The sequence below is a fragment of the Ochotona curzoniae genome, unplaced genomic scaffold (assembly GCF_017591425.1).
Source record: "Ochotona curzoniae isolate NIBS_2020 unplaced genomic scaffold, NIBS_Ocur_1.0 scaffold_3208, whole genome shotgun sequence".
Classification (NCBI taxonomy): Eukaryota; Metazoa; Chordata; class Mammalia; order Lagomorpha; family Ochotonidae; genus Ochotona; species Ochotona curzoniae.
In genome coordinates, this window is record NW_024467106.1 from 15,099,265 (window position 1) to 15,171,353 (window position 72,089).

The window sequence follows — 72,089 nt, forward strand, 5'->3', positions numbered from 1 at the left end:
GAGCCTCTTCCGGGTCTCCCACATGGGTGCAGGTTCCCAAAGCTTTGGGCTGTCCTCGACTGCTTTCCCGGGCCACAGGCAGGGAGCTGGATGGGAAGTGGGGCCGCTGGGATCAGAACCGGCGACCATATTGGATCCCTGTGCATGCAAGGCAAGGACCTTAACCACTGCACCATCGCGCCAGGCCCAAGGATGTTGAGTTACTTTTACAGTAACTTAATTTGTAGGATATTTTTCTGGCATCTGAATGAAGATTGTTGAAGGCTGTGAGTATTTGACAGTGCTCTGCTATTTCTGTTGTAGGTGAGATTTTCCTTGTGGCTGAAAATGGATAGAGAATATAAATAATGAACGCTAAAACAAAATATTTCCGGGCAGCCATAATCAGCATGTTCCCCAGGAGAGTGCCCTGACTGTGTGTTACTGAACGGATCAGCTGGGTGAAATCTGTTCTACTCAAAGATTTCTCCTACAGGCTACTGGATAACCTTAAAAGTACAACTGGTGTTTTGTACAAGAATACTTAGGAAGTTGCAACTTTTCTGATACCCTAGAGCTCAGAGGTTATAACTAAATCACTTTGCCTGTCAATTTCTACTTTATTTTTTTTTGAAAATATTTGTTGTCCATGAAAGGACAGGGACATGGGAATGAAAGCTTTAAATTTATGTCAACCTTTATTATATTTGACAGAGAAAATCTTAATACAATGATAGATGTAAGGGCCTGAGCATAATGGCATCTGGCATCCAAACAACAACAACCACCACAACAACACAAAAACAGTCCGAAAACGCCAGGGACCCTAGCAAATTTGTTTTACCTTTCAGAATTTCTTTTTCTATCTTGAAAAAAAATTAGGTAATTTCTGCCTTAACCACTTAAATTAAAAGCTGTGTTCATAAAGTAATAAATGGTGAAGGAGTAGATTTGATTTTCAGTCCTGGCCATAATATTGATGGATTGACACTTAGCCTCTTGGAACCTCAAACTGTCTACTTTAAAAACATAGATATTTTGCTTTTTCAGGGAAAAAGAAAGGAAGAAGGGTGGGTGAATAATGCAGGAAAGCGAGAGAAGAGAATGGGAAATATGATTAAGCTCCTAAATCCATATTATGAAATATGTGAAATATGTTCATCTTATATAAGCAAACAGCTAATTATTTTAAAAACAGAAATTGCAATACTTAGCCCTTTCTGGAATGCATAGAAATGATATGATGAAGCACTTTGCATGGTTCTTGACACAAAGTAAGTACTCACATAAGGATAGTTGATCTCATTATTATGATTATACTGGACATTCTCATTATCTCTCGTTTCTAGTACAGGTGATTATGGAGTTGTGTAAAGAGCAACAGTCCCTGAGCAGTAGCATCACTTATGAAAGACTTTTAGAAATGCTGAATGAGGTGCCCCTCATTCTTTGAGAAAGTCTTTGATGGAGGACCCAGGAAGAAATCTGTTTACAGCCTTCACAGAAATACCTGTTTTCTCTTCAGAAGTCATATTTCAGTCTTGTCATGCATTTCCCTCTTTGCTTTCAATGCCAGAAATTATGTTTAAGGTAGACCAATGCGTTACTGATTATGTAAACACTGCTTATTACACCAATTAAAAATAAGACCTAAAGCGTTTATTTGATGCAGTTGGTTATTGCTGAAAATCTGGGTCTTTTTGCTCTTTCACAACTATTATTCCAAAATCGTTGCTTCTTTTCTCACTTATTGTACTCTGTTTATCTCGTGTATGCTACATTTTTAATGCTCATATTAGTCAGCTTCTATTCACTTTTCTTGAAAAAAAAAAACCACATGAGAGAAGCTCCTTTGAAACTCCTTTTGAAGGAAGGGGAGATTGGGTTATGTATTTTGAGGTTTGCAGTCTAAGGTGGGGCTGCTTCATCAGTTTAGCATCTCATGAAGGTGGTGGTCATACAGAGTGGGTGATGGGTATAACAAAGATCACGTGAACCAGCAAGAAGGGAACACAGACTGATCCAGTGCCACATAACTAATGCTTTCACTAGAATTACATTCTAGGACACACTCCTAATGCCCTAAAAACCTCCCATCATGCCCACCTTGCGATAATCTAACAAGCCCTCCACACTGTTAGGAACTTCATTCCATGATTTGGGGACTTCACCATAAGCATGACTTGAAGAAATGTAACATTCAAAATCTAGTGATGTGTTTGCCCACACCTAACCTAAAACATAATTCTCCATCATTTTTACCAAAACGGAAACTGAGGTGCAGAAAGATTTGCATATAACTGATGTACCACCTTTCTTCCACTCATCTCCTATGCTTCTGTTGAGTGATCTAGTTGCTTTATATGATCTGAACAGTAACGCTGTCATGAAACAGTCCCAAATCTGTACTTGGGTAAGTGTGTATGTTTATCCATTGAGCTTTCAAATGTTATTTCCAAATGAACATTTGACATTCCAAATTCAACATGTTAACAACAAAATGTAATATAGCCATTAGTTGAGAATCATTCTTTTTTCTACAGAATTTGTTTTCCCACACAATAAAGTAATGGAGAATCCGGCAACTGTTCTGTGTACATTTTGGATGCATTACCTCACCTAATTTATAGAATAACTCTGTGGGTATAGATTTTTTGTTATTTTAGCTGATTAGTATGACATCTACCATAAATTATTTGTCAATGCCGGTTATAATCATTCTGATTCTAGAGAAAATTGAGCTAAATACCATGTCCAAAGATACAAGTGCCAGAAATTTATTAGCGTCTTCGTTATTCTTCCCTTGTCTTATCAAATTAGTTATTCAAATCAGATAACTAATAAACCAGTAATTTTCAGATGAGGTCAGGAGTTAAAATCATGTGTGGACCATAAAAGATTAATTTCTCACCCCACATTCTGAAATTATAAAATTTATTTTGGGCTGCGTCTTAGAAATAAAAGTTACCTAAATTCATGTAACTTAATTGATAGACTAATTTGCAATGGGGTAATTCTCAATACATTTGTACATGGGTCATAATCTCCATGTTCTCTTTCCTAATGTAGAGATACGTTCTTCTGCAAATTGCCAAGCCCTTAATCTGCGTGCTGTTCCCTTTCTAAATTTGTTGCCCTCCATCCTCCCTGGTGATTGTCAGAATGATGTCAGCGAGGTCTAGATAAAACCAGGCCACTCGGTGGAATAGCTTTGGCCATGAATTCCTGTGGTTCTTAAGGCAAAGTCCATGTTCTCCTTACATTTCCTTCTTCTTGAGCCTGTTAAGTTCTTTCTCCTCAATGCAGAATCCTCATTTTGACAACTTTGGTCATTTGCCTCTGCTGCAACCTCTGCTAGGATCCACATCTCTCATTTCAGTTTTCTGCTACCCTGCAGCCCTGTACTTAGATGTCACCTGTGTCAGAAGTCTTCCTCCTCGACTCATCCCTGAGGGAAGCAACTACTCCCGCCATATTATATGAATGCAGAATGTCACTAAAACATAATTCTATGGGCTGGTGATGTGACACTGCAAGCTAATCCCCTGCCTGCAGTGTCAGTTTTCCATATGGGGATAGATTCATGTTTTGATTGCTCCACTTCCAATTAAGTTACTTGCTTGTGGCCAGAGAAAGAATCAGAGCAAGGCTCAACTGCTTGGGCCCCTGAATCCACATGGGAAACCCAGAGGAAGCTATTGGTTGCTGATTTGGATTGGGTCCAAGTCTGGTCATTGCAACCATTAGGGGAGTGAACCAACGGGTGGAAGATCTGTGTGTATTCTTCTCTCTGTAAATCTGCCTTTCAAATAAAAATAAATCTTTCAAGAAAACCCCACAATTTTACACTGACAAACTCTACTAGACTGTGTGTTCATTGAAGACAGAATCTGTTATCTTTTTCTATCTTATTGATACAGTATGTGTTACAATAAAATTATTATGTGGAAATAGTAACAGTTGCTGAATTAATGAATACATACAATAATACACAGGTTTATAATGCAACTTCCAATGATTTTTTTTCCCATTTAACTGAAGAAGGACAGTTTCACGCAAAACAGAGATTTGTAAAATTGTACATGGTGATTGAACATCAGAGCACAGAAGAACTGGCTCTTATGCTCCTGTAGATGGTGGCACTCAGGTTGAAAAGTGGGTTAGCCTCTTGCTGTGATAGTTTTCTAAGTTAGAAAATGGAGAGAATAATTTTATGAATTCACTTCATAAGGTCAGTAAAAGCTTTTTTTTTTAAAGATTTATTTTTATTATTATTTTTTCATTGGAAAGGCGGATATACAGAGAGGAGAGACAGAGAGGAAGATCTTCCGTCCGATGATTCACTCCCCAAGTGAGCGCAACGGGCCGATACTATGCCGATCCGAAGCCAGGAGCCTCTTCCGGGTCTCCTACGCGGGTGCAGGTTCCCAAAGCTTTGGGCCGTCCTCGACTGCTTTCCCAGGCCACAAGCAGGGAGCTGGAAGGGAAGCGGGGCTGCCGGGATTAGAACCGGCGCCCATATGGGATCCCGGGGGTGCAAGGCGAGGACCTTTAACCACTTGCGCCACCGCGCCGGGCCCAGTAAAAGCTTTTAATATGGCTCTGGTTATGAAATGATTAGTATGGTAGCTTGCACAGACAATAGTCAGCATGTACTTTTTAAAGATTTATTTTTATTTTCATTGCAAAATCAGCTATATAGAGAGGAAGATCTTCCATCTGATGATTCACTCCCCAAGTGAGCACAATGGCTGGTGCTATACTGATCTGAAGCCAGGAGCCAGGAACTTCTTCCAAGTATCCCACCTGGGTACATGGTCCCAAGGCTTTGGGCCGTCCTCGACTGCTTTCCCAGGCCACAAGCAGGGAGCTGGATGGGAAGCAGGTCAGCCAGGATTAGAACCGGGGCCTGTATGGGATCCCAGTGTGTTGAAGGCAAGGACTTTAGCTGCTAGGCCACTGTATCAGGCACATCAGCATGTAGTTTATTTCCCTTCTGCACAGAACTTTCATTGTTAATATAGTCCTCTATGACAGCGCCATACTCTTGTTTGATCTTAGTTGGTTAATAAATATTAATTGGAGTCCCTATGTATGATAAAAGCTTCCCTGAAATATTGCATGCTTAACAATTATTATTCTTTAGTTACTATTTATTATTTATCAGTCACTGTGCTATTTAAGTATTGTATATGAGAGTACTTTATAAAGTTAACAGAGACTGGGATTAACAGACACATTTATTAGAACTATTACGGGCAAAGTTGCCATCTGCAAAGCCAGCATCTTCTATGGGATCCAATCCATAGCCCATCTACTTGACTTTTTGATTCATGTCCCTGCTGTGGGCATTGAAATGCCGTTGAAGAAGGTCCAGGTGTTTGATCCCAGGCTTTCTCGTGGAATAGCCATGATGACTGTTTTGAGTTCTGCTTTGGCTTGGCTTAGTTCTGGCTATCACAGTCATCTGGGAAGTGAACCAGTGGATGTAAAATTTCTCTCTCACACTCTCTGTATCTCTGTCTCTTCCTCCCTCATTCGTTGTAACTGTTTACAATAAATCATCTTCAAGAAAAGGTAAATTCGGACCCAGCAGCGTGGCCTAGTGGCTAAAGTCCTCGCCTTGAACGCACCGGGATCCCACATGAGTGAACACTGGTTCTAATCCCGGCAGCTCCACTTCCCATCCAGCTCCCTACTTGTGGCCTGGGAAAGCAGTTGAGGATGGCCTAAAGCTTTGAGACCCTGCACCCATGTGGGATACCTGGAAGAAGTTCCTGGATCCTGGCTTCAGATCGGCATAGCATCGGCCGTTGCACTCACTTGGGGAGTGGGGAGTGAATCATCGGACGGAAGATCTTCCTCTCTGTCTCTCCTCCTCTCTGTATATCTGACTTTCCAATAAATAAATAAATCTTTAAAAAAAAGAAATCCTTAAAAAACGATAAATTCCTCAGGTTGTAATTTTTAAAATTCAATTTTCCCTATTGACTTTCATCTTTAAATCCTTGTAAAAAGGTATTTTAAAAACATATTCTTCAATTCATTTTTTCATAAACATTTTGAAATATGCTCATATGTGTGTGGGATGTATCCATGTATATATCATGAGGCAGGTTACAGATTATTCTGTCTCAGAAATATTTTCCAGTTTGGGGGGGTAGAACATTTTAAAACTGTGATAAGTAGAATATAATTTGGAGGCAAGTGCTATAGAGAGTGAAACAAAGAAGGGAAAGTGACAACAAAATACTAAGGCACAGCTGCACATTTACTAGAGTGGCCAGCTTTGTCCTTACTGAGGCACATCCAGGAATGGGGAATTCAACCAGTAATGTATCTTGGGGGCCATAATTTTTGGCAGGGGAAGTAGCAAGAATCCCAATGTGGCACAAATAGAACGGCAGTTTAGACTGGTGTGGCAAGGGAGTCCAGGTGACACGAGGACACTTGAAGCTCAATGGTATAGGGGCATGTCAGTTGTCTTAAGATTTTGAATTTTGCTCTGGAAGAAGTGACTGCAGAGTTGTGAGTGTAAGGAATGATGTGATCTGACTGGTGTGTCAGGCTCATTGCAGTCAGGGAGTTCTGGGCAGCCTGAATAGAACAACGCAGAAGAAGGGAGAATTAGAAGCAATCTGGATGGGAGAAGATAGAGCTGTGCCTTGGATGATAACAATGTAAATGGTGACGACTGGCTGCATGCATACCATGCTTTGGAAGTAATCCAAAGCAATCTGTTGTCAACTGGGATGTGACTTTTTTTTCTAAATAACAGGAAACACAGAATTCCCATCAACAGAGACTTGGGATTCCACTCGAAGAGCTAGTTTTCTTTGACAATAAGGAGGGCAGTTGGGAATATAAACTTTACACACACAAAGGGACATACTAAGTATGTTGTATTATACACTGGCTGAAGTTTAGAGACGTAGTCCAGAGTAGAGGGAAAAACATTGGGGTTGTGGGTGGCACTGAAACAAGAGAGGGAATGGGATCACCAAGATGGTGAATACTGATAAAGCAAAGCAAGTACAAGGGCTGAGCTGGGAGATAGTTCAGTCTTAGAGTACCAGATTGATCCGGGAAAGCCAGCTGATGAGAAGCAAAGAGGAATCAAGAAAACCAGGAGCATGAGTAGAAGGTTCTGGAGGCCAAGTGGAGGATGTGTTTTAAGGGTTAAGGTGTGATTCACTGTGTCCTTTGCTGCTGAACCAACACATGTTCTGAAGTATAACTGGAAGGGTTAACCGCACGGTCGACAAAGGCAACCTGATAATTATTTCAACGAAGAGATGGAGGTGAAAGTTTGATTTAAAGATGCTGGAGGCAAAATAGCTGAGCTGCCTGTGTAGCAACTGTGTGCCTTTGTAAAATCTATGGTAGTTCAGACGCTTCTGCCCCTTTTCTCTGTTCCCTTTCTTCTTTCCCCAGTATTTAAAACAGCGTAGTAATGTCCATTTAGGAAGAATTTACAATGTCATATATGCAAAGCATGGCAACGTATGCCGTGTCCTCAGTAATACAGTTCTTTCCTGTCAGAATTAAGCTATGACTTAATCTGTCAGTGACTGGGTTGAGGTTTGTGCAGCTAGATGGTCATTAAATGCGCATCAGGGCAGATGGCTTAGCTGCACAATTCTCCTTCTGGTACAGTTGCTGGTTTATATTTTGGAGAAAAGAGAACAGCTTTCTTATGAAAGGTGAGAGCACAGTGCTGGAGGCCACCACCAGCTTTTCAGGAAAGCAGGCTTCTGGCTGAGAACTCCATGGAGCTTCTGACTGTAAAGAAAAACTGCAGTGACTCTGCTTGGAAGTGGGGGTGAGAGGTCTGAGAGTAAATGCACTCTGTTTGGGGGCAGCCTCCTGCGGAAATGATTTCCACAGCAGAGTGCCAAAGTGCTTTTGTAAATGACTCTGGCTCTCACCCCTCTCCCTATCTCCTGCCCTGCGTATGCAACATTTATAAAAATAAACATTTGCAGGAGGCATTTGGGAGGAGGCCAAGTTGGAGCACCCAGCAGGGAAAATAGATATAGCAGAGAACTTAAAACTCCTGAGAAGAATGCAACTTCAGAAGGGGGAACAGTGTTACCAGGGGATGTTACGGAGGTGGATGGATGGAAGGAGACGGATGAGCTTCCAAGCTTTAATCTTTCCAAGCGTAGCTTCTTCTGTCATTCGCAATGCTGTGCCACACCTCTTCACATAGAATGCATGACCCTTGGGAGAGGCTCCTTGAAATGAAAACTGGTTTTCACTGCTGCTGTTTGCTTATGGATCACACATCTAGATCTCATGCATTCATAAAGCACCCGTTTGGAACCAGGAGCTTTGCACCTACTATCACATCTGTTAGATGGCTCATGCTTAAATATCCCTCTCTTTAGCCTTAGTAGTTAGGTCTGCAGTGCTACGTTCAGCTCAGCAGAAATGCACCTTCTGGTAGTAACCATATCTGCTTCCTCGTTCTAGACAGAATCAGGCTCTTCCTCCTGCACACTTCAAGACTCTTCAAGCTTCTCTCATGTATCGCTCTGCATTGGACATGTGGGGTTTTGTTTCACTCTCCCGTGTATCCCACTGCCTAGACACATGCCTGGAACTCTGCTGTGGCAATCATTTCCTTAGGTGGCTTCCGCAGATAGAGTACACTCAGTCTTGGTTTCTCGTCCCCACTTCCAATATATGTTAGTGTTCATGCCCGGATTCGTATTTTAAAACCAAACACCGCATGTAACAGCCTTTTGGAGGAATAATTCCATTGCGAGAGCTCTGCTTTCCCAAGTGGCACTAGCAACCTCACGAAAGAGACTGAAGGGGGCTTCCTTGCCACCTTCTCCATGTGAAAACACAGAAGCCTCCGCTAGAAGGAAGAGAACTTCCTTATAACACACTGAATCTACTGGTACATTGTGGTGAAGCTCCCAGCTTCCGAAACTGTGAATGAGAGATTATATTGATTATTAATTGCACAATATTATAAGACAATTTTCTACAGTGGCATGAACAGATTTAAGGGAAAAAAAAGCACTTATTCAAATAATAGAGATGTATTCCAAAAAGTTCATACAAAGTAAAATCCAAAATTCAGCTTATTTGGGTGCAAATCTTTTTACAATCAATGCATACTTTTATCAGAATATGTATTTTTCATGAAATTTTTAAACCTACGTCATATAAGCAAATGGATAGCATTGTCACTAGTCACTTATTTTATGTCTCTTGCTAGAATGAGAATGCATGCATGGAAAAAGGATTAGATTCTTCTAGTTTGCTCCCTTTTCTGGAATATAGAAGTTGCTTAAAATGGTGATAGGATAAAGCCAAAATGAAACCTTCTCCTTTTTGGAAACTTGTTTACATTACTTTCTAATTTCTTAAATAAACCATATGATTTAATTATGTGAATTTATATTGTATTTTACATAAAATAAGGACTGAAGCAGAAAACACTTGAAAAGAGTCTCACAGAAATAAGGAGGTTATAACTATCACATATATCATTTTTGGTCAGCAATTCACAATTTTTAATTGAGTGCCTCTTCTATGTAGACACCACATGAAGTACTGTGGAATGAATGGATATTAGGAGGTGTAGTTAATGGCTACTGTCATGAAAAGATTACTATGAAGGGATATGTAAGGGCATAGTAGAATCCAGGTTGATTATATACAAAAATTTGCCGAAGAAATAGAAAACTGAAGAATGTGTGGGAATAACTTGTGTCGTCACTTTAAAAGGAGCCTGAAGTTTGGCAAGGGGTGGTGAAAAAGGTAGAGGAAAGGGAGACATTTATACAGGCAAAGGGAGTAATTTTTACAGGTATACTGAAACGTGCATGTAACAGCACTGATGATCGTTTATGAAATAGGCAGAAGCTCAAAGCGGCCAAGTGCAAGTTGCCAAGTGCTTGGGGACAGCAGATAATGGGAGGAACAGGGCTGAGGAATGTTGGACAGATGTCAATTGAAGACATGTTATTGATGAGCAGTTCAGACTTTGTCTATCTTCATTCTTTAATGCCCATTCATGTATATTCTCCTCCAATGTTCCCTATAAGCAAGGGCATTAGTAAAAGAGGCAGTCAGACTGACAAATCAAATAGTACGAGACAAAACTGGAAATCTCTTGTCAGTAGACAACTTAAAAATCTCTACACGCTTACATCCAAATCATGGCATTAGGAATGAAAACTACAGGACAACTTTCATAGCAACCATAACTGGTATCATCTGTCTAGATTCAGTGTTTTCAGAAGTATTTTATGGATCCAACTATACTGTGTAGGAGAGATGACAGATCGACACATGCTCTCTGCCCAAGATGCTGAGGAGAAGGGACAGGCAGCCCCACCTGTCAAATGTCTGGAATGCCTTAAACATACAGGATGCAATTCTCAGTTACACCACACAGACCTCTGTTTCTCGATGATTATATTCTAAGTGATTATGATTCTTCATTTACTCCTATTTCTTATCGAAACATTTATTTGACATTACACATAACAGGGATTTTCCTAGAAATCCAAAATGCTACTGGTTCATTTTAGACCGACTAGTGATGAAGAAATTCTCCAAATTCATAAGAAGTTCATTTTAATCAAACAAATGAGAAGGAGCCCTTAGTACTGGATTGTCCCTCTTTTTTTAAATTTAATTTTTTTATTATATATTTTTGACAATCTTTACATAGTTAATTGGGGTAAAAGGTTCAAGGGCTATAGGAAAGTAGGTAAGACTGTTATTTTCATATTGTTTCCTTCATGTTTAAAGGGTGGTATTAAGGGAGAAGCCCCACCCAATCTTCCAACAGTCCCAGGTCCCTGATGGGGGGCATGCTCCAAGGTTCTTGCTCAAGTGGTTTTGATAGTTCAACAGTTACGAATCGCTGCCAGTCTTGCCACTCCAAGCACTATGAGGTCTTTGAAGAATCCACTGATCGACATAGTCCATCATAAAGTCTCTGTTTGCCCCATATTTTGCTGACAACATATAGCTGAGATGGTTCATTGACCTGTTCTGTCTTCTCTCTTTCCTTGGTTAGGGTTCTGAGCCCAGCATTTCAATTGGGGAGTTCTCCAAAGAAACTTTGTCTGAGGTGTTCTCAGACCAAATTCTTGAATGTACTAGCAAGTACAGGGCCCAGCACAGTCCATTGCCCTGATCAGCTGGTGGTTGCGATTGCTGGATTGGTTCTGTTTTCAGCCCGACTTCCACTGGAACTAATGGGTTTTGCAGTCCAGCCTGGTTCTGCCAAGCACATACTCAGCCCTTGCATAAACCAGTGGGAGTTGCAGCAGGATTGTCCCTCTTAATTTGAGATGTGGTGATTGTTTGAAGCCTCTGTCTATAATTTTGAGGAACTATAGGTATTTTTTTTTTCTCTTGGCTATGTGCTGAAATCTTCCTAGGACCATTAACAGAGAGGAAGATTAGAAATTGAATAGGTGAAAAACAAATGACCACAACAACACAAGATGTAGGCATCCCAAACTGCAGTATAACTCCTTGCACCGCAGTATTGCTCCTCCAAAACAGCTTTTAAAAGTAGCAGATGGGCAGGTTTTACAAACATAATAAAAAGTAGTTGAAGGAAGCAATGTTAGACATGTACACCTTTCTTTAACAAGTATTTAAGTACCTATAGCCTGGTGATATTGTTTTGTATGCTTGCCACACATCGACAAAGCAAATGAAAATCGGTTGATTCAGAACACATTCTGTAAGAAGGAACTGGAAAATAAATGAGTACCTAAATAAGCCTGTTATTGAGAAGCATGGGAAAAATCAGGGTGACTTGAAGGAAGATACAAGTTGCATTTGGGAGTAGGACGGTCAGCGTTAGCCTTACAGAGAACACAGTTTGAATGAGTTGAAAAAGGTGTAGGAATCAGCACTGAAGAAAATTATGGCAAGGGGAGACAGTAGCCGGTGTAGGCCTCCTGATGCAGAAGGATATCATCTCTGTTGCAAGGAACCACGAAAGATACACTGTGAGACCAGCGGAAAAGTAAACGAGATGTGCACTCCAGCTGTCCTATAACCAGCCCAACAGATTTGTTCCGGCTTGCTCCTCCTACCCATTCCCTGAGCCCATGCTGTTTTATACCTCCTTTTATTTTCAACTCCCCACACTGAAGAGTGAGCACACTACACACACACATCCCCACATACCATAGAATTTCATCTCAGTTGTTTTCTTTTTCTATAGAAACCACAATAGTGGATTCAGTCTGGAAAAAATCACTGGGATAGAATAAAAAAGCATACCCCCTCCCCGCCCGCCCTGCAAAACCCAAAGTTACAAAAAAGTCTGGAACTGACATTTCGAAATTCGGTTTCAAACACACGTTTGAAATTGACAACCCAAATGGATTTCTATTGGAAAGCTCAGAGGTAGGTCCTCATCTTGTTTCAGTATGTCAGTGGAAGTCACTAAAGGAAACCGTTCTCCTACGTTTCCACAACTTGAATGCTTCATTCTGGAGCAGAATTTATAAAATGGAAATTTTAAAGAAATGATTTGTGGTGTAAATAACAAACTGAATTGAAGATTCTTTTGTCCCTTAGGATCTGGGTTTCATTTGAATTGAAACTTTTTATAGTTGGATTCACATAGGGTTATTGTCATTGTTAGAATTCATATTTGCAACTCAACTGCAATACTACAGAAAAATCCAAGGGTATATCTCAGAATCACACAGAGGAAACGGACAAGATCGTAACTGAGCTGATTGACATTCATAACCTTCATTATCTCATTCCTGAGTCTTCACGAGGAAGCAAAATTCTGCCTACTCTCCTCATGTTCAGGAGGAGCTCTAGAATACCAACCTTTGGATGTATGAATTTCATATTTTAAATTTATGATGGTCATAGTTTTGCACGTTTCCTTGTTTGAGGGCGTGAATGCTGTTAGAATGTTTGCGATGAAGTAGTCAAAATGATATTTTCTCCAACTTTGCCTCTATATCTCTGGCAGTAGTCTTGATTCTGCCACCAAACTACTTTGTTTTGTCCAAGATGCTTAAGATGCTTCAAACTTTTCCCCTTTGGTGAAAGCCTTGTAGCTAGCATGTGAATCTAAAAATTGACAGCTGACTTTTCTATTTATTAACTTAGTGACCTGAAGCCAGACATTTAGACATGCTTTGCTGCCGTATCCTTGTTCAACAAAGTAACTTTATAAGATATTTTTATAATACATTTGCATGGACCTGGCACATTAGCCAAGAGGCTAAGATCCTCACCTTTCACATGCCAGGATCCCATATGGACACCATTCTAATCCTACCAGTTCCGCTTCCCATCTATCTCCCTGCTTGTGGCCTGGGAAAGCAACAGAGGACAGCACAAAGCCTTGGGACCCTGCGCCCATGTGGGAAACTTGGAAGAAGCTTCTGGTTCCTAGCTTCAGATAGGCTCAGCTCCAGCCATTGTGGTCACTTCGGGAAGGAATCATCGGACAAAGATTTTCCTCTCTGTCTTTCCTCCTCTCTGTATATCTGACCTTGCAATAAAAATAATCTTTTTTTAAAAAAATAATAATTTGTATAAGAGGCATTTCAACATAACTATAAAGTGATATTCAAATGAAAAAGACAGTAGTAGCTATTGCTTTGATTACTGAGCTCTGCTCTATGATGTCAAAAGTGATGGAATCTAAGGTAGTCCCTTAAGTTTCCCCCAATCTTTAAAAATAAACAGTGATAGCCAGTCACATGTGCATTGTCTTACTCTACTAGAATGTTGAGTAGTTCCTCTTGCTGGATTAACTCTTCTGAGACTCAAAACTACGTCTTTAAGCTTTTGAATCTGTTCTTGTACTTTAGTAGATTCAGTTGATGGTAATAATTGAGGACCCACTATTCAAGGCCAGAAACATTCCAGACTTTCACTCATTAGCTATGTGACCTTGCATAAATAAATTCTTTGACTTCTCTAAGCTAAGATTACGAAAAGCAAATATTAGAACATACCTTATAGAGAACTGACTGGATTTACTAAAATATTACATGTAGTTGTTTTAGCATAGTGGCTTGAACACACAGCATGCACTTAAAACTAATTTTTTGATGCTGTTTTATTATTAATAATATCATATAAACATGAATTTAATGTAATTACGTATTTTAAATTAGTAATTGGATTTAGTCCAGTACGACTCTGAGCTATTTAGGTTGCAGTACTTCACATGGCTGTAGAATTATCAATATATTTTGCTTGTAGATAATCATTTTGTTAAAGGAAATTATTCTGTCTCTGTTAAGGATGACAGGAGCAGAGGACAGTGAGGGGCTGAACTATCAGGTTTAGGTTGAACTCCATTGTAATTAAGGTGCTTAGCTAAGAATAGAATTGAGGTATTTGGACTTCAATCAATATGTACTTAAGTGAGGGCTGCTTTTCAAGTGCAAGAAAAAAGGATCCTTAGGTAGAAATGATTTTACATCATGTACATTGCTGTCTCCACGCAAGGTCAAACACACATGCAAAAGTCACCGTCAATTCTAGGCCCAGGATGCTTTTATAACTACTTTTAGTTTGTCATAACCTCATTCTAAACTTTTCCCCAACAAGAAAAAAAAAACATAAGGGTTAGACAGACATTTTGTGGCACAGAGCGTGTGATCTAACACACTTCTGTCTGACTCTCAGCTCTGTTATTTACATTCACTATGTTACTTTAAAAAAAATAGTATTTCTTCCTCCAATCCCATGTGCTGATTAAATAAGATAAATTCTCTGTAAATTATCTACCATGTCCCAGGAAATGTGATCTCCTTATGACAAATATATACGTCTCTGTTTTGTGGAAGATATACCCATCACCAATAATATAGAGCAACACAATGCATACAAGCATGACATGGTTAAAAAACCATTGCAGGGCCCGGCGCGGTGGCGCAAGTGGTTAAAGGTCCTCGCCTAGCACGCCCGGGATCCCATATGGGTGCCGGTTCTAATCCCGGCAGCCCCGCTTCCCTTCCAGCTCCCTGCCTGTGGCCTGGGAAAGCAGTCGAGAACGGCCCAAGGCTTTGGGAACCTGCACCCGCGTGGGAGACCCGGAAGAGGCTCCTGGCTTCGGATCGGCATAGTATCGGCCCGTTGCGCTCACTTGGGGAGTGAATCATCGGACGGAAGATCTTCCTCTCTGTCTCTTCTCTCTCTGTATATCCGCCTTTCCAATGAAAAAATAATAAAAATAAATCTAAAAAAATAAAAAATAAAAAAAAAATACAAAAAAAAAAAACCATCGCAGTAATTCAGAACTGGATAGATAACAGATACACATCAAAATGAAAATATCCCTTGCCATTTAAGAGTTACTTTGGGTGTAGGTTTTGGTCTTAGTGGTTAAAATGTTGGTTAAGAAGCCTCTAGGAATTGGAGTAGCTGATTTCCATTCCTGGCTCTAGCTCCTGACTCCATCTTCCTGCCAATGAATACTCTAGGAGAAAGTTGTGTGGGTCAAACAATTGTGAGATGTATGAAATTTAGGTTGAGTTCTCAGCTTCCACCTTTGGACTGGAAGAGCAAAACCCGAGCACATTTAGACAGAAAGCAGTAATATCTGTGGCAGATGGGAGCCCAGGAAACACGGTGCCACACCGGAGGCTATGGTAGCCCACAGTTGCTCACCTCCACAGCATGCCCATAGCAAAAGCTAACCTTCAGTTGTAGCAGTGCTTGATCATGGTTTTCCAATTAGAACTGAAGTTTCTGCACTCAGGAAGTAGTTCTTGTTCCCATCTTTCCACCTTTGCAGCAGACCTGTGGACTGGAGATCCTTGAGAGATGTCCCCACTCCATAATGACTTGCATAGACCAAGTATCCGTCTTTGAAGGCCTGTGCTTTCTGCTTTTGCTTAATAATGCCCTATGTGAGCCTTGGGTTCTTCTAGGTGGCAATGCTCGTCTCACAAAAGACAGTGGAAAGAAATGTGATCCTTTATTAAATCATTTTTAGCCTTGTTGCCTGCTGTCCCATCTTAGCCATCTTAACCTTTTTCTCAACTTCTCAGCTCATTAATGTAAAGTATGGGTGCTGAACTAAGGGTTCCAGAAGGCTCCAGAATGATGACATAGCGCAGACAATCACCCAGGTGCCCTTTTACCCCAGAGCTTCATGTCACTGGTCAGAGCTGCTAAAAGGAACAAGCCACTCAATTCCTTTGCCAGGTAATAGTGGAAGAACCACAACAGACAGCAGCATCTGGAGACATGTAGTCAGCATTGGCACACTTGCGGAGGAACTCAAAATCACTGCAGCAACATAGCTCTGTCTTTAACAGAGAAACAATAATCATGCATTGTGTTTCATATTTCAGTTTTAAAAGAAGGAGTCTTGATCTTTACCGTTAAAGAGTTCAGGGCAAGACATGCAATTGTATTTGTAATTTATTTTCTTATGCTTATTTATTTATTTATGGCTAGTAGAGATCCAGAAACAATTTGAAGCAAATGATATTTGGTTTATTTATTTATTTTTTTAAATTTATCTTATTTTCCAAGTTTGGTTAAGACAAAAGCTTCATTGAGTGGCTTGTCATTGTACCAGAAATTTGGTGAGCAGATCAAATATAACCTAAAGATCTGAATCATAAGAAACAAATATGGAATAATAATAATAATTGAGATGTATGACATGCTATAACTTCCCAAGTTATTTTACACACTGCAACCCAGTTTAATCTTTTAAGGTGACATTGTGAACAAATGTAATTTTTTTGTGGCGTCTTCATGACTAATCTGATGTTGAGATTCACCCGGCTGATAGCTTGGAGAATGCAATCTGTCATCTCAGAAAAAAAATTCAAAATCACCTCTTTGGTTAAGCAGCTCAGGAACTAAGTAGAGAGACGAGTAAGAGATGAAAGATTGGGACTGTCCTTGTGGCATGATTGTTTGCGTCACCATGTGCAGTGCCAGTACTCAAGGTGGATGTCGATTCTCTTAGTCCCAGCATCTCAACTTCCTTTCCGTGTAGCTGGGAACTCAGCAGGGATGGCCCACAGAGTTGGACTCCCAAACTCCCATGGGAGACCCTGAGGAGGCTTCTTGCTCCTGACTTCAGCTACGCCCAGCTCTGTCCGTTGTGGCGTTTTGGAGACTGAACTAAAGAACGGAAGAGCTCTCTTGTTGTTATTCTCAGTCTGGCTCTCACCTCCTCTCTCCCTTTCACACTGTGTTATCCTGTTCTGACTTCCAAATAAATAACATACATCTTTCATAAAAGGGAGAAATTAAAAAAAAAAACAACTTGGCTTCGGTATGGTGAATCTGAGAAAGATCTAACAATGTAATGAGCCCTTCCACCTCTTCAGGGCGGGTGCTGATCCCAGTTTGTGAACTTTTCTTATCCACTGGATGCTCAATATCTCCTGAATTTAAAACACTTCATCGCTTTCATCACAGACGCTTTCATCACCAACAACTTGGGCTACCCTTAACATTAGGAAGTCCAGTTCTCCTACCTGTCCCTTCACTGGTCTTGTTTTAGCATGGCCTTCAAATGCAGAGTCATAGCATCTCTAGTCACAACAGGATCCATGGGAACTCCTGCTACACAGATGAACCGTGTGGCGTTAACCGAAACTAATACCCACCAGGAGGACTCTTGTTGATGGAAAACAGCAATGACAATAGTGCCAGCATTTCAGTTTCCCTTTCCATTCTCCTTTCCTGCCTTTGATCAGCCATTGCAAGATGGAATCATTTCTTGTGGCCCCTCTCGAGAGATCCTGAAAAATCAAATGAAATTTTGGCTGGCTTGTTAACACACAAGCTTCTCATGGTCACCTGGAAACACTTCCTTCACTTCTTTGTTATCTCTTTGCTTTTCTTATTCTCACTGCACATACCTTATACTCCTGCGGAATCTCCTCACATCTCAGTCTTACACCTCTTCTTATGCAGGTTTTCTCTCTCTCTCTCTCTTCTCTCTCTCTCTCTCTCTCTCTCTCTCTCTCTCTCTCTCTCTTTAATCTCTCGCAGCGGGGAGATATGCCTATTGTTGATTAGTCCTCAATGTATTTCTCCAATGCAAACCTATTTTCTGAATCAGATTGTACAGTACAGTAAGCCAACAGATGGATGCGAGTACATTTGTGATTGTCTATACATTGTCTACTCAGAATCCCAAGCAACATGACTGAAACCGCACTCTTACTTTTGCAGCATACGTAAAAAAAGAAATCCCTCCAATTTTTTCCTGAATCTCAGAAAATGCGGGTTGCCACCTGCTTTTGTGTCATCACCTTATTTGCTGATCATCATTCCTTGTTTCCAATCCATTTGCAAATGCAAAACTCTTCCATTCCTCCGGTTTTCACAGCTTTTATTCCAGTTGAAGGTGACATTGTCTTTTGTCACACCATTGTCATAGAGCCCTGATGTGTATTTGCTGCTGTGTTTTCAACACAGAAAATTGAGAGGTTACCTGACAGAACATATTAATTTAGAAATTTCTTAAATTTTGTCTCTTAGACAAGATTGTCACCCTTAAGATAACCTCCTTTTAAATCTGCCTCTCTAACAGCCATTTTCTTTCCTTCTGCATAATTTTTCTCCTGGGTTCTTTGTATCAACATACTTTGCTTGTTCTTTCCTAAGCAGCTACAACTGCTGCTTCTCTGTCTACAAGCAAAATACTTTACCTACATCTTTGGCCTCATTTGTTATTGCTTCAGGTCATTGCTAAAAAATGCCTTCTCAACAAGTCCCATGATTATTCTCCCGTTTAATAATTTCACACAATCTCTATCTGCTGTCACATTTTCTTATATAATCTTTCTTCCATATAACTTGGGACATGAGGCATTTCTGTGGTGTGTCATCTGTGTCAACTCTTTTGTCAAAAGCACTATGTGTTTGACACCCTTTTCCATCCTCATATCCCCAGGCCCTGTGTCTGGCACATCAAAGATGCTCAGTAGACAGGGATAAATGCATGGGCTGTTTTTTCTAAGAGCCCTGTGGTTACCTTCTCTTTGAGATTAGTGTTTCCAGTTGCTTAGGTGATGGGAAGGATGTGGTAATTTTGTTTTGGTACTCACTTTCTACTCGGAGCCTGATCAGGACCCAAATCCTTCATGTGCACAAAACCAAAGCACATGGTTCGCAGCATGACCATGAGTCTTCCCATTGCCAACGAAGCAGGTTTACAAAAGGTTATCTAATAGTTTTACTCATAAGAATAGATAAGGCTTTTCCAAGTAGCTGCAATACTGTGTGTTTTCTATAATGAGTTACAGAGTTGTATGTGTACATTCGAAAGGAGATGGTAGGCTGGGGAAGGCTTAATTCTTTTTTTCAATCCAAGTCTTAATGCACTGTTTTAGTAAGCAAAAGGAGACAGAAGAAAGCATTGTAGATGTTAAAAAATGATTTTTACCATGGAAATATGTAATCATACAGGAAAACATCTGGGGACCCATGGATTAGCATCAGGCTTGAAGCTGGTTCTGATGGACAGCATTTTGGGGAGACCCTAAGATCGATAAAGGCTCCAGAGTGCCAGACATAGGGGTAATGATTTGTGTGAAGACAATATAAATGCAAATATAGCTTCTTTAGCCCATCAGTATTCCCAAAGTGCCTTACAGACAAAGTACTCATGGAAACACCATGGAAAAATGCAGGTGCAAATATGTATGTGACATATAAAAAAGTATTGATTAGTGGATAAGGAAGAAAACTGGTTAAAATGACAATTCATGTGGTTGCTTATGTTGAGCAAGAAAGTCTTGTGCAAATGGTATTCAATAATTGTGAATACACATCTGGGCTTTCATAAAATATTTTTCAGGCAATGTTTTGTATAATTTGTTGTCAATTGTCTCATAGTTTACTATTTAAAGGTTGGGGAAGTTGATACAATTTTTAAAGGACAAGAAATCCATTTACACTATAAACTATATTTTGTGTTTCTGTTATCGAATTGACGTATTAGATACCATAGTGTGTAGCAATTTATTAAAGCACTGACATGATAGCATTAATCTTTTGTTCCTATTTTAGATATTGTTTATAAGTGATATCAGAAAGCCAAAAACTCATTAATTTGTACAATTATGTGCCATTCCTTGGTATGTGTACACTATTTAAATGAAATGTTTAGAAGATACTCTCCTTTAAATAGCAGATAAATGTTCCAGACTACAAGGTGAACATTTTGAACCCCAGCTGTATTTATTTTAGCTATATGAATTTACATTCTATTCCTAAACTTTATTTCTGTTTATGTAAAACGAGGATATCAATGATGCAATAATTAGACAGTTTCAACAAGATAGGGCCCAAATATGTTACAAATTAAAACTATCAGTTTGCATCTGAAACAATCCATACTCTTGCAGGGATCTGCTAAGTGTCATTGTTTGTTTTCACTTCATTATTCCTACTGAGAGATGCTGACAAAAACCAGTTATTTCTATATGTTAATAACCAATTAGTATCCAAAGAGGAAAGTGAGAGAATATGCCACTTAAAATATAATCCATCAGCAGGAATAGAATACTTAATGTGTACAAATAGAAGAAAAATTCATGCACTCTAAAAAAAAAACTTGACACATGCTAAAGAAATTGAAAGAAACACCAATAAATGAAAAGATTGCCTGTATTCACCGATAAGAGGAACTAATCTCGTTAAGCTGCCCCTATTATCCAAATCAACCTATGGAAGGAATGCAATATCCATCAACATTCCGGTGGCAATTTGTCACATAGTGCAATAAAACAAGGTCTTCTAAAATTTATATATAACTGTAAACAACTAAAGGGTAAAGCAATCTAAATCAAGAAAGACAAAGCCGAAGTATCGCACTTCCACATTTTCAGCTATCTTTAAAGCTACTGTAATCCAAATAGTAAAACACTGGCATGAGAAACAGATGTGTGGATGAAGGTACCATTCCCCCCATATCCTCAAAAGCATTTTTTTTCCTGATTTCTGCATGATAGCCTTCTAAGTGCAAAGTGCAAACCTCACTGTGGTTTTGTTTGCATTTCCTTGATGGCTGGTGCACCTGAACATTTTTTTCACATGTCTTGTCTATTTGCATTTGATCCTTTAAAAATTGCCTATTCATTCATTTCGTAACTATGTTTTTGTGCAATTGGTTATGGTTGAGTTTCTTAAGCTATTTATAGATTCTGAATATTAATGCTTAGTTTGCAGGTATTTTGTCAGTTCTGTAGATTGCTTCTTTGTGGAAAGTTTTGTTTGCAGTGCAGAAACTTTTTGCCTTGTTGTAAGTCCATTTGTCTATTTTTTGCTTTTATTGGCTATGTGCTGGGGTCTTTTCCAAGAAGTCTTTCTTCTACAAATTTGATGTTATCAAATTGTAGATTTTGATTTTTGAACCATTAGTTTATTTTTTTGTAGGAGGTGTAATATATAGATCTTGCTTCATATTTCTACATGACATGGTGATCCAGTTTTTTCAGCATCATTTGTTGAAGAGACTATCTTCTCCAGAAACTATATTCAGCTTTTATGGAAGATAATATGGAGTTTCCTCATAAATATGAAAGTATATTTATCATAAAATACATTCCTTTTCTCCTGGGAATTTGCCCAAAAGGAATAAAATCAGCATGGGAGAAAATTGTTTGTATTCTCGTGTTTAAAAAGCTCATTTCACAATGGAAGCTCTGTTGCCAACCCAGATGCCCATTAAATCACTGAAGTGCTGTGGAATATTACTCTCCCATCAAACAGAATAAAATCTTGTATTACGTAAATAAACTGATGCATGTATGAACTATTATTGTTAGTGAAATAAGTCAGTCCCCCCCAAACAAATACCATATGCTCTTTCACTGAATGCGCTATAACTAATACACAGAATGCAGAAATCCAATCTCTGTGAATGAAATTGACATTTTGTGAGGTGATTATTATTTACATCCTTTGTCTATGCTCTTGAGGAATATTTTTTTTTCTACTTGTCATTTGTTGAATTTGTCTAGTGGAGTGTTAAGTATGTGTTTCAAAAATTAAAAGATAGAAAGAAGAGGGTGGGTATGGAAGGTAGAGTGAGAAGTATGTAAACTATGTGCCTAGATCTACTTGGAAATGCATGAAAATTTTCATCTTTTATAAATAAGTTTAAGATTAACAATAAAAAGATATCTGTGGGCCAATAGAACAGGATACAGAACCCAGAGTTAAGCCAATCTTGTATAGCTAAATCTTTGACAAATGCAGCAAAAATCTATCGTCAGAAAATGACAGTTTCTTTAATAAATTATGTTGGGTAATTGCTATTAGCAAATTGATCATTATCCTTATGTCATTTAAAAATTTTTCACTCGAATTAAATCAAGCTCCAAAATGAATACCGAACATATAAAATTTCTAGGAGAAAATGTGGGAAGATTACTCTATGACACTTGTCTTGGATTGATATATTTTTTTTGATATGATATCAAGATCGAAGGCACCAAAAGCATCAATAAGCCCTTGAGTACATAAAACTTAAACATGTCTGCATAGTGCAGAAGCAATCCACGTAGGAAAATCAAATGGGAGAAAACTAAACTAATTAACTGTCAATACTCAAAGTACATATAGAACTCACAAGGCTCAATGAAAGCAAACAAACAAACCAAAAAAAAAAAAAAAAACCCAAAAATGAAAAAAGACAAGCCAAAGCAATAGAAGAAAAATTACCTAAAATGTGAGCAAAGAATTTGGTTAGCATTTTAGAAGGCTTATGCTTGGCATGTTTAAACATGTTGGAAACTCCAGGGAAGCTGTTGGCTGCTTAATTTGGTATGCTCCACCCCCAGTTCTTATAGACATTTAGGGAACAAAATTGTGGATGAGATGTATTGGCCTATCTATCTCCTTATCTTTATCATCTCTATCTCCATTTCTATTTCCATCACTCTGCCTTTAACATAAGTGAAAAAAAATTAAAATAAAATTTTATAGATACAATATTTAAAAGATTGTCACCCACAATATATAAAAGAAACATTAAAAATAAATAAATAAATCTACTGGAGAGGGCAAAGTTGGCAAACCATCAAACCCCAGTAGAGAAAAACCTAACAATGTATAAGTCAAAAATATATGAAAATACACTCCATTTTGAGATATAATCTGAGAAAAGAAATAAAAAAACAACAGCTTATGAATGCACCAAAGTCATGAACGATTGTTACACATACACTGGCAGACATAAATAAAAGTCTGACATGCTATTTTGATAATTTAATGTGCTGCACTCCTAAATCCTGCACTATTTAGCTCCTTTCACAAACCTCTGACTCTCTAATGTGTAAGATTATGCAACGTTGTTAATTTTTATACTTTTAAATTTATAGGAAGTTAGTATTTTGTAGAGGATTTTAATCTATATTCTTAAAGGATATTGGTTTAGGATTCTTCTTTTTACTGTATCTTTTTCTGGTTTTGAAATTAAGGTGACACTTGCATCATTTAAGGAGTTTGAGGAGATTCACCTTCTTTCAATTGTTTTGAAGGGTTTGAGAAGAATTGGAATTACTTCTTCTTGAAAAGTTTGGTAGAATTCAGCAGATACTATGATTATGATTTTCTAATTACTTACTTATTTTATTGCAAAGAGAAGGAGAGACAGAAGCATTTTTGCATCCACTGCATCCATCCCCAAATCACTACAATGACCAGAGCTGAGATGATCTGAAGTCAGGAGTAAGAAGCTTCTTCCAGGTCTCCCATGTGGGTACAGAATCCCAAGGCTGGGCCCAGTGCAGTAGCCTAGAAGCTAAGGTCCTCACCTTGTATGAACTGGAATTCTATATGGGCACCAATTAGTATCCTGGCTGTCCCATTTCCCAGCCAGCTCCCTGTTTGTTGCCTGGAAAAACAATAGATGATGGCCCAAAACCTTGGTACCTGTACCTATGTGGGAGACCCTAAGGAAGCTCCTGGCTCCTGGGTTTGGATTGGCTTATCTCTGGTCCTTGCAGCCACTCGTGGAGTGAATCAGCAGACAGAAGATCTTTCTTTCTGTAAGTTTCATTTTCAAAAAAAAAAAGAAACCCAAGGCTTTGGGCCATCCTCTGTTGCTGCTCTAGGCCATAAACAGGGATCTGGATGGGAAGTAGAGCATCTGGACATGAACCAGTGCCTGTATAGGATGCACTTGCAGAAAGAGAATTAATCAATTGAGCTATCTTGCTGACCCTGGTATTTCAATTTTTAATGTCAACAATTTCTTTGTAAATAGTCAAAAACCAGACTGACAGAGACAAGAAGAGTGATAGGTACCAGGAGTCAGGCAGTTCAACTGACTGATACAATCCTGTAAGTTGCCTAGGGCCACAGATGAAAGTTATAAAAGTTTTAACTAGTAGCATGTGGAAATATTAGACTCACAGAGCATGTTCTTGACAAAAGCTGGCATCCATCTTTCACATCAGGCGTGCATCCCTTGAATGGGGGAGGTGCGACCACAGCACATGTAGCCTTGTTTCCAGAGTCTGTGGGAATCCATTCCCACAGGAGCAGCATGTCTCAAGACGTTGCAGACATTCAAATCTGTGTCTCTGTGTTGTTAGAATGAGTACCAGTTGGACTACCATACCATGGAACTATTCCCTTCTGCTTAGAGGCTTTTGAGCAACACACTTGGCTTCCTACACATTTGGGGATCATGTAAGAGTCCTGCGAGGATGAATCAAGCTCCTTTAAAATGATATTCTCAGTCCCCAGAAAATGATGGGGACCAAAGAAACTGAAGATACAGCCATAGAGAAGAGCATGGGCTCTGTGTTTAGCAGAATCGCCTTGGTCTTGGTGAAAAATTCTATTATTAGTATAGTTTTGTAGTGGTTTGTTTTGTTTGGGAATATTTACTGAGTACCTATTACATATCAGAAGCTGTTCCAGGCTCTAAAAACACATCAGAGATAGAAAACACATAGGTGATCCATTCCTATGAGTTCATATTCTAGCGGAGAACAGGGATTCCAAGAGAGGAGGAGATGGTTTGCTTAAATATTATTTCTGAATTGTACTAGTAGCTCAGTAATGACATATTTGTTTAAATGCCCAGGTATAGGTTGTTGAGGGAGGGATTTTTTTCTGTTTTATTGTTATTTTCAACATCCGGCATTAAAGCACTATTCATGAATTGCTCCATGAGTGGCTCAACCAGTTAGGTGGATATGAGACTTCAAGAAACTTACACCCTAGTTCTTCTAGAATACAGACTTCTCTGTAGAACATTGGAAAGGTGATAAAATCAAACTGTGATGTCCAGTTCTGGTCTCATTGCTGTACCTCCCAATCTCATGGAACAAACATGTACTTACATTTCTTTTTGTTTTCTGACGTCCTTGTATAAAGTGTCTGTAAACAAGGTCAATCTTACCAGAATCCTCTAAACACCACCCCCGCACACACACACACAATTTTTTTTTCTTTTGTACCTATGCCTTTGTCAATAGGATTTTTTTTCCAAAGACTTTTTGTATGTCACTTCCTCCACCTAAACTTCTTGGAGTTAATACGTCAGCATCAATCAGCTCCAGAGAATGGCCCCAACACTCTATCAACCCCACCTTGAACATCCAGCGGCTTCATTCTTTTGTGCTAGCCATTGTCCCTGAGCTTAATGCTAACTTGCATTATTCAATCTTAGTCATGATTCTTTGCTTTTGCCTATTTATCACTCCTGAGAACAGAGACAATTTTGCTTTCCAGAATCCTCAGTGCCTTTCTTATCACAGATGCTCAATAAATGTTTCTCAATAAACATGTTGCTCTGTTATCTTCAGTATACCAATGGAAAGAAATTGCTACAATTATTTTGTCATGGATTTATAGGAATGTTCATAAGATACTTTAAAACAAAGTTTAAATTATTGAAAAGTACTCATGTAGTGTATCATGCTTCATAAATTTCTTAGATAAAAAAGAAAAAGAAAAAGAAAAACAAAAACAAAAAAACACCACATAGGGAGAATTTTGATGTCTGGATATTAAAATCTTTATCTATTATCTTCTGGTAAAATAAAATATCACTCTAAAGAAATATTAATGCAGTAAAGCATAAAGTTAATTTTACTTGATATGGATGAGTGTTAAACCTAGTTCTACAACTTGATGTAATTTCCTAGTCTTGCAGACAATATAGTTATTAAAAAAACAAGATTATATGAAATACATTTTAATATTACCTGAGGCTCAGTTTTCTCATCTGTATCACATATAATTATACATAATGTATGGAATATCTTTAATATTTTACAGTGTGATATAAAAAGTTAGCATGCAACATGTGTATGAATTCCCCCATTGATAAGATGAGTGCTTGATGTAAAATGCACAAGAAATCCTTATTTGGTATCAAAATAGCATCTGTAGTTACTGGCAAAGGTTGGCATCCAATATCTGCCTGTTGGGATAGTGCAATGGTGATTGAATAATCATCGTTTTGTTGACTGCCAGCATTGCTTTCTGAAATGATGTAACAAAGGCAACACCTAACTTTATAAAGATGAAGAAACAAAAGTCAGACATAAGGGATAATTACTAGATGAGGGGAAAAAAGTTGAATATCTGTTAGAGAAGCAAATAGTAATAATAATTTAAAAAAAGCAACAGTATCTCTGGAAAATATGTGCTGGAGTTTTCAACCCTGGATTGTCCTGGTGGAGTTCAGTAAAGGCAACCACAACAGGGATAGAGATGAAGGTGATTCCATCCTGATTTTCAAGACATGTTGACATCTCTTAGGACCAAGTGCCCCATAGTTGTGAATTCCTTACACTTTGAGGACAGATATGGCCTGTGTTCCCAGGACCAGATGCAACATAATTGTAAGGCCATGAACTAGATTTCCCAATTCAACTTCCAAAGTCTCAGCCTCTACATAGCCCAAGGAGGTTAAAAATGGCCAAGTCTTGACTTTAGGGAAAAGTACCACCTGTCTGAGTTTTCCATCTCATCATTGGCATGACAATTTTTGTAGGCTTAGTAATGATATTCCATTTTAAACTTAAAGGGATGAAAACTTTTAAAAGAGAACTGAGGGTTCCTTATTTAACTCTTCCACTGAAATCCATGGGGAAAAAAAGTATTGAACTTCATAGATGCAATAGAAAGAACAAATAATTCAGCAAATGGTACTGTTGAGGGATGGCCAGTCTGCCTGTGCAGTGACATTTCAACGGACGTAGGGGAGAATACATGTAAGCACTTTAGGCCAGAGCTTTTCCTTGGCTATTGGGTTTAATAATTTCATCAGCCATTTTCTTTGTTTGTTTGATCTTTTAAAATTTATTTTGTGTTTCTTTCATACATTATGACATTAAAAACCAAAATGTCAAAATGGACTAGAGTTGCCTTAGGCACAATTTTTTCTGTTTTAAATATTTTTCTTGTTGTTGATTACAAAAAGAAAGGCTCACTGCAGAAATGTAAAAATAGAGAAAATATTAACAATAGTATAAAATTTTCATTTCCTGCCCATTCGAAGTGTATGTTTTTATGTTCAACATACATTGATTCTTTCAAGAGCACTTTGTTTTATTTTGCTTTGTATTTCCTATTCTTTTTCTTCCTGCCCCCCCAAACTCTTCCTTCCTCAAAATATTTAGTGTTTGCACAGATGCAAAGTCAATCTTGACAAAGAGAAAGAGAGAGAGGGAACGGGAGAGAGAGAAGAGATAAAAAATAGAGTTCTATCCAGTGGCTCTCTACCAAAATGGATGCAAACATCATGTTTTAGCCAAGCTGGAGTCAGGAGCATGGAATTCCATCTGCGTTTCCTACATAAATAACAGGAGCTGAAATACTTGGGTCACTGTTTCTGCTTTCCCAGGCAAGTTATCATGAAGCTGGACTAGAAGCAGTGTAGCTGGGGCTTGATTGCAGGTATGAAATGACAGTGCTGCAAGCAATATCTCAACTCCGACACAATGGCAGCAACCTAAGTGTTACATCTTAACACCTGATTAATGTTTCTGGCTCTTGCTTATATTCAAGCTGAACTCGTTTCTCACTTTCTACTTGTTGAACACTTTATTTAGTGGCAGAGAAAACCACCATCATATATGTTAGACATACAGCAAATACATGTAAATAACAACTAATTATGCAACAGCCTGTACCAAGAACTATGATATAACAGAACTATAATATAAAACAAGAGTCTGCCTTCTCAGAAAGAAGTAAAGCAAGCCAGCCAGCAAGCAGGGAGGGAGAGAGGAAGAAGGAAGGAATGAAGGAACAAAGGAAAGAAGGAGGGAACGAAAGGAGAAAGAAAAAAGAACAAGGAGCCAGGGGAACAGGGAGGAAGGTGTTATTGTATTAGAATTTACACAAGAAGTCTGTTCTCTGTGTTACTATCACATTATTATAAATGTGTTGCGGTAATTATCACACATTTGATGTGACCCTGAGAACCTAATGTATTCATATACTGCTTGAAATCTTACGAAAACTTTTTATACCTTGGACTAGGTTTTGTTTTTATTTTCGTTTGATATGCAAATACTTTCCGTGAATGCACTGAATACTTTCCTTCTTGCACCTAGTATTCCATGCACAGTGTTAATATCTGAGTGGTTTCTTCTTTATATGGAATGTGTATCCTTTTACTCATACAAATTTTCACTTTCATAAAGGCTTTATTTATAATATAAAGTGATTGAATATGATTTATCTATCATTGTTTGCTCTATTACTTTTTAAAAGATTTTTTTTAAAGGCAGAGAGCAGGAGAGACATAGAGAAAGATCTTCCATTTACTGTTTCATTCTCCAAATGGTCACAATGGCCTGAGTTGAGTTGATCTGAAGGTAGGAGCCAGGAACCAGAACACAAGAGAGTCTCTTTCAGGTCTCCAGTGTGGAAGCATGGTCCCAAGTCTTGGGACCACCACCCAGCACTGCTTTCTCAGGCCACAAGCAGGGAGCTGGATGAGAAACGGAACAGCTACAACACAAAGCAGTGCCCATGAGGATGTTGGTGCTTGCAGGTGGAGGATTAGTGATTTGAGCCTGCACTGGCATCTGCTTTGAAATTTTTATTCATATTATATAGCAATCTATATATTTTATAAGAGTTATTCTATTTTGAGAAGTTTTTTAAAGGTTTTTGTTTGGAAGACAGTGTTTCATAAAGAAAAGGAAAGAGGGAGACAAAGAGAGAGATCTACCATTTACTGGTTCACTCCCCAGATGGCTGCCATAGTTGTAGCTGAGCTGAACTGAAGCCAGGAGACAGGAGCTTCTTCTGGATTTACACATGGGTGTGTAGAGTCCCAAGAACTTGAGCTATTCTCTGCTACTGTCCCAGACCATAAAAAAGGAGCTGGATTGGGAAATAGAGCAGTGGAAAATGAATCAGCAGCATACTTCTGGTATACAAGAGGCACAGGCAGAAACTCAACTAATTATGCCACAGCCTGTACCAAGAGACCTCTGTTTAAATTATATCAGTTATTAAAATATTCATTTACTTGAGAAGCAAAATGAGAAAGAGAAAGAGGTGGAGAATGTGAACATACAAAAGAGGTTCTATCCACTGTTGTGCTACCCAAAGGGCTGCAGCAGCCAAGCCTGTCTGAAACTGTGAGCCTGGGGCTACGAAATGGCAGTAGCTCAAAATACTTGGGCCAGCCTCTGCTTCTTTGAGGTCTGTCTGAAGTGCAACAGTTGCAGCTGTAACCAGAACTGGAATATTGATATGGGACATTAGTGTCACAGCTAGCAGCATATGTATAGTGCCACAATGCCAGCCTTCTTAACAGTGTGTTTATTGGTTGCATAGTCTTTAAATTTTGCACTTATAACCCAATAATTACTTGTAAAACTCCTTCTGTTACATCTTAGAGATTGTTTGTTTTCTCTGTGTCTAACATATTCTTAAATATGTTCAGTTAATACTCTTGTTTTATTCACTGGAGTTATTAGTCTATAATTTTCACTGGGCTTTTTGTTTTGAATTTTTATTTTTCTAGATACAGTTCCTTAGGCTCAAAGATCTCTCCAAACACCTCGTCCAACCTCTCTCCTCCCCGACTATTTGCCCCATATTATTGCAGTAGTATAGTCTTTCAACAACAGTCACAAGTCCATGTTTCTGTTATTTAAGTGTATCATGACATTGTAGGTGTAGACAATGGCAAAAGAAAAAAAAAAAGTCCAGCATCCATTGACAAGATCTATTTAACAGTCTCATTTGGAGTCATTTTTATTAATATAAACATATCAGATTTAATGTAGCTTATAAGCAAAATTCTAAGAATATGGTACATTAGGCTGTCCCTCCCCTCCTCCCTCTCTCTTCTTGAATTTTCTGCCCATTCTTTGCCCTCTCCTCACCTCCTCTCCTTCTATTTCTTCTTCTCCTCTCTCCTGTCCTCTCCTTCCTTCTGTTCACCTCCCCTCTTCTCCTCTTCCCTCTTCTCTTCTGTAATAATCAACAAAGAAAAATTCCACAGGAGTATTATCAAGTGCTAAAATATAGTCAGATCAAACCAGATGTTTGTTTGGGTTATATATATATTCATTCTATAAAAACCAGCACAACACAAAGAGGGGAGATGGCATTTGTCTTTTTTGGGGATTGGCTTATTTCACTGATTTCACTCATGGTTTCCAATTGTATACATTTTGCAGCAAAATACAGAATTTCATTCTTTTCTATGGCTGAGTAGTATTCCATACAGTACTTAGACTAAATCTTCATTAAACAGTCATCAGTTGATATAAATCCATGTCTATTGCTCATTAAAGCTATTGAGTTGAGAGTTTGGTTGCAAATAAGTATGAGGGTGTGCATAAGTCCTTTACATCCTCATTCACTTTGGGAAACTTCCCAGGAGTGGAATGACTGGGTATTGTTGTCGATCTGTTCTCAGATGTCTGGGAGACCATCATACCGTTTTTCCCAATGGTTGCACTAGTTTCATTCCTAACAAGAGGGGATTAAGTTACTTGTTCCTTTACATCATCTGCAACATTTATTATTATTATTATTATTATTATTATTATCATTATTATTTTGGACGGGAGCCCATAAAAATGGGATGAGATAAAACTTCACTGTGGTATTCATTTGTATTCCTCTGGTGGCTACTGATCCTGAGCGTCTTTTCACATGTTTAGGCCATTTGTATTTTATCATTTGAAAAATCCTGTCCATATCTTTGTTCATTTCTTGCATGGATTGTTTGTTGGTTGTTGTTAGGTTTATTGAGCTCTTTGCAGATTCTAGATATTAATCTTGTATTAGCACGATTTGCAAATATTTTCTCTCAGTCTGTTGGTTGATGACTTTTTCACTTTGTTAAGTATTTCTTTTCCAGTGTAGAAGCTGACCTTCTGGGCTGTTTTCCAAGAAGTCTATGCCTACGTCTGTATCTTGTGGAGTGCCTGATGTTTTTCTCTAGTAATATGATAGTTTCCAATCATAGTTTCAGAACCTTGATTCCCTTTAAGTTGACTTCTGTATAAGCTATGAAGTTAAGTGTCCTGTTTCATACTTCTGCATGTGGTGATCCCATTTTCCCAGCACCATTTGTTGAAGAGAATGTTCTGGATTCAGGGAGTTAGTTTACCTCATTTGTCTAAATTAATTGTTTGTATACATGGGATTTTATTTCTGGGATTTTTGTTTGTGCCAATATTAGGCTTGTTTTGTTGTAACCATCATGTAGCATGTCGTGAAATCTAATTGTGATGTCTCTAAATTTATTTTTATATCTTGAAATTGCTTTGTCATTTTGGGATCTTTGAGGATTCCATATGGATTTTAATATTGTTTCTTCTGTATCTAAGAAGACTATTCTTTTTATTTAAAAACATTTGTGTACTTTTATTGCAAAGTCAAGCATATATAGAGAGGAGGAGAGACAGAGAGAAATATCCTTGGTCTGATAATTTATTCCACAAGTGACTGCAATGGCTGCTGCTGTGCCAATCTGAAGCCAGGAGCCAGGAGCTCTTCCAGGTCTTCCACGCAGGTGCAGGGTCCCAAGGCTTTGGGGTGTCCTGGACTGCTTTCCCAGGTCACAAACAGGGAGCTGGATGAGAAGCAGGGCTGCTGGGATTACAACCGGTGCCCATATGGGATCCTAGCACATTCAAGGTGAGGACTTTAGCTGCTAGGCCAAAGCGCCAGGCCCTATCCAAAACACCTGTTTTACGACAAACCAACATGCACCCCTATGTTCATTGCAGCACAATCAGTAATTGCAAAAACATGGAAGCAACCAAAATGCCCATCAGCAGAAGATTGGATAAGAAAGCTTTGGTTCATCTACTCCATGGAATACTACTCAGCTATTAAAAAAAACAAAATGCAGTTCTTTGTGGCTAAATGGGCACAACTGGAAACTATAATGCTAAGGGAAATGAGCGAATCCCAAAAGATTAGATACCACATGTTTGCCTTGATTTAACCTGTAATTTTTTGTTTGGTCGTTTGTTATTTTTTGAACCTGTCATTGATACTGTCTCAACCCAGATGTTTCGAAGAATGGAACTTGCATTATTTTTAACATATTGTTTACCCAATACTATGTCAATTAATTCCATAATGTTGTATATTGATACTGAGGCCTTGTTGGGGCTTTTAACTGACCGGATCTTTACTCTGTTAGACCTATCTTCAGACCATAGAAGGTCTCCCCAAGAGGCCACTGAACTTATCTGGACAATAAGACGCTGAACTTTATGCTAGGCATGTGTTTGCAAGCAATGAATCTCAACTGAACTTGAACTATGGTTATGCAACAAGGTGGAGGAATCCACCATGGGGGGAGGGGTATGGGAGGGGTGGGGGAATCCCCAGCGCCTATAAAACTGTACTACATAATACAATGTAAGCAACAATTAAAAAAAAAGTTAAAAAAAAAAGACTATTCTTAATATTTTGATTGGGATTACAATCAATCTTTAAATTGCTTTTGGTAGTATGCGATTTGTTATTGTATTTATTCTCCCAATCCATAAACTTGGAAGATTCTTTGTTTTTCTATGCCTTATATTTCTTCCTTTACATTTTATAAATTTCTTTGTGCAAATACTTCAAATTCTTAGTTAACTTTAAGGCATTTTAGGTTTTTTTTTTTTTTTGTATATGTTACAAATGGTATTGATCTTACAAGCTATTTCTCAGGACATTAATTTTTGTGTGTTCATTTTATATAATGCAACTTTGTTACATTATCGTAAGAGCTAGAACAGTATCCTCGTGGAGTCTTTTCATTCCCATACATAAAGGATTATGGCAACTACAAACATTGAATAATGTGACTGCCATTTTGCTAGTTTGCATTGCATCTGTCTTTTTGTCCAATTTCTCTAAAATTTCCCAAACTATATTCTATAGTAAGAGGGAGAGTGATCATCCATATGTGGGACCAGATCTTGGTGGGAATGCTTCCAATTTCCTCCCATGTACCATGATGCTGGCTGTTATTAACAAATGCTTCATTGTCGTATTGCATGTGTTCCTTCTGTATGAAATCCTTAGAACTTGTTTTTTTTTTAACATATAAGGTGAAAAGTTGCTGCTTTATATTAACGACTTTCTCTGTACCTATTGAAATAATACTATGTTTTTTCAAATTTTATGATGTGTATATTGTTTTTGTTGCTATAAACCAGAATCATTTTAATGCAATTCATGGATACAATTCATTGATACTTCAATTCATCCTTCATTCCTCTCTCCATCCCTACCCTTTCTCTTTATAATTTTTGAGATAACATTTTTATTATACTTTATAATTAAAGGCTTAATCTTTCACTAAATAAAGAATTCAATAAGTAAAACACAGAAACAAAAGAGCAGTCATTAGGGGAAATAAGTACAAGCCACAATGGATATAATTGAATCCTGCTAACACCCTGCACTCACTGGAAAAAAAAATACTAGTAAAACAAAGCAAAACAAAGAAATTAAAAAAAATTCCTCTAATTGTGATTGTTATACTTCAGTGCCACAAGAAAATCTATCTTTGCTATGTAATTCTGGGTAGGTGTATCTCTTCTACTAACTTTGAAAAAAAAAGCTAGAATGGAAATCTGCATGTTTTTGTGTGACTATGGCAGGCATATTCAGGACAGAGATGGAAGTCTTAAAATCGCTTAAAACAGTTCTGATGTTTCAAGTAGTCCTGAATAGAGAAATTAATAGAATTTTTGAGGGCTCGAATACTTTTTTCCTCCTAGTTGCTTATATCAATTCTTTATTTTTTTAAATATGTACTTCTTCACTACGCTTTTTATTTGCACTTTGAAGGATTATTATCTATCTGAGGGTTTACAGATAATTCTCGCTCTTCAATGTTTATGTAGGCACAGGATCTAAGGATTCCTGTGCAGAGATGGAAAACAGAGTTGGAGGCAAACCTGAGGAAATGGTGGTGGACGTTTGGTACAGCAATTTAGTTGTTGCTCAGATGTCCACATTCCTTATTGGAGCGTTCCTGGCTCATCTTGCAATCCAGCTGGATGATAGCATATGTCGTGGGAGTTAATGGGTGATGACTCAAGCACTGAATCTCTACCAGTCACATTGGGAGACCCAGGTTGAATTCTGGGCTCTTGGCTTTGACCTGGGCTAGCCTGAACTACTGTGGGTACTTAGGAAGTGAGCCAATGAATGTAAGATCTCTTTCTCTCTCTCATCTTTTTATACACCTTTCCAAAATATGAATGAATTAAACATTTTAAAGAATAAAGACATAATCAATGATATAAATAGATAATTTTCATGGGAAGTTTAACAGTTGCTATAATGGAGAAATGCACCTTGTACTTTGAAAGGTTAAAGGAGATACTCCTAAGTCTAAATGGGTGGTTAAAACAGACTTGCTGGAAGAACTGAGATCTAAATGCTGATTAGGACATATTGAGGGGTGGTAAGTAAAAGACAATGGGGTGTGGCCAGCAATTAGGGTATAACTGATTAAGCTGTTACCTATAGTCCCAGCATCCCACAAGAGCATGCAATCCAGTCCTGGCTGCTTTCCTTCTGAACAAGATCCCTGAAAATGCACCTGGGAAAGCAGCAGAAAATGGCTCAAGTCTATGGCCCCAGGGACTCCTGTGGGAGACCTGATGAAGATGCTGGCTCCTGGCTTCTACTTGGCCAAGCCATAGATATTGTAGCCATCTGTGGAATGAATCCTCAGATTCTCCCTCTCTCCTTCTCCCTCTCTCTGTAATTGTCTTTAAATGAAATCAAAGCAAAAAAAAAATTCCAAAAAAGGAAACAGCTTCTTAGAGAAAATGAGAGACGCCTAGTGTGACTGGTATATTGATTGGAGAAGATTGTGGAGGAATGAAGCTGGACTGGCAAACATGAGCAAAGATACTACAGGATTTGGAATTTAAATAGTTTGGGAAGTATTTTCTGTTGTTATGGCTTTAAGAAGAGTGACAACACTAATGGAAGAATTGTAGCCTTGCAAACATCTCATTACATACACATGTATGGCATATGTTGTAGCTTAATTAAAAACACACAGAAACACACATGGATGTGAATGCCTGCATAGACATAATGCAAAGAGCAATTATAACTTTATTCATCAATACCTATTCCCTGAGTGTATCCATTGATACATGTAATTGTCTCATTCAAATTCTTCTGCAGTGAATTATCACTTTCCTACTCTGCTCTTCAAATCATTAAAGAAAAATATTAATCTAGAATGAGAATCCGGTCGGTCATGCTATCCCCATTGCCAAAAATTCCCCGTTGTGCTTTTGCTTTCAACATAAAATGTTATAATGACCGTGGTCAGTGACCCCTTCACTTAACAGTCTATCCTCAATACTGATACTCTTTACACAAAAATATGAGAATACAAACCCTATTCTCCTAAACTTCCTAGTTACTGGGTGTAGCCAAAGCTTTTCAACTTTGTGAGTGTTCTCCATTGGGCTCAAATATCCGCTAATTCCTACGTTTTCTGGAAAACTCAGCTCAGGCATCACCTGTTCTTTCCTCCTGGAAAATGACAGGAATTTCTTCTCCTATATTCACCACAAACCTCTATTGTACTAATAATTACAATCCCATTACTTATCATGCATAACTTGGTTTCATGTTTAGCCACGATAATTCCATTTCATTTCACACATTTATAGATCTATCTACTTACTGAGATCATTACAAAGATTATGTAGCTACTGAACATATTAGCTTTTATTAATATTTTCTCTTGTTAAGATTATTTTATTTTTATTGCAAAGTCAGATATACAGAGAGGAGGAGTGACAGAGAGGAAGATCTTCCATCCAAAGGTTCACTTCACAAGTGGCCGCAATGACCGGTGCTGCGCCAATCTGAAGCCAGGAGTCAGGAATGTACTCCAGGTCTCCCATATGGGGGCAGGGTCCCAAAGTTTTGGCCTGTCCTCGACTGTTTTCTCAGGCCACGAGCAGGGAGCTGGATGGGAAGTGGGGCTGCTGGGATTAGAACCAATGCCTATATGAGATCCTGGCACGTTGAAGGCAAGGACTTTAGCCACTAGGCCACCATGCCGGGGCCAATTTATGATTATTTTCTAATGCCACAGGCTTTATGGCATACAGCATGGTTTCACCAACTGATCTGTTTTTCAATTTAACTTAAATAGCAAGTGCATGATTTGATTTTGTTGTTTCCTTGATGTTATTACTCAGGTACTTCATGATGAAAAATAAGTAAGTAAAAGTCTGCATTAGAAGTCTGCATTAGAAGCTACCTTTGCAAGTGAATTGCTGTGAAAGTTTAGATTATTTTCCTTCTCTGGTTATTTTTAAATTAACAATATAGAACAATAAAATTGGATTGGATTGGGTTCCATTGGAAAGAGGTTAAATTCCCTTCAATTCTATAAGACTTCAAAATGAAATACTCTGATGATCTTTGTACTATTCTTCCAGAAATTGACTTCAGTGACATGTTTTCACCACATATAGGTTCTTACAAACTCCCTGGGAAATCTGAGAACTCCAGATAGTGAGAGGAAGAAATATTCCTTAAGCATCTAACATTCTTGATCTTGATTGCTTACCAGTTAGACATTATTTCCAATATTTCCACAAACACTTGAAAGGCATGTATGATTTGATGTGACAAACCCAAAGACAGAGAAGGTGTCATTTGTAACTGTTCCTGATGTGTTCTTTGCTTAATTTATTGTTTTTTACAACAATTTTTTTTTGTAGGTAAAGGAATTCTCCCCTCACCTCCTATTCTTTTCTCTCTTCTTCCCTCCCGATTTTCACTGTATTCACCCGGGTATAGTTCATTTTGACACACATCAAAGTGCCTACAAGTTAAACTGACAAAAGGAATGAAGCTCCCCTTCACTTATTTTGTGAACCATCTCCAGCAACACGATTTTTCTATTTATATTTTTAAATGGAAATCTCCCAATTTAAATTTGTTGAGATTTGGACAATTGCTATCAAAAGAGTATTTTCTAGTGTTTGAGGAATAAAAATATACAGTTGTCTGTTATGGAAAATGTCGAGGACTTATGCATAATATTTTGAGTCCTACAGACCTGAGTTCTGCATGACTGATGTCTGTCAGTCAGTGGTTAGGAAACTTATGATCATCAGTATGCCTTTCTACATCTGTGAAGTGGAAATTATAGTATCTATTTTGCATAATTACTGGAAGAATTAAATGTAGTATTATATTCAAAAGCTCATGGCATATTTCAAATTAGCAGTAAACAGAAATTATTCTCAACTGAGAATATTTACATGTTTAACATCTTCACAAACCACATAATTTCAGCTTTTCTTCTCACAGGATAGAGATTATATTGAAAATAATATGAATTGTGTTTAAATGTTTTTAGATCTTACAGTGTTTGGGGTGTATCTTTGTGAATGGAAATTTTCACTGTTGTGGAATGAAGAGAAACCGTGGGAGTTGAATTGATTCTAATTTAGCTTCACTATGTTTTTAGAACTTTGAGTGGGGAAGAGGAGTTACACTGATTAAACACACAAACGTATATTTGCACACGTATTCCTTTTCACACACAAATCAGTCTTTCAACTTCATTTGATTAGCCTGCTTTCCTAAACATACAGGGCACAAAACCAAAGAAAGTTCTTCATTAGAAGTCTGCATTTTAAAGTAAGGACGCTCATACCAGCCCATATTATTTCCTTGAAGCAAAAGTGAGAACTGCAGCTTCAGAATCAACCATGTTATTCAAAAGTGTGGATGTCCTGGAGTTAACTATGAGACATGAAGAATCAACAGGAGTTTTGAGGTCAAAAGGCTTGAGTTCAAAATCATCCCTTGCTTCTTTGTCTGATATTCCCTGTATTATCCAGATCTACATCTCTTAACATCAGTCTCAGTCTCTCCAGCCATATAAGTAATGGTAGTTCTACCTGCCTCAAATGGCTGAAATGAGGCAGGAGTGAAACAGTGGATATGACATTGCTTGTTAATGAGCAGCACGTTCTATAAATACGCGGTAAAGACGTACACACTACTGTTATTGCAAGAAAAGTTTAGGGAATCCCAAAGTAGTTGGGATTTTTTCCTCTTCCCTGGGGGCATCCTGAGTAGTCAACAGCAGGGCTCAGTGACCTAAGACACAGACTCTAGATGATTTCATCAGAACGATAAGCAATGAAGAAGAAATAAATATTTGCTGCAAAGATGAGCAGCAAATGTAAAAGGAGTTTAGCACTTTGGCCCATCTGGCATTGGGAGCAGACTCTTTTCTTCCTGAGTCTTAACTGTGTCAACTCACTCACGCGCACACACACACACACACACACACACACACACACACACACACAAAATGATTAATCAAACAAAATGTCTAGTCTGCATTCTCACTAGCACTTTCCTATGCAGATGAAAGGAAAGAAACTAAAGGAAGAATAAAAGTACCAGTCTCATCCTCTACTGGAAATACATCCTCAATGTTCATAGCAGTAAATGTTGATATTCACATATCAGGAATAGAATAGGAACCCTCAGAACCCTTCGGATAGAAATGATAAGTTAAGAGCCCAATGTCAGTTAGACATGCTGCTTTCTGTCCCATCTAAGGAAACCTAGCTTAAGCCTTGTATCTTTTCTTCCTGGCATGAGTTTACCTGCAACTTGATACCTTTTGTAGAAGAAGTTTTTCAAAGACGTAAGTCATGCCTTCTATACTTCCTCATTGTCTACGTTGAACACAAGAATGCATATGAATTTGTGCTATGACCATGGCATCCTGCCTACTATTCTCCAGAAACATGTTGAAAACTGGAAACCGTGGACGAGCTCTTGCAGATAATTTTCTGTAAGAAATTAGTGAAAGACTGGGAAGGCTTCTGACCTAGGAGAATGGAAGGCTGAAGATGAGTGGCAGTAATGAGTCAGCAAAAGAATTACCAACAAAAGTCCATCCAGGGTTGACAAATCAAAGCAAGAGCAGCAGGAGACCAGCAGGAAAGATTCTGTGAACACTGAATATAAATTCCAAATTGTCCTCTCCTGTAACTTGTGACTGGCTAGAATGCCTTTTGGATTATTTACAGGTTTACTTGTTTTTATTGGAAAGGCAGATCAGATTTACAGAGACAAGGAAAGACAGATCCATATGGGATCCTGGTGCCTGCAAGGTAAGGATTGAGCCATTGCACTGGGCCCCATCTAATCACTCTTGAGCATTACTCTTAAGAAAGTCAGGTTCTTAACAGGTCACCATCTGGGAAATACAAATACAAAATAGAAAATCAAAATAAAATATTTGACTGATTTTTTTTAGCAGCTAAGAACTTCTGCACAGACGTTTTCTAAGAGAGAGCAATGACATTTATTTCTTAATGTTACTTTTTATTTATTTATTTATTTATTATTATTATTATTATTATTTGCCCTGAAGTCTGACCTCAAAGTTTTCCAGAGTAGAATTCCAGCTTCAGTCATTAGGGATTCCTTATTGGATAGCCAGTACTTCATGCAAAGCAGCCAGAACAAAAACGGTGGGAGAGAAGACTCATAAGGAAAAGTATTTGATGATCTAGAATTATAGGATGTTAGGCTTTGAGGGAATTTGGGCAAAGGGAAGCGGAGGTCCCCCAAAAGGTGACTTTTCCAAGGTAGTAGAGTGTAGCAAACCTGGGAAACGAGGCAAATCCCATGCTGTGGAATAGCATGGATATGTCAGAAGGTCCATCAAGGGAACTGGACTTTGCCCAGTTATGTCACCAAGTGTTGGGAGCAAAACTGAGCTCTGGTTTCTCTGAGGGGAGCAAGCGACAGAAGAGAGTAATACCCAATATTACTCCAATACCCTCCCTCCATCTCCTGGTCTCCCAAATCTACCTGTGAGTTAACAATGGACATGCAAAAACAGGATGAGGACCTCTATGTCACATTGTCACTTACTCCCTCAGTATGCCACTTACTCCCTACCTCTTGAATACATGGAAAGACACCTAGAAGATACACAGTCTGACTCTCCCGTATGATGGTGCCTCAAAAACCATTTATTAATTAAGCAAATAAGGCGCAACTTTGTCATTCACTGACACTGAGCATTCAGCTTTGGAGCTGGAAAGAATGTGCAAACGTAAGGAACTATAAACCAATTCTGTAAAAACAACTCCAAAATCTTCTTCTGTGTGGTAAACAAAATGGTCACCATGCATGTCTTCATGATGCTTGCATTCTGATTCTTTTACACGCTTCAATGGGAGCAAATGATTGTTAAAAGAGCACATTTGTATATTTGATTGTTTTTTTTTTAAATAACCTATTTTGATTTGAAAGGCAGAGTTGCAGAGACAAAGAGAAATCTTCCACTCACTGGTTCAATTCTCAAATGATCAGCTGAACCAAACGCTGGGCCAGTTCAAAGCCAGGTACCAGGTGCTTCTACCAGGTTTCCCATGTGGTTGCAGTTCCTGGGTCATCCTCCCCTGCTTCTCCAGGCGCAGGGAACTGGATCAGAAATGGACTCAAAATGGTGCCCATGTGGGATGCTGGCACTGCAGTTGGAGGCTGAATCTACTCCACCACAGCTCCAGCACCTTATTTCATGATTTAAACCAAGGGACGAGTTCCGTGATCTGGGTAATGAGCAATGATGAGTCCAAGTCTCTTCCTGAACAGAACGTGGGAGCATTTTCTACTCCACAGTCTTCTCAGGAAGGTTACTCCTTGACTCTGACCGAACTGTCAACGCCAGACAGAGACGACAGGCCTCTTCACTCCCAGCATGTAGGATGAATACACCTGCGAAAAGGAAAGCAGGTTTGCGGTATTTCACTTTAATCTGCGATGCCACCTTGTGGTTATCAGTGAGGACCGCACCAAGGGCTGAGAAGAGGTTCCCAAGCACAGCAGCCCATGCCACAAGGGGACCCACAGGGACGTGAGGGTATCTTTCCCTTATCCGGAGACAGGTCTTAGTGAGGAGAATGCAGAAGACTTCTTCCCAGTCCACGTCATCGCTGGGGAGCCCCGGACTACTAAAAATACCAGGTTGGGGCTGCTTGGAGCTCAGAACACCTGTCCACTCCCCCATCGCTTCCTACTCACCTGCTCTTCCTCAGTTCTGCTAGAAGATGACAGGTAGCATGAGACAGCAGCAAGACAGTAAAAACAGAGGTAGCAGGTGAGCCCATTTTCTAAGCCAAACTTTCTGAGCGGGGAGTTACAGGAAAGGCAAAGTTACTTCTAGGGCCCATTGGTTCGAAGACTTTCAGGGCTGTAATGACATTTATTTTCTTCTTACAAGCACATTCACAGTTCCCCAAGAATATATTATTATAGAAAATCAGTCACAGTATGGGCCCCTGTGTCAGGTTCCAGACTCCAGGTGTACAGACCAGTCAGTTCTAAAGCGGTCCCTAAATGATTATGAGATAACTGATTTTATTGTCTGAATTTAAGAAGAATGGACCCAGATTCCTGGCTCCTGTTTGTGGCATTACATTATTTGCATCCGTCCCCTCTAAGTCATGATCTCATAACCTTAAAGCTTCCAACACAGTTGAAGGTGGAAGAGAACAAAGGAAGACTTCTGATTCACCTGTTATCTTCTTGACAGTTTGTACTTGGATTCACCTTTTCAGCCTTTGATGTCCTTCAGTCCATAATGGAGAGAATGCAGAATTAGACCAGATATTCCCGAATCAAGGGCTACGTTGTGAAACAACAGTTATCATGGAAGCCAAGGGCTGCAAATCAATAAACACTAATGAAATTAGGTTTATCACTTTGTTTACACTGAAGTCAGTTAAAATATGAAACAAAACAATAATAAAATTTCTGTTTCAGAAAATATGAAATTGATAATGTAGGAGGCAATGTCTCTCCAATTTGCCCACACTCCCTTCTGTCACTATGCTGGTCAGTTGCTTGCCTGAATCCAATAGACATGTGAATGCATGGTTCTTAGTATAAGTCAAATGCAAGGCTTAGCATGTTGGCAACTGTGTCACTATAGATACTTAAGTCACTGCTACCTGCTTGTAGTTTTTGTTTTGTTTTGTTTTTAGATGTCTTACACTCTAAACTCTCGCATTCTCATTGAGTATCTTATGAACAACTCAAAAATAAAGTCGTATTACCTAAAGGAGCATTGTGGCCTGGATTTCAGCAGACCTTAACTGTTACACTATGTTGTATGGTTCTGAGGAAGTTTTCCAATCTCTCTGAGCTTTAAGGTCTCCATCAGTAAGAGGCTTAGAGTAAATATTGAAAATATTCAGGAAAGAGAGTGTTTCAATCTGATTGGGTAAGAAACAGTTTTCTACACTAGCTGCCTAGTAGTGTCGTTTTTATAAAGACCTAGTTCCCTTTTGCAGGCATTTAATTAACATGAACATTTGAGTTTTTTAAAAGCTCCTAAGGAGATTCCAATGTGGAGTCAAGATTGAGAACCACTGTGATAAAGGATGGATCCTGACACGGATTATCCTCTCATAGAGAATTCAGAGAGGTTACCATAAAGCAAAACAAATAAACAAACAGCCCCAGTACAACCCTTAAACAGTCTAGAGTTGAGCAGTGTGTGCAGCGGGTCTGGGGTGTACTGAGATCAAGATCTGCCTGTGTTTCTAATATATGTGTCTGCTGATGTGTCTAGGAAAGAAGCCGCAGAATGCCCAAGTCCTGGAGTCTCCAGCATTCATGCGGGAGGACTGAGTGGAGTCCCTCACCCTTGGCTTTGTTTTGTTTGTTTGTTTGTTTGTTTTTTTCAGATCTGGTATTAGAGGAGTGAACTAGTAGATGAAAGATCTCTCTCTCAATCTCAATCTCAATCTCTCTCTCTCTCTCTGTTTCTCTTCACGTGTGCTTGTGTGTATTTCTTTCACATTTTTCCCCGTCACATAAGTAGATATTAAAAAAAAAAAACAAGAAAAAAAATCTCCATTTGGAAGCTAACCAGTACATTTTAAAAAGAGGAAAATCCTTATGTCTTTCTAACTTCAGATCAAGGTTATTTATTAACACAGTACATGAAAAGTATTAAAAGACTGTGATCCATTTTTTTCTTGTAACGTAAAATACTTTGTAAACTCAATAAAGTAAAACATGTGCATGGTAACAGTTAGCAATGCTGTGACTGTGCCAGTTACAGAAACATGGTGAGGCTCTTTGAGTGAGTCATCTAATACTGAAGGCCTCATGACCCTAAGTTCAGTGTGCTAACTTGTCTTCAAGGTGAAGCTAAGAAACAGAACTAGCTGGGGATGAGGGAGCAGCTTGCTGAGTCCCAACAACTAACTGATTCTTATATACAAGGTTTGAAAAAATCAAGCAGTATGTTTTTTAGATTTTTCTGATCAGTTTAAAAGCCCAAATTACCACCTCCAAGCAAAGAGGTATGGCTCACAAGTGAATTTCTGCCAACACCTGCAGCTTTCAAGTGCTCTGTTACCTGCTTCAAACTCTAAATCCATCTGCCCAGTCCACCAGCCCATTGGCAAATTTTCTGTAGATTCAGCAGAACCCTTTTATTCATCACATTTACTAAGCAATAGAAAGTGAGTTATAGTCATTGGAGAATACAAAAATTATTTGCCTACAGGTTTCTGAATGAGTCTTTTTGACTGAATATAAGAAAGGAACCCTCACTGCTTTCTCTGTTTGGCCTGCAATGGTGCCAGGTGGAAGACTGGTGAGGCAGTCCTTTCTGGAAGATGAGCTCAGCACTTCACTTCATTAAGCTTCATTCTTTCAAAAAAGTTTTCTGAGTTTAAACATTATGTCACTCTCCCTGCAAGAACAGTGTCACTCTGTGCCATGTGCTGATTGGTCTGAGCCTCTTTGCTCATCTTTGATATGGGCACAATATCTGTACCAAAAGGCTGTACATGTTCTAGGTATGTTTGAGTTTGGTCAAATATAAAGCCACATTTGCAATGCTTCCTTACAATTGCCTTCCTCTTGTTGAGATTATAGTTAAATTGGATCATTTTTATGCAATGGAAAATTTCCTATGTGCAAGTTCATGTTCCTAAATGACTTGCAACAATGACTGAATTTACCCCCACAGCAGTTTGATTGATGTTTCAAGGTAGGTGGCCCTGATAGAGGTGGTTAAACACCTGATGTTAAGGATCATTCCTTCAGGAACTGGATCTCCTCTCTGTTAATTCTTTTATGTTAATTCTCAATGCAACATCAATGAACCTTATGATTATAAATTTTTTCCAAGGAAATTATTTACATTTCCATGGGTTTACAGAACATAGATTTGGGTAAATCCTTATAGTAGTCACGTCCAATCTTCCATTCAACTTGGAAGGAACTTGGCCATTTATTTCAGAAGGGAGATTCAGAGGGCACATTGGAACTAGCTATACTTGTTCTAACTTAGGAAAACAAAGAAGTCAAACATATTGTCTGACATGAAAGAACAGGAGATACAGTTAACCGAATTTTACAATTACGATAATGCCACTTTGGCATCAGTTTGCCTGAGAATTCAGTGAGTGCTCCAGCTCTCCCAATGCACAGACAATAACTGTATTAAAGAATGATACAAGCTGAGCTGAATTCAGGCAGCTGTAGCTCACAACACTCAAAACACGATTGCTAGAAAATTGTGACTTGTTCCTCCGGATATACTCTGTACCATTTTCCATTCCTTCTGTGGCCCAGATTTCAGATCTTCCTCGGATTTTGGACCTTTTGACTTCTAATTATGTTCCTCCAGATAAGAGGAAAAGAGAAGCATGAAGTTAAAGGGAATGCTACCCCACTCCCTACTGATAGGTTTTCCATATGTCAGTGTGTTCCTTGCTTGATGACGTGAACTCTGTCCAAGAAGCTAATGCAAAGTGGTATATGTGTCTCAAGGGTACCACAAGACATAGTACTGTCCCCTCTTCAGTTCTAGATGTGATCCAGGCTCACAATACACCTAGAAGGCTTGGCACATCCCCGTGCCCCAGATTCACCTCTGCCTACGTTTTCTTCGCCATAGTCTTCTGCTGTTATTAATCTTTCTTTCTGTTGGGGCCCTAATGGAAACTAGATAAACCAAAGGTAAAAATATGCAATGGAAGCATTGAAGAAGACTTCAGAAAAATTTCACATCTAAGATATAGAGTAAGGTGAAGCCACACAGAATGTTAGCAGAGGGGACAAATGAGAACTTAGACTTCCCAATTTGGGAGAAAACACCTCAAACATTTGCACCATTACTTTTGTTAATATTAAAGTGTGTTGATTGCAAATTAATTCAGTTAGTACCTGGAAACACGATTGATTGGTTAGGTTATCATAGCTAACATCCTCAGTAATAAATCAGATAATCTAGAGTTTCGATGTGATGTGAAGTAAATGACATTTTAATTCTTCCAAATTAGTTTCACCATAAAAAAATCAAATATATCCAGATTGAGGAATGTACACAAAACAGTTGACTTATTTTCCTCAAAGAAGCAAGGTCATGAAAGCAAGAAGAGTCTGAAAACTCTAACAATCCAGAATAATCTGAGACACTTGAACATGAAATGTAATGTGGTGTACACGCTGGGATTCAGGACGGGAAAAGGACATCACAGAGCCTAGCAGGATCACATGAAAGGTGGCCTTTGGTTGTGATGTATTCATGTTAGTGCCTGTGTAACAGCTCCAAGAAGGGAAGTTAAAAACAGGGAAACTGAGGAAGGGGTATATAGAAGCTGTCTGTAGAAGGTATGAAAAGTTTGTGTAAACATAAACATTCTGAAATTCAAACATTGATTTTGAAAAGTAAACTATTCTTTTCCTCTGAAATAGGCAGTGGGTGTCAAACACTTGTGACTGGCTGCACACTCCTCATTGAAAGAGTATGTGGGCAGGGCATGGAAACAAAAACAAAACAACAATGAAAAAAAAAGCTGATTTCGAGTTTTGAATGAGCAGTAAGAACCTAAGGATGTAGAATTGTGAGAAAATGACAGAGATAGCAGAAAATTAAGGCACATTTAAATTCAGGTAACTGATATGGCTGCATAACAGCCTACAAAGCTCAAATATGTCCACATTAAGAGTTCTTAGAATTTAAAACAAAATTATCAACTTTAAAATTCTGGTGTTCTAAAAGAAAGACTTATTTAAAGTAAAATATCCTATAGAAAAAAAATCGCATTTATTTTGCATCTGATACAGGTATCATTTTTCCTTAAATTGCAATTGAGAAAACTAAAGGTAGAAGGTATTTGGACAAATAAAATTTGGGATTTTACTAAATCTGAGATAAAATAAACTCAGAATTCTTCAAGTTATAAAAATGGTTTTGATTATTCTTTTTGCCACTGTGCATGAGATAATATAGAAAATCCGTGGTCACAGCTTGTCTGGGTAAGGAACAAGCATTTCATAAATACAAAGACACAGAAGAGCAGGATGGAGGAGAAAGAGAAGTCACGGCAGAGAATAGAATAGGAGACAGGAGAGACTGGCTGAAACATGAAGGAGAGGGAAGAAAAAATTTGAATGCCCAATTTAGTAAATACGGTGTTCAGGGATTTTGTGTGCGGCTGACTGGTCTCCAGGATTTTGAGAAAGGCTAGAGGATTGTTGATTTGGCTGACCCTACAGTCCACCCCTAAAGCAGGACACCTTTGAGAAGTAAAGGTAGTGAATGCTATGAACAAGGCAGTTGTGAAGTAAGTCCTCCTGAGCGAAATCATGGTATAAAGTTACTCTGATTGTAGGGAACGATGGGCTAGTTGGAACTGCGGGAAAAGAGTGCCATCGATAGTACCATTAACGACTGATAGGGCCAGCACAGAAACAGCATCACAGTTATCAGAAAGCGTCTCGTATGACATGTGTTCAGTGGCTCATCTCTGCTCCTGATGCAAATGTTGATGGCTTGTGCCGTGGTGTGTATCTCTTCCTTTGTGGCTCAGAATCTGAATAGGAGCAGGGCCAATCCGTACTTGACTGAGTCTCGGTTCACTTTTTCTTCATACTGCAAATGGGAATCACTCCCTTAGCATGGCTACAGGGACTAGAAACAGCGTGCAATACATTAGGGATTGTATTAGTGAATATATAATGATCTGATATTCCAAATAAATTTGGCAAAGTTGTCACCAAAATCTGTCTGTTCTTTTCCATTATTTATTCATTCATCTACTCATTTAGTGTGCATTGAGCACATGCTGTTTCCGGAACTATACTAGTATTAATGATAAGAGTGAGTGACATGCCTGCAGCCTCCGAGTTAGAGACCCTATTGCAGACTTTTCTACAGTAATCAACTGATTAATTTGTTTTACAGGGCTTTGGAAGAAAATTATTGAGAACTAAGAAGTCAGGTGTTAGAAGTCTCTGCTTTAGATTGATATTTGACATATATATATATATGCATATATATATATATGCACAACCATCTCCACAATCCATATTTAAAATATTTCTATCAACCTAAATGATATATTTGTCTGTTTGGGGGAGGAGGGCAGCCCTATGTAATAGTGAGTTAAGCCTCTGCCTGTGGTGCCAGCTTACCAAATGGACCCCAGTGGGTTCCCATCTGTTCCACATCTAGTTCAAGTGCCTGCTTATATGGCTGCGTAAGCTGTGGAAAATGGTCCAAATCCTTTGGCTCCTGAATTCATGGAGCAGACCCTGATAAATATCATTTTATTTCTTTGCTCAAATGCAATGACATCATTTCCATGTTTGGGCTCTGACTAGCATAATTAAAATTCATGTGCAAGCAATGACACAATCACTTTGATTTCTTTTGTAAGTTTACCTCAGAATAGAATTTCTGGGTCATGTGTTACATCATGTTTAATGTTGAAAGAGCCTGTTCACTTATTTTACAAATGAACGGCACTACCGCACATCCCACCAGTACGGAAAGATTCTCCTTTCTCTATATCTACACCAGCATTGATCAGTATCTGCCATCGTGATTACAGCCAAGACCTTGCATGTGTAGTGTTACTATCTCATCAGGATTTTGATTTGTATTTTCCAAATACATATTTGGCATCTTTCTATTAAAATATTTAGCCAATGTTTTATCTTAATACGTATCTGTAAAAATGTTTTTCCATTTTCATGGGATTGTTTGGATTATTATTGAGCAACATGAGTAATTTATATGTTCTGGAAAAAAATCATTTATTAAATTTTAGATTTGCAAATATGTTCTCCATATGTGTGACTTGTATTTTCATTTTAATCAGCAAAAACATTATGATTTTAGTGGAGTCCAATGTAATAGATTTTTTTTTAGATTAGGCTTTTTGTGTTGTATCTAAGAACACTTTGTCCAGTCTAAGATTGTTTCTCTTTAGTTTTCTTCCAGAATATTGTAGTTATAACTTGTGTTTATATATGATGTTCTTTTTAGGTTTACTGTTCGTACATGGTAAAAAAAAAAAAAAGGCAGTCAATATTCATCATTTCATATCTTTTTCCAGAACTATGCTTGAAAAGAGAGATTGCCTTGGTATCATGTTCTAAATTAGTTTCCCATAAAAATAAATGCTCCTTTTTGGACTCCCAGTTTGTTCTAATTGCTTATTCTCAGTCACTACCATGCTGTCTTGTGTGCAGAAATTCTTTACGTTTTAATTTTTGAAATTTTTTATGAAAGATTTTTGTTTTTTTGAAACTTGGATATACAGAGAGAAGGAGAGAGAGGAAGATTTTCCACCCAGTGATTTATTCCCCAATTGGACATAACTACTGCAAGTGAGCTGATCCGAAGCCAGGATCCAGGAGCCTCTCTGGGTCTCCTATGTGAGTGCAGGTTACCAAGTACTTGGGCCATCCTCGACAACTTTTCAGGCCATAAGTAGTGAATTGCATGGGAAGTGGAGCAGCTGGGACATAAACTGGCATCCATATGGGATGCTGGCTCTTGGAGATGGAGGATTAGCCAGTTCAGCCATTGCACCAGGCCTGTGTATTATACTTTAAGCTACAAGCAAAAATCTAACTTTTCCATCTTGTTCTTTTATGAGTTTATGTTGATTGATTTATTTGTCTTCTGCATTTCTCTAAAATTTCTAGGGCCTATATATCAATTAAAGTAAAATAAAATAAAAACTACAAGAGCAATTAAAAATTTTTAAAGTAGCTTACTTTTGTTTTTTTTCTGATCGGTATTAATATAAAGAGAAAGAATTTAATGTTTGGTGCATATGATTCTAAGAAGATAATCTTACTTCATTCCCCCCCTCCGCAATTTCCTTTGCTCAACCCCCATCTAGCCTTATTTTCTCTTTCAATTTTGAAGGTGCAATTTCAATCCACTCTTTAATCATAGGTTAATGCTCCACTAACCGTAATATTCAACAAGTAAACAACAGAAAGACCACAGTTTCATAGAAGTGTAAATAAGGGCTAAAAATAGCACTCAAATAAAAGGATGTCATTTCATGCAATTTTTTTTTGTATTATATATTAACTGCCACGCATCAGAGAAAACACGATAGCTGTCTTTTTTGGAATTGGCTTATCTCAGTAAGGTAATGATTTCCAGTTTATATCCATTTTGTTGCAGAAGCATTTTATTCTCTCTCACTCCATCTCTCTGTTTTTGATTTTTTTTTTCAGTTGTATCCGTAGTGTGTGTGTGTGTGTGTGTGATATCTGATAGTTATCTCACATTTTCTTCATGCTGTTATCAGTTGATGCACGTGTCAGGCTTGGTTCCATATCATAGCTCTTGTCAATAAAGCTGCATTAAACATGGGACACAAATAACTCTTTCTAATGCTGATCTCATTTTATTTGGGTAAATTCCCAGGTGTGGGATGACTAGGTGATATGGTATATTTATTTTCAAATTTTTGATGAATAACCTTACCGTCTTCCTTGTTTTTACAGGTTCTCAAATCATAAAATCATGATTAGTGGGAGATTTTTTTCTTCTTCTTCTTTTTTAATCATTCTCTTGTCTGTCTATGCAAATACACAAATACTTAGATCTGTAATGAGTACGCACATCCAAACTTACGGGGAACTGATTTGGAAGTGATTCTGAGTTTTCCAATCTGTAGACATGAAGCATTTTGCCACTTGTTCAAATCTTCAATTTATATCACAATACTAGCTTAGCATGTTGTTAGGCATTTTGAAGTCATAACAGCAATTTCTTATTTTGTTCCATGTGTGAAGTTCTGATGTCCGCATTTAGAATGTTAACTCACCTGGAACTATTTTTGGTAACAATTCCGCTTTTTAAAGTATGGATCCAGGGTCTGGTGTGATAGCTTAGTGGCTAACGTCCTCACCTTGAAAGTACTGGGAATCCCGTACGGGCACATGTTCTAATCCTGTCAGTCCTGCTTCCCATCCAGCTCTCTGCTTGTGGCCTGGGAAAGCAGTGGAGGACGGCCCAAAGCCTTGGGATCCTGCACCCATGTGGGAGACCCAGAAGAAGCTTCTGGCTCCTAGCTTCATGTTGGCTCAGCTCCAGCCATTGTGGTGGCCTGGGGAGTGAATCATCAGACAGAAGATCTTCCTCTCTCTCCTCCTCTCTGTATATATCTGGGTTTCCAATAAAAATAAATAATTCTTTAAAAATGTATAAATTCTTTCAGTTGAATAGTTAATTTTTTCACACTAAGGATCTCATGTTTAAAGCACTGTCATATATAAATGTGTCCGTATATAAACTCACAAGTCTCTTCTTTGCTCGTTGTCACTCCTGAGTTAATTAGCCTTCAATTTAATGATTGCAGCTTCACATGATATGTTTTTCTCTATCAAAGGACTTCTGACCCTTATTATTCAAAATGTCTTGTCTAGTCTCATTTTAAAATATTCACATATAATTAGACATGGTGTGGAACACACACGCAGACTGACACTATCACATACAGATAGACTAGCACATACATACAATTTTTACATAGTGTAAATAATAAAATTGTCGTTATAATCTTTCCAGCAAACTTCTTTCCTTTCTCACTCTCTTTTCTTTTTTTCTCTGTTGTCGCTCTCTCTCTTTCTCTCTCCCTTCAATCTTTGTAAATCTTATTGTGTAGATTGGACATCCATCTCGCAAAAGAAGAAGCAGCAGGAACTGCCATCGTTGCCTTGGTCCTGACCTGCCTGAGTACTACCTGGAGTAGTTTTGTTACTTGGATTTTCCTGTTGGATATGCTCATCTGTTACTGATAATTCTGTATTTTCTTCAATGAATTTAAAATTTATGAAGAGCTTTTTTCTATCCATTGAGAGAATCATGTGTTTTTATTATTTTAATTTATTAATGATAAGAAGTATACTAATATATTTTCCTGGAATTGAAAACATCCTATCTTTTTTGAGAAAACGTCTATTTATTTTTATTTTTTTTTTTTATTTTTTTTTTAAGATTTATTTTTATTATTTTTTATTGGAAAGGCGGATATACAGAGAGGAGAGACAGAGAGGAAGATCCTCCGTCCGATGATTCACTCCCCAAGTGAGCGCAACGGGTCGATACTATGCCGATCCGAAGCCAGGAGCCTCTTCCGGGTCTCCCACGCGGGTGCAGGGCCGTCCTCGACTGCCTTCCCAGGCCACAGGCAGGGAGCTGGAAGGGAAGCGGGGCTGCCGGGATTAGAACCGGCACCCATATGGGATCCCGGGCGTGCAAGGCGAGGACTTAACCACTTGCGCCACCGCGCCGGGCCCAAAACTTCTATTTATTACATATGATAGCCACAAAATTTTGGATAGCAATTGCTAACAATTTTCTAGAATTATAATCCATATTTCCAAAAATACAATTTAATCTTTAAACTATGCATATCTGGTTGTATGTTTAATTTCGTTTCAGTCATCACACGGTCATATTGTGCAGCATTCACACCTTATTCATAAGGGTACATTGCAAGACCCAGGACATGTCTAAATCTGTGGATATTATTGACTTCTAAATAATCTATGTTTTTTTTTTTTCCTATGTGGGTACATGCACATTTTAAATAAAGTTTTAGGCCAGCAGGAGAGAAAAATCTATAACAGAATAATTATACATATATTCTGTCGTGAAAATTAGATAAAACAATTCTCACTCTTTCTCCTCTACTCACCCTTCTGTTTGTGATGATGTGAGAGAATAAGATGCTTTGTTTTCTCTTTGCTGCTGAGTCAGTTTAGGCCACTGTGTGGTTCTTCATCCTCATGTTTTGCATGTCTTATTCCTTCCTTCCATAAGTTTTCTAAGCTTTAGCATAAACCCTAATTTGCTTCTGCTACTCTTTTCTTAAGGCTACAAATTTTCCCCTATGAATTACTCTACATACATGACTTAAGAATGCTGCTATTGTAGTTCAGATTGAGACATCTTCAGTTCCATTATACACCATTAGCCAATTACTTAACTAATTTCTGCTTTCTTTTAAGATTTTTATTGGAAAGGCAGAGTCACAGAGGAGAGATAGAGCAGATCTCTCATCTGCTGGCTCACTCCCTAAGTGGCCTCAGTAGCTGCAGCAGAGCCAATCTGAAACCAGGAGTGAGGAGCTTTTTCCAGGCCTCCCACATGGGTGCAGGATCTCAAGGCCTTAGACAATCTTCAACTGCTTTTGCAGGCTACAAGCAGAGAGCTGAACTGGAAGTAGGGCAGCCAGGGCATGCAGCAGGGTCTATATGGGAGTCCTGGGAGGATTTAGCCACTGGGCCACGGCATGGAGACCTAATTTGTACTTTTCACGCACGTGGGAAAGATTTTGTCTTTTTTGTGAATAATTTTTGTTTTCATTCATGTGTGGTGAAGTAACGTGATGTATGATATCAAAGTGTTTGCAATTTGCAAGGACAACGTGGTGCCAAACTTTATAAAACATTTCAGAAAATTTTGTGTATTCACTTACACCTTCACTTTTTTTTGTCTTCCAGTTTCTGAGATTATCCAGAATTATTAATATACCATTCTTTCCTGATTGTATTGATTATCATTTCATGTATTTCAAGGTTGTGACGGTAAGATGATATTTGAGCTGGGCCTTACGTTTATTAGTGAAGAGTCCAGTTAAGATGCCCGGCTCCCGTTTTGGAATGTCTCTGATGAATGTTGGCCTCTGACCCAATGTCCTTGCCAGTGCAGACCAAGGGAGGCAGGGGACATGACTCGACTGACTGAATTCTTTCCACCTGCTTGGAAGACCTGGAATGTTTTCCTTCTCTCAGAGTTGGCCCTTGCTCATTCCTTGCATATACTGGCATTAGGAAATTTGACTCCATGGATGGTAATATTCCCTCTCATGAAATAAATATGTAAATGAACAGAAAAGGGCATATCTTTACAGGCATTTTACCTAGATTATTCATTTATTGTTTAGCACTTAGCATACATATTTTGGCACACTTTGCAATTTCTGATTTTTTAGAACAAAATTCTTTCTGGGGGCAGGTGTTTGATGCAGCAGCCAGAGAACACTTCGGACACCCACATTTCGTATTGAAGCATCTTGATTAAGGTCCCAACTCTGTGATTGCAGCTTCCTGCTGATGGATACCTGAGAGAAAAGCAGATAATCGGTCAATTAATTGAGTCCCTAAGACTGTGGGATAGCTGGATTGGGCTTCTTTCTCTTGTTTGCTGTATGACCCAGTCTGAATGTTGCCAATGTTTAAGGAGTGAACTAACAGATAGAATACCTTTCTCTATCTCTCTTATTTAAAGTAAAAATAAATCACATGCATGATATGCATATAAATACATGCATATGTATAGTTTTAAAAATCAAATTCTTCATGAATGTGTATGTGTATATTTGCGCTACTTTTTCTGTGCCTTAGATGCTTATCTTTAGTAATAGATACTTCTCTCATTTTGCTTTATTTGAACATTTTGGATACAATGTCCAGTATTTAATGGCATTTTGAAATCCAGTCTGCTGACTTCTACCTAATACAATTGAATGAATTAATAGGAATTCCTCATGTTTAAAGTCTTCAATCTTTTTGACATCTGTGTTCCATTTAATGTGATGGTATTTATATATTTTCTTCTTTTTTTTCTTACGATACTCTGAATGATTGAAGTTTTATTTGTGTTATTATTTCTCTAATTCTTTTGTAATTATTTTCTCTAGTTACTTTGATGGTATGTGTGTATACATGTATACAAGTGTGTGTGTGCATGTGCACATATTTTTTCGGTATTTACAGTCTTAGGCTTCGTATGATAATAATCTGCACAGTTTATTCGTATATCTAAACTTTTGTTCAAAACTTCAGAGCCTAAATTTTGTATCTTGTTTGCAGAAACAGCTCAATGACTCATTCTGAGATAACATTTGCCCACCTGGTTTCTAATTATGTCACTATATTTAATATTACAGCTTTCCTACCTAGACTTTTTTACATGTCTACTAACTATTTTTTTCACTAGCAGGAATATTTCTTGTATATCATGAATTCCTTCTAGATATAACTGACTATTTTTAAAAATACATCGTTTAGAAACATTTCTTGAAGAAAACTGTGTTTTCTTTACTGCAAATGTGTTCATTACATCAGTCTTGAGTCACATTGAATTACTTATGGAATTGTCCATTTAAAATTACTTTATTTTGGCAAGTTGAATACATTGCTTCATTGTGGTCTTTATTGTTCTTGACAATAAGTGTGCACATGACACATTATTTCTATTTTGTTTTTGCTATTAAGCATTTATGTGTTCCTTTGTGTGCATTTTTAATGCATTTTACTATGTCTCTAGTTGACTGTTATGCCTAAGGATGTTGATAATTTTTTAACCTTTCCAAACTTGCTGTATTTCTCAAAATGATGTCTCATACATTTTTTTCTTCAATCCTAACAAATGTCAATATCAATACATATTTAACTTTTACACATTCATTAAACATCATACCTTTCCTTTGGGGAACTTCATTCATTCATCCACTCATTCTCTCAACATATATTTTAGGGTAGCTGATATTTACAATGAATATTGTGAAAAGGAGTTAATGACTTACTCTCAGTACAAACCATTGAAACATCTAATATTCTGCTCCATGATTCTTCATATTTTTTTCTTTATGTCTATTATTTTATGTCTCTGTCTAGATTTAGGCAATTATTTATGCTTTTAACCATCTGATTCTTTGCTTCTCCTTGAGTATATTGTATGTTCAGTATTTAACTCATTATTTTTAAAATTCAAGATTTTGTATACAAACATACACATATCTATATTTCATTAACAGTATGTTTTTTCATATTCTGATTATTTATTTTGAGTAATTTCTTATTCTTTTGCTTTAATTTTGTTTCTTTCAGTGCTCTCTTTAATCATTTAAAACATATTTATTTGATAGCCTCTGCTTATGTTCTCTAATTTCAATTTCTTGGGGTATTAATTTTATGCTTTATTGTTTCTGTTGGTCTCCCACATGGCGGATCATTTCCTTAAGTAATTTGTAACTTTGGATTATGTGTTTATTTTCAGTGGTGGTCTTTTCCCCACACTACATCCCCTGCTGTCAATGGAAGGCATATAGTCTATGAATTTAAAAGTATCGTCATAGTGTGGTTTCTCTCATTAGTCTCTACACACACCATAATATTTACTCTGGTGTGTGTGAGTGTGTGTGTGTGTGTGTTGCATTATTTTTTTTCATTGTGTTTATTTGTTACAACAAACTCTGATCTAGCAAGCATGTATGATAAATGCTAAGGATTTTTAATTTCTCACAATCTAATGTATTTTTCTCCCATGAGCTATAAGGAGAAGACAGGATAGTGCTATTTCTCATTATTTTTGTTAAAGATTATTTATTTTTATGGGAAAATCAGATATACAGAAAGGAGGAGAGAGATATGAAGATCATCCATCCATTGATTCCACTCCCTTTTTACGTTGAGTCTATGTTTTATGCTTGTAGTAATTTAATTTCTGTCTACAGCTGATGCTGGTCCTTGCAACAGTGTTGCCTGTTTGATTACAGCTTACCATAATAAGAAATAATAGCAATATGTTAGGTTCTGAAAGGTAAAATCTATTGCATCTCAATTTGTTGTTAATTTCATTGAGTAAAATTACTGTTGTTACTTCCCTATTTTAGATGAGAGCTCTAGGATACTGAGAACACTTTTAAAAGCTATTTGTTTTATGTATTGAAAAGCAAGGTTATGAAGAGTGGTATGTAATGACAGAGAGAGAGAGAAACAGGAAGAGAGAGAGAGAGAAAGAGAGACCGACCTTCCATCTGGTGTTTCATTAGCTGGATATCCACAGCTGTGCTGCTAGATCTGGCTGAGACACAGGACAGGAAACAAGACCATCCATTGGGTCTCCCAAGTGAGTGCAGGGACCCAAATATGTATAATCTTCTATTGCTTTCCCAGGCATATTAGCAGGGAGCTGGATTGGATAGGAAGTGCTCCATCCTGAAATGCTTAATTTATTCATATTTGTACAATCATTGTTATCATATAAAAAAGTTTCTTAATACATGCCAAAGTTTAAGCCATGGAAGTCTTGGGGATCTGATACTCTTTAGTATACATTTCCTTGGAACCAATACCAAAATGTGTGTGTCGTGATTTTCACATGATAAAAGTAACCACATTCCAATTGGAGACCATTGTACTCAATGAAATAAGTGTGTCCTGAAAGGACAGATAGCATATGTTCTATTTGCTATATGACAACCTTCACACAAAATACAAACCAAACAGATATATAAGTAGCAAGTATATACATATGTTCTCATAGATGCATTGTATAATGGAGATCTGCACACAGGGAGGTTAAGATACATTGCAATATGCATCTTTACTCAGGAATAAAAGGAGCACTTTGAATGGTTCTGTTCAATATACCATGAGAGTAAAATACTAGATTTTCTCTCTTTGCCATGATACACTTAAAAAGCAGAATGTTAAACTTGCAACTGTTGCTGAAGAACTACAGTGGCATAATATGGGGGAAATGGTGAGAAGGAGTGAGGGCAGTGGGAGGGAGGAATCCCTACGTCTACCACACAGGATCATGGAAAATAATAACAATAAAAAATGCAAAAAAAGTGACCACACACAAAAAGTAGAAAAATTATATTCTAAACAGCTGTACATAAGTTCGTTGATTGAAATGTCCACAGTATTGCTAAATACATATGTAGATTTTGTTTTCATAGAAGAACTAAAGATGTTAACTAACACTCATTCCAAATTAAAAGCATATTGTTTATTGTGAACACTATTAAAGCTGTATTAAAAACATTTACATTTTGGCTTCTTCAACATTAGATTTTTATGAAAATTTGAAACTTGAAACACTAAATACACCTGCTAGTTGAGAAAGAGTGGAAGAGACCACCATGATCTCAGCTGTTCAAGTGCTTGTAGTAGTTACAATAAATGTGCTGCTGCTTTTATGGGCTGTTTTGTTAAGATCTGTGAACACTTAATCAGAAAGTTCTTAAGTAGTTAAGTTTCTGTCTATATAACAGAAAACTTACAAGATACTCTCAAAGGGACACAGGCTGTTTATAACATATGAGCTCTCTTAGATTAAGAAAACATTATTTATGCTCACAAATCATGGAGAAATACATAATTGTCTTAATCATATTCCTCCCATACAGGAAATCTATGTACTTCAAAGTGCATTCATGCTCAAATAATCTTCGCAGTTCCTTTAAGAAACGTAAAACTTTGTTTTATACCTTTGTCAAATCAGTGATTAAGAATATTATACTACCATAAATTTAATGATTTATTAATTTACTGTATTGGAGTGAAATAGTCATTTTTCTTCAATTATTATTTCTAGCCATTGTCTGTATTCTCACTAAACAATGGCCTTTTTGCTTTTTTACTTACTAAAAGTATCATTTGGCCATGTATTTTTTTTCAACTATGTAAGTCCAGAGTATGTTATCTTAAAAGTCATAAGAAACAGGGGGAAATGGGGAGAAGGTGGTGGAGAAAGAAAGAAGGAAGGATAGGAATGCCATTATGCTTTTTAAATTGCATCCAATCTGCTAAAAACTAACTAAAAGTTAGAAAATGAAAAGAAAAAGGTGAAATATGTTATTTCACTTTTGAAAAAAAAAAAAGTAAAAATAATAGAGTAGCCAAAAGGCTATTAAAAAATTCAGGACAATTTTTACCTAAGACATGTGAGTTAGTTATACACAGGAAGTTAAGAGGTTCCAGACAAGATCTGCAAGCTCATGGTTCTAAGTGCTCTCTTCTAAACTACCTTCCCACACGAGTCTCATCGATGCAATTTACTTACTGTACATATCATCCAGGATCTTCTATTTCTTGTCAACTTACATTCTGCATATTCTCCAATTTATAACTTATTGTCTCAGTTTAACCAAGAAATTCTGTTTTTCTATAAATAAAGAAAAATCGTGAAATAAGTTCAGTGTTTTAATGCAAGCGTTCACTTTAAGCTCTTGCCTTCATGGTTTTGGAGAATGTGAGTAATTAATATCTTGGTTCAGACATTATCTTCTCAGAAAGTCTCATGTAAGATTTTTTTTTCTCATCAAACATATCAAAACGAATATGTGTCTGACTTGTGTGAATATGTGTATGTATATATACAAACAAATTAGCAATATGTATTAAACCAATCATCTGTATTCACAAATTCGTTGTCTGAGGCTTCAATCAACCTTGGGTCAAAAATATTCAGAAAAATTTTTGTTTATGCTGAACATGTGCAGATTTATTTATCTTTCTTACTATCCCATGAACTACATACTATAACTCCTTTGGTGTTATGGATTATAAATAATAAGCAAATGATTTAAAATATATTGGAGGAGTTCATAGGTGCACTAGTATTTTATGTGAGGATTAAACAAATGATGCCAATGGGTGGATCCTGAAAACAATATACCCAAAATATATCAAACTGTCTTTTTATCTGTTCATATACTTGAATGAAAACTTCAAGGAGACAATGATTTTTGTATCTTTAGTTCATAATTTATTCCACTGCCTAGAACTGATCCTGATCCAAACGGCCATTCAATGAAACTTTGTTGAGAGGCAAGTGAATTCAAATTCTTATCCTAATAAGTGCAATATGTCTTTGAAACACTTCCCCAGAAATTTCAGAACATTTCTACTCTTCAATGACAATGTTTATATAATTTACCTCTCATTGCATAAACGAGAAAACAGGCTCATTAGAACACAAAAATAAAATGACTTCACCATGGTGCCAAGTTGTTAGCGGTTAATTATACGTTTGAAAGTAAATGATTCCTTCTACCTCAACCTTATTTGATCTATGAATAAAGAATTCACAGATGTCAAAATAGCCTTATTTATCCATTAGGAACAATTTGTATTTTCACTGAAATATAAGAGACAAAGGTACACAAGTTGGGGATATTTACATGTAGAGTGAATGTTCTATTAGTTTTTATGAGGTAGTAGGCTATATTCACAAAATCCCGGGACTACCATAACGTCCAGCGCCCATGACTTCTGTTTTATTGCTAAACTGTTCTGATTATTTTTGAATATGACATGAAAGGGAACAGATAAAATTGATCCAGTCCTCATCTCCACTCCATTAATACAGGTGAAATCCCACTCAATATCAGACACTCATGCTGATATTTTTAGGAAGAACAGGAGGAAATTCTGTTTTTTTTTTTTTTTTATGTCTGCACTGATTAATCAGCATTCACATTGTGGTTAGGTCTGGAGAAAAGCATGGGGCCATATTTGCATAATTGTTTGCAAATTCACTGTGCTTCTTGAGTGGTTGCATATTTACAACACAAGCTGCATTCAGCTGAAATTTATAATCTTGAGCAAAACAACAGAAGAACTGCAATCATTCTGCTACAGCATTGAGTATTTTGAGGGACATTAGAAGGAGAATCATTGATAAGGAGAACTGATATTTATTGAGTGACCATGGAACTAATATACCGTTTATGTACTATAATAAAAAGCATGCAAATAAGGAAAGCAAGTATTATATATTTTTTTTACTGCCTAGAAAAGTGTGGCTCAAAGAAGCTACACCTTTTATTTATTTATTTGTAAAGGAAAGGCAGATTTACAGAGAGAAGGACAGAGAGAAATATCTTCTGCCTGCTGGTTTACTCCCAGAGTGGCCACAAACGCCAGAGCAGAGCCAATCCAAAGCTAGAACTCAGAGGTATTTTTGGGGGGTTGGGTCTCCCAATGGATGCAGGGTCTCAAGGCTTCAGGTCATCTTCTTTTGTTTTCCCAGGTCACAAACAAGAAGCTGTAATGGAAATGTAGTAGCTAGGACAACTAGCACCCATATAGCATCCTGTTGGGTGCAAGGCAAGACTTTTGCTGCTGAAATATTGTGCTGGGCCCTGAAGTGTTGAACCGAGACAAGCTCTGATCAAACTCCAAGACTGAAATTCAGCCTAAAAGAATTATTTCAGAATAAATACTCAATAATTATAGCACCAAAATTTCTTACAGAGGTTGAAATTTGAAAGATGCATGCGTTTGTTAAGCTTGCACACGTTTCAATACAGTTTTAGCAGCACACAGCAATACAGTTACCATGTTGCAGTGTTGTCATTTGGAAGTGTTTTCATTCTTTAACAAAATGAAACAAGTCCAAAACACGATTTTATTCTGTCTAGATACGCAGTGTAAGGGAGAAATTAATCAGTTGAAAATTGACTCTTGATGCTCTTGTTGTTATTCTAGAAACTACTCAAGGATATTTTCCCTTTTCTGAAAATACTTTGCCCAGGTAACTCAAAATCCTACAAAAAAGAGGAAAGAATGTCAAACCAAAGCCTAGAAAATTTCTTGATGCAGAGGGTGAAGCCAGTGAAAGTGAGTCTATTGAAATCAGACATGAAAAAGGGAAAGACTTTTGAAGTCATGATTCTTCCATTAAACATTCTGATTTTTCTGGTTGTATCTTAGTATTTCTGAATTTAACCGTAAGCACAAGTAATTTAAAAAAAAAATAGGAAATGCCATTATTAAATAGAGCAAGGGATGACAGGTAGGTTTAGAGACATTTCCTGAAAGTTCATTTAGCATTACATGACTTCTTCGAGTAATTATTACTCCAGTGTTCTTTAGAAGCCCACAGAAATTCAAAAGTTAGATAATATGGTAATATGGTTAGGAAACTTGAATCAGGGAACACAAGGTGGCAGAGAAGATGGAAAGACGCATGGAAGGAAGAAAGATTGAGTGGTGTGCCTGTGAGAAGGAACATGATACAGACTTACAGGAATAAGCTTGGGAGATCCTTCCCAGCTCTGAAGACCATCCTGAGAGGCAACAATGGATGCCAGAGTTTGGAACATTAATAACAAGAATTACTTTTTTCCAAGTGCCTTCCATATGAAATATACTGATATTTACATTGCATGCACGTGACAATTTAATTTGTCCAATATCTGGCAACCATTTTTTTTTCAAGTTGAGTTTCCAATTCATATCCATATAATTTAAAGCTAATTCCCCAAATTCAAATTAGCTTCATTCAGTGATAAAGTGTCCATAAACTGTACCATTTAGCACGCAATATTTTAATTATTATTGCTTATTGCTTCTTTAAACATTATATTGGGCTTCTTTTTCTGCTTTTATATTTGCTGTATAATTTGCTTCTTAATCTGCTCCTTTTAACTGATATATGACACTCTATCATTTGACTTAAATATACTTTAGAGTAATATATTTGAATATTTCTAATGTATTATTAGTATCATTATTATTATACATAATGCTATTAAGTACTCTCATTCATATGACTTTTGATAAACATGCTCACTATTTTTTAAGATATTCACTTTTATTGAAAATACAGATTTACAGAGAGAGGAAGGGACAGACAGAAAGATCTTCTTTCTGCTGGTTCACTCCCCAAATGGCTGCAACAGCTAAAGCTTAGCTGATTCAAAGCCAGGAGCCAGGAGCTTCCTCCCAGTCTCTCATGTGGATGCAGGGTCTTAAGGCTTTGGGACGCCGTCTGTTGCTTTTCCAGGCCATAATCATGGGACTGGATGGTAAGTGGAGCAGCCAGGACACACCAGAACCCATATGTGATGCCAGCATTCACATGGGGAGGATTAGTGACATCGCATTGGCCCTCATTTGTTTTTATTAGTGGTAGAAATGCTGAATCATAGATTCCGCACATATTTACATGTAGGAGATTTTCTAAATTAGTTTTCAACTAACTTCCCTTTAAAAAATGGGGGTGGGGCTTATTTCTTTATTTGAAAGGCAACTCTATAAAGATAGAGAAAGTGAGAGAAAGAGAACTTCCCATTGGGTACTTCATTCCCCCAAAGGCTGAATAGACCAGAGCTGGGAGGGGCCAAAGAAATGCATCCAAGTCTCCCAAGTTGGAGCAGGGACCTACATTCCTGGACCACCCCACCTCTGCTTTCATAGGTGCGTTAGTTTTGAGCTGGTTTGGATGTGGAAGAGCAGGACTTGAATCCGTGCCCATATGTGATGTTAACATCAGAGGTGGTGCCTTTACCCACCATACCATAACACTGGTTCCTTTTGTGGGAGATTCTGCTAAAGAATATTGCAAAATGGTGGCACCAAATCCATTCAGTTGAGACCTATTGAGGAGGAAGGACTCGGTAAAAAAGGGGTGCTGATCTTAGACTAAAACTCAGGCTGACAATTTTCCAATGTATAACTTTCCCCAGCTCATTGATCCCTTTCCCTATCGTATTCTAAACTGCACATTTAAGTACTTTCTCGTTTGCTTCTATTATTAATGGTTTACTTACAATAGCTAATATTCTGTTCTCTTTGTTGCAACACAAAAATAAATTTCATTCTGTCATTAGAGTTAATTTAAAAGCAACAAAACAAAACAAGGCCACCATTTGTATGAAAGCTGTCTGATGGGAAAACCAGATGGCTATCCCTGTGGATCTTCAATGTACCTTTGAGTCAGTTAAAACTCGTTAGAGAGCTCTATTACAAAGCTGAGTCACTGACATTTAGTTACAATGGAGAAAAGGCCCCTTTGTACTTAAGAAGGAAGAGCAACACTTTCCCCAAATTATGTCCTCCAACCTCTCCCACTTATATTTTAATTTTTATTTGAGATGATATTTTTGTTTTTGAATTACATGAGTTCTACAAATAACCCCAGTTTGAAAAAAGCCATCTAGTGCTTCTGAGTGGCAGGACAAGCTGAAATATTATTTGGCCACATTAAAATATAGTGAATACACAAATTTCAAAGCTTTAAAAATAAAGAACAGGGCACAAGAACAATTTTGTTTCATATTGTATTATTGGTTAATGAAATGAGATATCCCAATGTGAAAATTCCTTACTCTTAATCCAAGTCTAAAGTTTTAGTTTTTCTTCTATTGGAAAATTGATATACATTTTACCTTCACTGTGATTGATAAATTAAATCCTGTCCTGCTGTTCCCATTCTTTGACCCTCTAACATTCACTTTGTACCACTTGCACTATGGATATTGTAGAAGACAGATTCTTATTTGGAATAATGCCCATACTGTATTTTGATACATCATTCATTCATTCAACAAACAATTATTGAGCACTGACACATCTCATAGTCCTAGACTGAACAAGGACACCATGATACTAGATTACATTGTAACCTGTTCTGACAGAAACCCAGCTCCAACTGTGAAGTCATAACATGACACTGGAAATGCTTCAGTTGTCACCATCTTTATGAGAGTTATCAACATAATGCTTGGTCTATTATGTTATCTAATTTGTTCATTTGAGAGAGGGAGGAAGCAAAGGCAAAAGGAGGGGAAGGAAAAGAGAGAGTACTATCACGTGCTAGTTCATTAGTTTACTCCCAAGTGTCCACAAATTCCAAAGATGCTGGGCCAGACTAAAACTGAGCCAAGAATCCAGTCCCTATCTCCTATGGGGGTGGCAGTGACCCATCTGCCTAAACCATCACTACTGCTTCACAGGTTCTGCATTGACATGAACCTGGAGTTAGGAGCCAGGGCCAGCAGTCAAACTCAAAAACTACAATGTGGGATGCAGGTGTCTTAACTGGTGAGTCTGAATCACTAGATTTCATACCTCAACTCCAAGACAAGATCCCATATTAGCACCAGTTTGTGTTCTGGCTGCTCCGTTTCCCATCTAGCTTCCTGCTTATGAACTGAAAAGGCAGCAGAGCATGGTCCAAGACCTTGGGACCCTGTACCCACATGGAAGACCCAGAAGATGCCGCTGGCTCCCAGGTTTGGATCAGCTCCAGATTTTGCAGTCACTTAGGGAGTGAACCAACAGATGAAACATCCTTCTCTATCTCTCTCTCTATCTGATTTTTCAATAAAGAAAAAAAAAACTACTTAAAAAAAAGAATCAAAGGTCCATCTTTGATTCAGGAGTGCAGATACATACTGCAATGTGTCTTGACTTCTCAATATGACAGTCTCTGATATATAGTTCCTCTAGATGAATGTATGTAGTTGCATGCTTACCTATGTATGTATTGATCTTATATTTTGCATGAAAGTTTCCTTGTAGTAAAGAAAACCCTGAGCCTATGGAACTGTAACATAAAATTTGTCAATTGACTAATTAATTAGTTACTGCATTAATTTTAAAAAGCAAGGGTGAGACTGTATCTAGGAAGTCCTTAGATGTCCACATCATGTGAAACTTTTGAGTAGTATCTGGAAGACTTTGGGATATAATGTTGCTATTCTGATTCCTATCTTTCAGCTTTCAAAACACATAAAAACACTCTGGGAAATTCCTTGCCAAAGGTAGACACGTATCAGATGAAAGAGAATATATTGGACGTCTGCCTGTTGGGGATACCTTCGGAAAATCATCCCTCCTCCTAGTAGCTTCCCTTTTGCCAGGAGGTGGAGAGACTTATGAGTCTCTGAAGATGCAGAGAAAATCCTGCCTGATTTTCTCATACAGCTTATTAAATAATCATGTTAAGGACTTTGCCTGTCATGTCTTGAGAGAAAGAAAGTCTCTCTTTCTAGGAGAGGTTTTGTACAGGTCTTTATGGGACACTTTCGGGTAGAGCATAGCCCTGCTCAGCAGATGGCCCCAGATTGTAGAAAGGAATTGGTGAGTCATCTGTAGCACACGTGAGTCATTCAGGTGCATCTGTATTGCACTGAGGCTGGAACAGGCCCCAGCTCCAGTTTGTTTATTTTCATAGACGATGGATTTCCCAGAGCTTGTTGTGAAATAAGAACTTTATAAATTGTTATGTTCTAAAGCTGACAGCCTTCCCCTTTCTCTTGATGATCAGCAGCCTCTCAGCCGTGGTTCATTCTAGAGGAACGGAATTTGTTTGATTCAATAATGACCATCTGTCCTTCCCTCAGCTAGAAGTTTAATATTGATTTTTTTTCCCATTCCAATAGCGTAAAAATCCTGAAGTAAAGGTATGATGACTTTTGTCAATAGGATGTAAGAAGAATAGCCAAGAAAGTATCTAAGAATTTACAAATTTCCATAGTTTGGAAGTAGGAAACTGAGAATCACAGAACTGTCTTTTCTGAGGTTATTATTCCATATTAGAAATCTTTAATTCTGAGAAAAAGATTATCTAATTGTAGATATTATTTTGGGTTTCATAATCAGCCCATATTAGGAGACAGCATGAAATTATACCTCACAACTGAAGAAATTTCATTTTCTGTAAGATCATGCAAATTTTGGTTTGTAATATAAGGACCAAAAAAAAAAAAAAAAGGCCAGTGTTGGAATAGAGGTCAAGGCACAATGTGGGGCATCTGTAGCTGTTACAGTGTTCCTAGGACTGAGTTCCAGGTCCACTTCCATCCAGCTTCCTGCAAAGTCACAGTCTGGGAGGCAGCAGTAGAGAGTGCATCAAGCAGTTGGGTCTCTGCTTCCTATGGGAGAGACCCAACAGAATTCCAAGCTCCTGGTTTCAACTGGCCCAATTCCAGCTGTTATGGGCATTTGCGGAATGAAACCACCAAATAATCAAAAATAATGAATGAGAAAATTAGGGTTTACAAAAAAGTTAGGGTTTACAAATATTTTTCTGAAACTGTCACATGAATTTTCTTCCCGATAAGATTATTGATGATCAAATAAGCCTATTGATTGCTGGAGTACATTTGGATAAGGTTGCAGATTAAGGGTGAACTTAGATAACTGAAGAGAATGAAGTCATGAAAGAAAGGCAAAGTAATAATAGTGTCATTCTAATATTTCATTATCAAAATTCAGTGCTATATTTCCAATTAGTGATAGGACACACATGTTTATATCTTAGGCTAGAATGTGAGTTTCAAGATCAATGGAAGATTTGTTTCATTCCAAAACCATGGGCCTCTCTAACATGAATCCATACCTCTCTAACATGAATCCAATCCTCTGAAAACGATCCATTTTTTTTTAAACTACAGTTCTGCAATTTCAAACAACAGATCTAATCACCATCTATCCATCTATCAATTCATCTATCTAATGCATGACTGCACATCTAAATGTTCTTTCAAAATAAATATTTGGAAGGCACTGTGCCAGAGAGGTAGAGGCAGAGAGATAAAGGGACCATCCATCCACTGGTTTACTGGTTCACACTCCAAATGGCCACTAGGTCAGGTTGAAGCTAGGTGGCTGCAACTCAACTCAAATCTCCTGCACAGGTACATAGGCCCAGAAAGACTTGGGCCATTTTATACTGCTTTCCCAGGTACATTAGCAGGGAGCTGGATCCAATGATTAGCACTGGAATTTGAAGTAGGAGTCATAAAAGAAGTTGGCATCAATCAATCTATCTAAATGACCTTTGTCATTTGAGAGCAGAGGAGAGGAAAGGAGAGGAAAGGACAGGGGAGGGGAGGGATGGAGAAGGGAGAGTTGGGGAGGAGAGTGGAGAGGACATGAAGAGATGGGGAGGGGAAGAAGGGGAGAAGAGGAGAGGAAAGGAGAAGAGAAGAGATAGGGGAGAGGAGGAGAGGTGAAGGGAAAAAAGGAGAGGGAGAGGATGGGAGAGGAGAAGAGAGGAGAGGAAGAAGAAAATTTGAAGGCAGAGAGGACTAAACAAAGCTATATGTATTTGGAATCTGAAGAGTAACTTAATGGCAGAAAATCTGTTACTTGAAAAAATCTCGTAAGGGAAACGGATAGCCTCAAATCCTTGGTAAATGGGAGCCTGAACAAAGTGAGCTCTGACGCTACTCATCGGTCATATTTGAATTCTTTAAAAAATGCCTCTAATAAAATGTATAACTTATAACATGCTCTTGTAAGAAGTAGTGATTGGCCTCCATGGTTGTTATTTTTCTGATTGCACAATTCTCCTGTCTTCCTGAGTTTCACACATTTCTATGTGAATGTAATGTATCAATTTCTATCAAGTTTAGATTCTTTAATTTCAATTGCATTTAACTTGTGAAACAATTTCGGAAACATAAATGCCCTAATGACACTGAGAAAATATACTTGCTGTGTATTTTCAAATCACTCTGTGTGTGTTTGTGTGTGTGTGTGTGTGTGTGTGTGTGCTTAATTTATTCCTCTCCATTATTCTATTATTCCACATTGCTCTTCTACATCTTGTCTCATGGGACTCAGACCTATCTCCTCAATTCAGCTAATATTTTGCTCAGTCTGTGTCTTTTTTCGCCTTTATTTTCAGGACTGGAAATGCTCACAAGGCCATGTGCTCATACTGTGTGTGTCTCTCAGGGATCACTGTTGTTCATTTGGCTACTATCTTTAAAATAATAATATCTTTACTGGTTGACAGTTTCAGTGGGGTGGGGTAAACAGGATCTCTATTGCTCATTCCTGAATGGAAACACAGGTCAATTAGTGCTGAGTACTCGGCCTAGAAGGTAAGACCCCTACTTAGATGCTCACATTCCCTATGAGAGTGTCTCGGGTCAATGCTTCATTCTGGCTTTCAAGTTCAACATCCTGCCAAAGGAGATGTGAAAATCAGCAGACATGGCTGTAGTCATGTGATACATGACACTCATGTGAGGGAACTGGACTGAGTTTCTGGTTTCTACCTAAGGCCTTCTCCAGTCCTGGTTAACCAATGGTGTTGCAGCTTTTGAGGTATGACCCAGCAGGCAGGAAATACCTTTGTCTTCCCCTATGCATGTGTCTTTTTTTTTTTTCCTCCTGAACAGATAAACTTAAAAAAATTAATGTGACAAGATGGGATTCACTTTTGAGAAGATTTATTCATTTGATTGAAAGGTAGAGTAAAAGATGGGTAGGCAGGGAAAAGAGAGAGAGAGAAAGAGAGAGAGAGATCTATTTGCTGGTTTGCTCACCTAGACACATTAGCACAGAACTAGATCAGAAGTGGATCATCTGGGAGTCATATAGGGTGCCTGAATTGCAGGCAGCAGTCCAATACACTGGCACACAATATTGCTCCCAGGGTAACAGTATGTTGCTATTGGGTACAAACTCAACATTTACGGTAGTGTACATTCCTTTGCATAGAAGCTTAATTCCATTATATGTTATTTTTTCATGTGAAAGATTTTGTAAGATATTATTTAGCTGGAGACTGATACTTTGCTTTCTTTTAATTCTTTAAATTCTCTTTTTACTTATGTGTAGTCGGAATTATTTTAATCATTGGTTTGTGTATATTATGCTATTTTTCTTTATCTTAGTCAATGTAACATTAGTTTAAGAAATTGAAATATGCACTTTGTAACTTGCTTCATGTATCTTTTGCCTGTACTGTGTCATCCTTCTTGGATATATAGGCTCGTAATTTCTATCAAATGTGAATGTTTTTCTACCATTATTTGGTAACATTTTGTTTTTGTTATTATTTTGTTATTCACTTTGCTCTTTTGTGAATTTAAATTACACTGTATTTGGTTGATTCTAGTTGTCCCACAACTCACTAATTTCTTGATTTTGGTAGCATCTCTCATGTGTATGCCTAAAAATATTATAACTAGTCCAGGTAGAATTAGCATTATGTGGGGAGATACTTGAAAACAATTCAAACTACCTGTATCTCACCACCCTTAATTTTAGCATCCATTGACACATAGAATGATTATAAAAATATATGCAATGACAACTTTACATTTAAATTATTCATTTTACATGTCCCAAAATTAATCCTATGTCTTAGGTAGACTACTGATACTCCCTAAATGAGTTTGCAGATAAAATTATGGTAGTTTATCAGTAAATCTTTAAAAAGAATTATCATGGATCACACTGGCCTTTTAATTGCAGAAGGAGGCAGAATATTTGTGTCAGGGTGACATGCAAAAGATTCTATTAACTGTCCTGACATTGACAATGGTGGGGGCCACAAACCTAAGAATAGAGAAAGTGCTCAGAAGCTGGAAAACATAAGAATATTGCTTCTATCTTACATAATTCTCAAAAAGGAATGCCCTGCTGCCAACACCATGATGTTATAGTAAAGTGAGCTCCAGATCAGGTTTATGGCTTGTAGTGTTGCAATTTTTAAGATATATTAATAGATTCATGTTATTCAATCCACTAAATTTATGATAATATATAACCATAACAACTCAAAACTGATACATCATACCGTAGGAAATGTGTCCCCTTCCTCCTGTTTATTGATTTATCCATCCATTTATTCATTTCTTGCAACATAATTTATGGATATTAATTTTATGACTTATAAATCAATATCACTTTTTATTTTATTTTATTTTATTACTATGTTGGGCCATTAGGAAATTTTTCAGAATGACTTTTATATCCTTTGTCATGTTTTTCATCATGCATTTTTTTTTTTGCAATTCTAACCTGATGTTATTCATACCTCCATGTATCATATTTTACATATTTGTTTCTGAGAACTACTCAAAATTGAGTAGTCTCTTTAAAAGTCTTTAAAAAGTTGTGTAAAAATGTTCAGAATTGTTTCTCACTATTATTTAGAAGTGACATAAGAAGGAACCACAATAGTATATAAAATGTTCTTTTCCAATATTTGAATTGATCTATTGGGCCATAAATTTTGTTTTATAACACCTTGCTTTCATCAATCAATTATATTTTTACTTACTCTAAAGGGAAATCAGAATAGGTTTCCAGCATTGATCAAATCCCATTTAGATTCAAAGTTTCAATTTCCCCAACTAAGAAGTTAATAGTCACTTCCTATACAGAACAAAGTAATTTTAGTTCAGTAATGCTTACTTTTAAAATACGAAATTAAATATATTAGTAATACTTTTATTAATGGTAACTATTATTCTGTTAACGACAGGCCAAGTAGCTGAGGTATTAGAGTTACTAAAGTTAAAAATAAAAGAATTCGGGCCCGGCGCGGTGGCGCAAGTGGTTAAAGGTCCTCGCCTTGCACGCCTGGGATCCCATATGGGCGCCGGTTCTAATCCCGGCAGCCCCGCTTCCCTTCCAGCTCCCTGCCTGTGGCCTGGGAAAGCAGTCGAGGACAGCCCAAAGCTTTGGGACCCTGCCCCCGCGTGGGAGACCCGGAAGAGGCTCCTGGCTTTGGATCGGCATAGTATCGGCCCGTTGCGCTCACTTGGGGAGTGAATCATCGGACGGAAGATCTTCCTCTCTGTCTCTCCTCTCTGTATATCCACCTTTCCAATGAAAAAATAATAAAAATAAATCTTTAAAAAAAAAATAATTCGTACATTTTGGCTCTGAGATTACCACATGAATGAGAACATGAAATTTGACTTATGAATGACTTATTAAAATAGTAGGTGCTATGCAAAACAAGAATCACAAATAATGATTAATAATAATAATAATGAATAAGATATATATATATGAGAGAGAGGAGACCTCAAGGCAGGATTACAGTGAGTATGTAAATTTTGTAGGCTTTCATTACAAATTTTTATGCACTTGAGTAATTTTGAGATTACTGGATTGTTATTCTTTGGATATTCATTTAGTAAATAAATGCTTTCCATGTTTTTGAAAATTCCAACTGAAATTCTAATTCAGCAGTGATTTAGGCATTTGCATAAGAGGTGCCATCATTGACCTTTATCAAAACATTCCAACATAAAGAAGATAAGTTTTGCTTAAAAAGTGTATAGGTAAAGCAAATCCTTCAGAGGAAAAGGTGGCCAACTAAGTCAGGCAGTGTCAGTCAGCAGTGTGCTATGAAAGGGTAGCCCCAGAGTGCACGTTTAGGTTGGATATTGCAAATTCAGTGCTTCCCAATATATTACAGCTGGGATAATAAAAGAAATGCATAGTATCTTTGAAGGGAGAACATTTGAGGTGAACCTTTACATGTCAGTAAGTTTCTCTAAGACTAAGAAGGGCAAAGATGAAGAGGGATCAGATGAGAGAGCTTGACATTCTATATAGAAAACTGATATAGGGCAAAAGAACAGAAACCTAAGTTTCGGATAATTAATCCAAAATGACAAAAGTCATGTAAGAAGAGCAATGAGAGGAGATCGGGGTTGTACATTGGCGCTAGACTGGAACAAGATGTGGATGATATTCTGCGTGGAGAAAAGTGTCATTTGTTTTTCCAGGGTGCATTGAGCCTTTCCACAATGGCTCATCCAAAATAAGCATTGAAACACCGGTAAAATGTGTCTACTTCACATAAATGATTTTTAAAGATTTATTTATTTTTATTTTAAAGACATATTTTAGCAGAGAGAAAGACACACATATAGAGATACAGAAAGAGGGGAGAGCCAGATCTTCCATCCACTAGTCCACTCCCCAAATGATCTCAATGGCCGGAGCAAGCTGATTCAGAGCTGTGG